This window comes from Cydia strobilella, chromosome 17 (assembly GCF_947568885.1).
Source record: "Cydia strobilella chromosome 17, ilCydStro3.1, whole genome shotgun sequence".
Classification (NCBI taxonomy): domain Eukaryota; kingdom Metazoa; phylum Arthropoda; class Insecta; order Lepidoptera; family Tortricidae; genus Cydia; species Cydia strobilella.
In genome coordinates this window covers 15191234-15244878 of record NC_086057.1, presented here as the reverse complement: position 1 = coordinate 15244878, position 53645 = coordinate 15191234, and the positions used below count along the sequence as shown (strand labels likewise).

Sequence of the window (53645 nt, the reverse complement as noted above, 5' to 3'; positions counted from 1 at the left end):
ACCACCCAGTTCTTTTCTTACTTTATTCTTCGATTTGAACTCGTTCGCTCGCTACCACCACTAAGCGTTTGCTTATTCCCTGTTATTGTGGTTAACTCCTTGATTTTAAGTAACTGAATTCAATATCCTTCTACAACCTGCAATCTAATTAACATTTCGAGGTACAGAAGGGTAAAAAAACATAACATAACATGTACATACAAGAAAACATTGTTGTATAAAAACATACAAGATAACGGCTGTTAAATTAATCCAATTAAATATTTTTAAATATAAACAAAAATATTAAATTATAGTCGTAAGTATTTTAAAAGTAAAACTCCCTTATACCTTGACTTTAAACAAAGTATTTTACTTATAACTTACTTGGTTCGTATGAATTAGTCACATACCTAATTAAAAAAGAAAGCTATAACTCCCGCGGGAACATTAACGCCTTTTCCCTTCAGTACACCTGCATAGAATAAGATCTTTTCGAGCAAGTGTGATTAAAAACAAATTTGCCGCTCTCCGGCTACGTGGAATAGAAAAAATTAGCCTCAGGTTAGATAAAATATCATAACAAAGAAACATGTGACATGTGATATTTCTTACTTTGATGTAATTATACAGTTTTATTAATTGTCCGTTTTTTATTTATGAGTCAGATTTTGATAAAAATATTTGAAGAGCTAATTCTGGTCGGAATAAATATGAAACCCCAATTTGGGACAATATTCTAGTCTACAAAACGTTCAAGGTGGTGAAAAATATAGTGTAAGCTGTTCGCATAAAAAAACCGCAAATATCGATTTGCGGCTGTAACCTGTACATCGGTACAGGTTACCCGTTTGGTACACGTATACTAGAGGTCAAAACAATTTTTTTGACCCGCAGTTCCTAAAAAAAAATCCTTTAGGAGGGAGTGCTGAAACCTTTTTTTTATATATATATTTTTTTTTCAAACCTATCGTAATCTTCTCTTGTCTATCATACGAAAGGGCTTTTTGAAGCGATTCTGAAAATACCACATCATTACATTTTAGCCAGTTTTAGGGTTCCGTACCTCAAAAGGAAAAACGGAACCCTTATACTTTATAGGATCGTGCGTCTGTCTGTCTGTGTGTCCGTCTGTCACAGCCTATTTTCTCCGAAACTACTGGACCAATTAAGTTGAAATTTGGTATACATATGTAAGTTTGTGACCCAAAGACGGACATGTAACGTAAACAAATGAATTTTAAACATGGGGACCACTTTTAGGGGGTAAATGAGAAAATTAAAAATAAAGTATTTTAAACTATAATAACTATATCGTGTTATATATCAAATGAAAGAGCTCATTGTGAGAATATCTAATACATTTTTTTATAATTTAGGATAAATAATTTAGAAGTTATTCAAGAAAATAGGCAAAAAATGATCATTCTTTATCTCCGAAACTACTGGATCTAAAATTTAAAACAAAAATACACAAAATAGATCTTTACCAAAAGATTACAGGAAAACCTATTGGAAATTGCAGTCAAGCGTGAGTCGGACTTAATTACTTAGTTTTTGATCCGACCCCTACGGGTTTTTTTAAAGACATTTCACTCACGTTTCATATAAAAAATACATTGTTTAAATTTTGTAATGTACAGACTTGGAACGCGAGTCCGACTCGCACTTGGCCGGTTTTTCTTAAATTGAAACAAAAAGAATTTTCAAAACATACCAAGTTTGGACTCCTCCAGTTACGATATGGCTGATTTTTTTTTGTACAATATACCACAAATGATACGTGATATTCTCATATCGAACCCCAAAAAAGCAATTTTAAAAATAATTTTATTTAATTTTTTTTTTCAATACAAAGTGACACAATCTACTCAATACCTATTTTACGAGACTTATGGAACTGTACTGCAGATACGGTACATATTAATCATACAATGATACGTAATATCCATATATCCAACGGGAAATACCTCTTTAACCCTTTAGCTTGACCCCAAACTTGGTATGTTTTGAAAATTCTATTTGTTTTAATTTACAAAAAAAAGGGATTTTCTTAGGAACTGCGGGTCAAAAATTTTGTTTTGACCTCTTAGTATGCGTGTGCCAAACGGCTAACCTGTACATCGATTTGCGGTTTTTCATTGAAATTGGGCTTGTACGGCTGCCACTAATAGAGATACTAATTCCTAAAAATACGTATGATACCTCATTGGATTCGGAATGATGTCTAGAAAAATGTATTCGAAGCGTTAATTTATTCCCACTTAAAAAAAGTTCAAAAGCTATTAACAAAAAACGGCCAAGTGCGAGTCGGACTCGCGCACGAAGGGTTTCGTACCATTACGCAAAAAACAGCAAAAAAATCACGTTTGTTATTTGGGAGCGACATTTAAATATTTATTTTATTTTAATGTTTCGTTCATATATTCAGATTTGTATATGAAAATGTGAAACTATTGTTTCTAAAATAAATTATTCGTCCCTAATTTACACAAAATTTATACCAAATTTGATCTCATAGATCATGATCAACAGATAGGTAGAAATAGAGGCAAACTGGACCGCAGAAGCCGACTTTTCCCCTTCCTTTTTGGGGGGTAGCCAGGACTTAATCTCGTAGCTAGTGCGTCAGCTCAGCTTTGTATGAACCAAGGAATAATAAATAGTATTAAACGATATCCCCTGAGGCCAAAGTGCATACTCACTTTACTTACTTCGCCTACTAAGAGGCAAATCGCGACTGTTATGGTTTATCGATCTTATCACATCACTAGATTATCGACATTACGACATTCAATATCGACTATTGCCCGTCACTTTTCTGTCTGTGTACGTATTTAGAAACTTGACCCCGCCCCTAAAATTAGTACGATAAGGACAACTGCAGCTTAGGCGAAAAATCCTGCGTAAAAATCTCAAAAATCGAGGTTTTGTACTCGACTGTTTCCTCCTCCAAAACTTAACCAATCGTAACCAAATTTGGAAATCTAAATGATTATGAAATTGTCTGTGTCGGACTGTTTTGATTTTTTGGCAAATTGATATCAGTTTTGAATACCACGCCTCTCATTGCGGCATAGTCAGTGAGGCCATTTTTGGCCATGTTTGAAGGGCTCTAGCGCCTTAAAAAACAAAAATATCAAAAAAAGCAAAACACACCGACACAGATATTGACAATATTAATCTGTGTTGAAAAAATCATTCCTCTAGCTTCAAAAACCACGGAGGAAACAGTCGAGTACGTTTGTATGGAGAAATGACCACTCCTGTTGGCTCTTAACGTTTTTTGGCATAATCTTCAATAATGCTTAAAAGTTTTCGTTTATTCTAGCTTAAACTATTAATTGTATGTTGTATAGTTGGTCAAACCAAATCGTCAGTAAATAAGAACAAAACAAACTACTCATCCTTTTCTTTTGGGTGCTAGTTATTAATCTGTGGCTAGTACTAGTGTAAGACAAAGACAGTATGATTCTCTCTGTCTATGTTTGAAATGAGATAATCCTTTGAGAAACTATTTGTGTAAATGTTGAAGCTATGTTGGTCAAGAAAATCTTCAGTAGAGAAAGGCGCAAAAATAAAATTTTCTATAGGACGATATCTCTTCGCACCTACATTTTTCAAATTTGCCGCCTTTTTCTACTCACAAGATTTGCTTGACCACCTATAGCCTGTTAGGCATGGAGACTATATATACCATCCATACTGTTAGGCCCGGAACATCTGCCAAAATGTCAACCTATAAAAAAAAATACGCCTAGGGTTGTCGTCAAAGAGTAGTATAATGTTGTCGATCCGTTTTTCTAGTTCCCGCACCACACACTTTATCACCCAAAACCAGTGGAATACAATACATATCAGAAGAAAAACATTGTTTATTAAAACGCTAATATATTTAAACAAATTTATATTAACAAAGTATCATCTTTATATTATACTACATTGTGTACTGAAGAATGGCTTGCAGTAAATCTGCACCAATAAATAAATTAACTTTATTCTTAATAAAGGCACTACACTAAAGATCTATGTAAGTACACTGCGAAAGTTATGAATGTTTATGCAGAGATTACCCCATAATTAATTCAATAGCGGATTATTTACATGAGTTTCGACATTTATACAATATAAATAATACTTTTCAGGAACACAATAAATATTTAAAGTAAGCATTAAAGAAAGTAAACTTTCTTTGCAAACTTTTTCACCAACATCAGTGCGTACCACACGGAACGGAAGTCACTTTTTCAACTTTACTGTTTTGTCTGTGGACAGAATTTCAAATGGCGCAACTTAAAACGAATATTTGGTGGAATCAAATCAAATCATGTTCAATAACTATTTAGTTCAGCTTAGAAATAATGGCAGCGGTGTATTCGCTGCATTTGCCAGAGCCTCCCAAGTCGCCGGTCAAGTGTTTGCCTTCGCGCAGAGTTTCGTAGCAAGCGTTCTGAATTTTATCAGCATGCTCATTGAGTTGCAGATGCCTTAACATCATGATGGCGGACAGGAGTAGAGCCGTGGGGTTAGCCATGTCCTTGCCGGCGAGGTCAGGTGCTGTGCCGTGGACCTGAGGGTAAGATAAAGATTTTAATATATAAGACTAGAGAAACTATTATTTTTATAAAATGTATTCAAAATTAATTATGTACTAGCCAATTCGAATGTAGACTGACATCAAAATGATGTCATTTAGTTTTAGTGCATTTCGCTCGTACTTGTCCGTATTTTGTACTCGCGCAAGCGAGACGCACGATAACTAAATTACATCATTTAGTTATCATTCTGATGTCATTGTTCTTTTTGACCAGTAATATAGAGTTAGACCAAGGCAAGTCTGCAACTATTTTGACAGCACACGCAGTGCAAGTGTTATTTTAAACGTCAAACTCCTATGAAATTATTTCTTCGTCTAACTTTATGATCATTGTCAAGAGTGCGCTGTTATTCTCATGTATAGGGTGACAGTTCAGTATAGCAAAGTATAGTATGTAAAAATTAGTTCCAGTGAAATTCCGCAACATGGCTCGTGATCTTATGTTCCGGTCAGGCTTTATCTAAATCAAAAAATCTGATTTTTCTTTATCTAGTTAAATTTTATTTCTACTACTTTATATCGCACTATAGTGGCTAGCGCTAACTCGAGAAGGCCTCATTTAGCAAATAGTTTGAATACCTCACCAACTTACCTGATTCAGGAACTGACTGGAAATATTAGAATAATAAAACAAGGTTTCATTCATCTTTATTTCGGCGTATATTTTATTTACATAAATAAATAAACACTAATACGATTCCACATTGACCAATTTGCAAAAGCAATGAGAATATCCATATTATCCATTGGTGTAAGATTCTTAAATTACATTTATTGTCAGATTTTATCTGAATCACATTTCAACATAAAATAAATACTAATGCTGTATAAATTAAACGTAAAAAATATAATAATGGCATTTGGGTCTTCATACTACATTTTTCGGTACAAGAACATATAAATATGTATTATATTATTTCATTCTTGTCAGTAGCTTAAAATTGAGCTATTAGGCTAATACAAATATAATTATCGTAAAAAATGCTGAACTAAAAAAAATACTGGAATGAAATACCAAGACATCAATATACTGGTAACGTAAGAAATACAAATTGTTAATACTTGACAAGGAACAAAAAGTGTTTCAAAACACAAGTTAAACCTACACTTTAGTTATTCCACAAACCTATATTTTCCATCTATATTTTGTCAATGAGAAGGCAGACGACCGCCACACATGGAAATCGCTTCACCGACAAGAGTAACTTAAATATATGATGATGATATTTTCCATCAAGTTGGTATTTTTCTATTTTTATAAATATATGATTTTTCTAACTATAGGGGGCAGCTCCTTCACCTACTTATTGCCGTGAAATGTCAATTTCAAGTATAAGTTTTTGATTCAGGTCACAAAGTCACAAAGGTCTCCATTTCTCTCTTTCTTTTTCTATATCTGTTGTGAGCCTCGAGTTAGGTGACATAACATTCGTAAGATTCAAATTTTTAATTTATTGATGGAAAAAATAAATTTGTGACACTTACTCGAAAACAGCCATTATCTCACTAACTTATTGATAAACAAACGTGCATAAATAAATAACCTAAACAAGTCAGAAATATAACGGAATGTCAAGCTTAAACTTAAATATCTTTTAGAGAGGAACCTTAGGTTATATTTATATTTTAAGAAAAATGTTATCTTTTGGTCAAATTTGATTTGATAACGTAGACCAATAAATGAAACATATTGTTTTTGAAGTTACAAATCATTTTTGAAGTTTTTAGCGACCAATTGGTGGCTCCTACAGCAATATTTTCAATTTCCACTTTCTCATTAAGCAAATGTGAGACGCAATACACATTGGACAATGAAATTGGCCAGTTGGAATACCACCCTAAGAAATGCATGAGATCTCAATATTAAAGATAATCTCAGATTAAATTGTATTCTCTGAATTCTGAATACTTTCTTTGGCAGTAATGTATATGAATTAGAATCTCATTCTTATGTCTTTATAAATAAGGTTTTAAATTCGCTACTATTGTGTCACTATTCTATGTAATTGATGGGTATTAGTCAACAATTTAACTATTATTCGAATGTAATGAATTGTTGCGGTTTTGGTCACTATCTATTATGTCTAATGACAATTTAATACTATTTAGATGAATGCTTGTTTTTACACTTAATACATAGTTTAATAAGGTCTAAGATGAGATTTCATAATAAACTATATCTGAAATATTTAATTTCTAGTGTCAAGACTTACGTTGTTAAGCACCGACATTGACAGTGACCAAACCATCAATTTAATGCACTGATTAAAACTAGTATGTTTGGTAATTTTAACCTCAAAATGCATTTTTATTTAATAGCCATCGATTTTCTCGTGACTTAATCTTAATAGGCAAGAAATTTACAAATGTAACAACAACGCGAATGAAAAAAACAAAGTGGAATGTTGTATGTTCTTGTCGGTCAGTGGTCGGATTGATACATTTGTAGATTTCACTGGATTTATCTCAATAAGTGCCACTTGCACCATCCCACTAACCCGGGGTTAACCGGTTAAACCGTTAATCTAGTGTCAAATTGTACTGGTAACCATTGTAAAGGTTTAACCGGTTAACCCCAGGGTAGGGAACGGGGCAAGGGGCCCTAAAGGTGGGTCCACAACTGCACACCGAACGAACCGTCCCGTAGAAAAATTGGCGCGGTGCGTCCGTCCAAGTCTACTCTGCACCTACTTAAACGGAACACAGGGTGGGAGGGTCATTATAAACTTATATTTTCTAGAGAGAAATATTTTTTACAGAGAAATTACATTAATGATGACATCGCCACACTCTGTCGGGCAGAGTTAGCTCGGTCGGACTCTATGGGCCTCTGGAGACTAACACACTCGCCAAAATATCTCAGCCGAGTCCTACACAACCCGAGCTTCGCGCCGCAATTCTCGTAGGGGTCGTCTATAAAATTACATGACACAAAGTATTTTTGATCTTTTAGACCCTTCCTATCCCCGCTTGTCACACGTTATCATAGGAAAAAAAAAATGGTCTTTAATCGTTAATACGTACTGTCACACTTGGCACGACCCCCCCCCCCCTCCCGTTGCTGCGACGTGATATGCGGATGATCCCTTACCTATTTACCAACTTTAAAATGCACATTAAGGTTAGAATCCCCTTAATCTAAATTCTTAATAATTTCATTAGTATACGCGGTACAAGTACTCTTCCCTCCCAGATCCTCAGTGAGCACCTGCCCCTCGCGCAGCACGGTGAAGCAGGCGCGCTCTATGCTGTCGGCGTGGCGGTGTAGCCCGACGTGGCGCAGCATCATGACGCCGGAGAGCAGCAGGGCGGTGGGGTTGGCGCGGTCCTGGCCGGCGATGGCCGGGGCTGTGCCGTGCACCTGCAGGTTAGTGGCATGCGTCACAGATACGTCACGGTCACGGACACGGTCCCGGCACCAACAACAAATGCTGCTCAAAAGTATGGAAAAGAGCTGAAGACATGGAGAGAGGACTGGAGGACCTCGTCACTTTTTCTTTAATATATGACATCTATTACAGTTTATATGGAAAAGAGCTTAACACATTTGCGGACACGAATGCTATTATTAGCATTCGCGTAGTTTTTTGTTACACGACTGCCCAAAAAAAGGAGTGTATTGTTTTTTCCTTTGGCCTATGACACATGACGTCACTAGGCGTCCGCGAACGTGTTAATACGATAGTCTATCCAGCCTATCGTAGACAAATTGAGGAATAACCGATTGTTCAAAATGATGGTCAGGTGCCCAGCTTTTATTACTTATTTCATGGACTTTTCCTGGCGACCCATCTTTTAAAGCTATCGAATATTTTTTCCATACTTTTGGCCTGACACATGGACGTGATACAGGTTAGATGTTTTGAGGGTACGATGGCAGTGATGGCACCGATGAATTATGAGTATTGATTAAATACACGAATGAACTTCTAACCTTTCTAATTTCTATGTTAACTGACTTCAGTCCCTGTTCAAATATTAGTTGTCCATGTCCAACAGTACCCCTAAATTCGAAATCAAAGATTATTTTAAGTAATTTCGACAAAGTCATAATGATTATTTTAAATAATTTCGACAAACAACCACAATTTTGTCGCATGAATAAACTAAAATTAATTTAACTAACATAGCGGTTTCACTCACGTGTTTTTAGTCACTCGCGCGACATGTTTCGGAGAGCCTAGGTCTCCATTTCCGAAAATCCGGTGCGTGTTGTGATAGTGCAGTGGACATAGTGAGTTCGTGGTGTTCATGTGTTGGGTGACCCAAACCCGCCATCGCGCCCGCCTACAACAACAGCGCAAGACTCCCCTCAACCGGTTATATCATCGCGGTACGTGACGCCCATCCGTCGTGACCGCTACTCACTCAGGCACTGTTAGTGCTTGAAAATGGAGACCTAGGCTCTCCGAAACATGTCGCGCGAGTGACTAAAAACACGTGAGTGAAACCGCTATTTTAGTTAAGTTAATATGTCTCACGATAGTTTAAATTCAATTAAAATTAATTTATTGTGATACCCCTTCCATTCAGCCACAAAACATGACAAAAAGTTTTGTACTAACAGGACATTTTAATACACAGTATACACACACACACACACATTTGATATCATGCAAGAACTGATTTTGAACATGTGTTAGTGGACAGACATGACATGATCCACACCAGTTAGTCGACACGCATATATTTTGAGAACCAGACTTACTTTTGTTTTTATTATAATTATTATTCACTGCATAATAAATATATTTTAACAATATTAAAAATAATCGCATTTAAATAGGACAAACTGTATGTAAAAACTTCGTAAATTAGACATGGTACTCGACGACAGTAGATCTCTTTGACAAGAAAATATACCAATACTTTTAATCTCAATACAACGCCGCGGACCGCGTGCCTTTGCTGTAGATGGCGCTATTCATATTAAATATTAATTTTGTGTGTGAACTGTAAATGTCATCCAACTGGGAATTTTAAATCCTATAGGTAAAAAAAAATGGTCATGACATGACACCGCCATCACAGGCATAAACGTATACAGAAAGCTTATGCTAAACGGGAGTAGCTATGGAAATCAAAGTAAAGCGCCATCTACATTTAATCGCTCAGGGTAACCACCCAGGTAGCAGTGACGTCAGCGACGTCATAATGACGCAATAACGACGTCATGAAGTCATAATAAATGCTACCTGTAGGCCGAGCACATGATTGGCGCGACAGTATCTCGCCGCGAGATTGACTACCCGTCTTTTACTAACTGTATGAATTAAAGAGGGACGGGTAGTCTATGTCGCGGCGAGATACATTCGCGCCAATCATGTGCTAGCCCGGCTGGGCAATATACACCTGACAATATATACAATTTTAATCTGGGAGTAGCCTTAGACGGATTCTTAGGAGGATACTTACGGATTCGAAGAGAGCTCCATTTTTGCCGATGTTTCCTGAGGGGGTCAAACCCAAGCCTCCGACCAGACCCGAGCACATATCAGACATGATGTCACCATACAAGTTGGGCATCACCTGAAAATAGACAATCGACGTTTGTATTGTATTGCTTTTTATTTCTGGTAGTGGCAATAAAACTTTTTTTTTTATGTTGGAACATACAAATGTCTTTCGTAGAACACTAATAGGCGGGTCCACAGAAGCAGCTCGTTCTGTGTGGACCTGCCTACTAGCTACCAAGGCAACTTTTCTATTTAGTCTATGAAACTTATACATAAAACAGTTCTGTCAAAATTCAAGTGATTTGTTACTAACACTAGATTAAAATTTTTCTAGCTAGCAGTTGTTTAATTTAACCTTACTTTTTAGGGTTCCGTACCCAAAGGGTAAAAACGGGGCCCTATTACTAAGACTCCGCTGTCCGTCTGTCACCAGGCTGTATCTCATGAACCGTGATAGCTACACAGTTGAAATTTTCACAGATGATGTACTTCTGTTGCAGCTATAACAACAAATAGTAAAAAGTACGGAACCCTTGGTGCGCGAGTCCGACTCGCACTTGGCCGGGTTTTTTTTTAACCATTTGAATGCCACGCCCGCGCCTCGCTCGCATGCGGCGCGTCATCCTTGTCGAGATTGATACTGTAGCCGCGTGCGCCAGTTGACGGTCAAACAGTTAAATAACTCTCTTCTAACAATCTGACGAATGCTCGACTCCAAAGTCTGGAGCATCGTCGCAAGGTTGCCAGCCTGTCGATCTTTTATAGGATACATTTCGGAGAGTGTGCCGAGGAACTGCACAACCTTATTCCTCCGTCCCATTTTTACCATCGGACCACACGACAAACGGCACTCCGGCATCGCTTCATGGTAGGAATTCCAAAAATACGCACGAAGCGTTTTGCTTCCACATTTCTTATGCGAACTGCCAAGGAGTGGAACGCCCTGCCCGAGTCTGTGTTTCCGCATGAGTACAATTTGGAGCTCTTCAAGGCAAAAGTTAATAGGTATCTCATAGGTAAGCGTGCTCCACCGTAGACCACATCATCACTTACCATCAGGTGGGATCGTGGTCAAACGCCTGCCTATTCATCATAAAAAAAAAAAAAACTAAGGATCTGATTTAGTTAAATTATGCTTTATCCCTTTCTTACAAAATGACAGATGACAAACGATTCATTGCTAATAAGCCTGGAGTTGTACAGTTGTGAACCTTAACATACAGTTATAACTTATAAGTTCGGTTTGTGTTTGTACTCACCAATACGTCGAACTTGGAGGGATCCTGCACCATGTTCAGGCAGACGGTGTCGAGGTAGCGCTCCTCGAACCTGATGTCGGGGTACTTGGTGGCCAGGTCGCGGCAGCAGCGGAGGAACAGACCGTCCGACATACGCCTGGAGTTGTATAAAAAAAAACATTAGTTTTCATCAATTCACCAAGGTAAGGTCTTATATTTAAGAACATGTGCGACGCACATAATTCGAAATTATCCAGATAATTATAGTCTTTGATAATTATCCGATAAATATCGGATAATTATCCCAGGCATGGATGGTGCTATATTTATTTTCTTTGATTTATTTAGTAAAATTTAAAATCTCGTCTTAATTTTAGGTTATTATCAAATCCATAATTATCAGGCATAAAAATCACGATAATTATCAAGATAACTATCATTGATAATTAGTCTTTCGAACCCTAGCGACGCATGAATCAACTAGCTAAGTTGAAGCATTTGAACAAGTAATACAATACTAGATATTAATCCTAATGATAACTCGAAGAGGTGTCACCAGACCAGGGGCTGAACGTACAGGAACGTCAATTGTGCAAGATTTAAAACGTACGTCTGGCACGTTCTCAGAAACGAGTGTAGAATTTCACAGAACGGAAAGTAAGTTTCCATTTTTGAAGGAAATTTTGAGTGTCCAGTAGGCCGAGCACATGATTGACGCAGTATCTCGCCGCGAGATAGACTACCCGTCTTTTACTAACTGTATGAATTAAAGGGGGACGGGTAGTCTATGTCGCGGCGAGATACTCTCGCGCCAATCATGGGCTAGCCCGTCTGGATATTTCAATGTGGCAAATTTCGCAATTTTTGTATTTGCCGTTGGCACATTGGTACAATTATTTAGCCCACTCACATTTCGCATTTTAGTAAGAATTGTAGTACGTCCGTGAATGTCCCTCAATCAATAAGAAACAAGCTTCACTTTAGTACATATAATGTTCCCCTATTTTGGCACCTGATTTCTACTTGTTTTATAGTATCAAGTGTGGCGTAATAAACGGGGTATGACGGAAAAAACAAATAATATCAGAACAAAGAAAAAGCAATTATATTAATGATACGTCAAGACTTATCTGGGGCCCGTTTATCAAAAGCTTGTAGCTTGTAATACAAGTGGAAGTCCCTTTCTAACAAAAGCTCTCAAAAAGTGAGTTTCGCTTGTATTACAAGCTACAAGCTTTTGATAAACAGGGCACTGCAATGGTCTACCGAAATGTACATAAATTGACACATCCACTCCATGTGTAAACCTATTCAGTCCTATTGTTATTCTTCGCAAGCTGGAAGGCGAACTCGGCCACCGCGTTACTGGCCTCCTCGGTGATCAGCTTGATGCTATGTTGCTACAGGCTAGAGCCAAGGCAAACGACAGTCCAAGCAAAACCAAACTGTTCGTTAAGGAAATAGAGGACATTCTCAATTCTCGCTTACATGATGTTGGCCTTGTGGACAGCGGTGACCTTCTTCCTCTTGTTATCCCTCGCGAACTGGAAGGCGAACTCGGCCACCCTCTTACTGGCCTCCTCGGTGATCAGCTTGATGCTCTGCACCACGCCGTCGACGATCTCGTCCTCGATGCCAGGATACAAACAGATGCCAGTATACACTCACATGATGTTGGCCTTGTGGACAGCGGTGACCTTCTTCCTCTTGTTATCCCTCGCGAACTGGAAGGCGAACTCGGCCACCCTCTTACTGGCCTCCTCGGTGATCAGCTTGATGCTCTGCACCACGCCGTCGACGATCTCGTGCTCGATGCCAGAGTACTCGCCCTCGGTGTTTTCGCGAATGGTCACTACGTCTACGTTGTCGTATAGGGTTTTGATACTGGAAAAATTAAAAAAAAAGAAGATAAATATAAATAATTTTACAGATTTTTTGCATGCACAATAACAATTCTAATCTTTATTTTTATTCACCATGTGTTAAATACTCATAAATGTCCGTCACATCCAAAATGTCGAAATTCCTGTGTTCCTATCCTTTTGTCCTTTCTAGAAATGTATTTTTGTGAGAAAATGATAAAATAAGGAATAAGGAGCAAGATCTACACATTAAACCACAACACAACTTATCGATCTCATATTAAATCACATTTAGAAACGGGTCTATCGCGAATTTATTTTGTTACCTTTATTTACCGACGTTTCGACACAGGTTTCACTGGTCGTGGTTGCTGGGACGTCAGTTAGCCGCGACCACGACCAGTGAAACCTGTGTCGAAACGTCGGTAAATAAAGGTAACAAAATAAATTCGCGATAGACCCGTTTCTAAATGTGATTTAATATGTGTTCAAACTGCGAAAGTTTTAAATGTTATATTATCGATCTATTTGATATTTCCCAGCAAATGATACGAAGTGGATAAACCTAACACTATCAACATAAGAACTTATAAGCATCATATAAAGTTATTTCTGTTTATCACGTGTTAAAACTCGATCATTATTAAACCATTCATTTCATAAACATCATTTTCATACCGCGCCCGTAACGTACAGCATTCACTGTAAGTAAGCGTACGTTAATTTCGCTATGTTTAAACTACAAATTCTAACGACAAGTTGATAGTGATAAGCATGAAGCTGAAATAGTTTCTACAACATTCTGTGTACTATTGTTCCTATTCTTATCTCGCTTTTATATTGTAGTATGTAGTACTTTTACGAATGTCACTCAAGAATGAGAAACAAACTTCGCTTCAGCACATTTCATGTCCCCCGATTTTGGCACCTGATCGCTACATGTGTCGTAGTACCAAGTGTGGCGTAGTAAATGGGGTTAATGACCTTTTACTATCGTAAATAAGTAGAACAAAGAAAAAATAATGATGCTTTTGCTTATAAGGAAACAAAATGTTTTTTATATGCATAGTTGGCAGCAACTAAGCGGGTAGTGTTCAGAATGACCAGTGGGGTTAGCATAGCAGCGCCGCGACAGTATCTCGCGCGCGAGATAGACTACTAGTCTTTTTCTAACTGTATTAATTAGAGAAGGACAGGTAATCTATATCGCAGTCGAGATACTATCGCGGCGATCCTGTGCTTAGCCTATTGCATACGTTCTTATGCTCTTAACAATAAAGTTGTGTTTTAAATTTATTCTAAGCTTAATCGCATCGTACGCAGACGTTTCTGCTTGTCAAAAATTAATAAAGTTGTGTTCAGCTAATATTGAACACCTAGCCCGCCTGGCTTCTACTGCATGACTGGACAAATCACAGGACAATAACGGTATAACAGACCTTGGGTTGCCACCTTTTTTTCTGTACACATATAGTATTTTTGTCAAAATATTGAAAAAATATAGTATTTACTATTTACTGGGAAATTTGAAAAAAAAAAAATAGGACGCCGATTTGAGGCGAATTAAAAATCCAAGTCGCATACGATGCGATATCGGTGACATTTGTATACCCCATTCTTGAGTGATGAAAATATAGTATTTTTCGTAGTATATTGTTTTTGTATAATATATAGTACAAGTGACTAAAATTTAAGTACGATACTATATATTATAGTATGGGTGGCAACCCTAAACCAGGGACCGGCCCGCTATCCCTTATCGGGGTTTTATAAGGGTATTGCATAAGGCTTAACTCACCATACCCTTTGCGAGACGAAACCCTTTGTTTTGGTTTTAAAAACCCTTATATAAAGCTACCACATTTGAGTAATCGGTAGCCCAAATACCCTTACAAAACCCTTATCATCCGCTCACCAACACCTTGCATATTGCTTATAAGGGTTAGCCTTATAAAAGGGCTTCCCTTTTAGCATATAAGCGTGCTAATTTAAGTCGTCTACCTTGTTCATAAAGCACACATTACTTCTAATCCGAGCGATCGTCGACGGCGACGGCGGCGTTCTTAGACTAGGCACGCATTTTCTTTCCTTTTCATACACTACCGTAGATATATACTAATCCTGTCTCTTTCACGCAAAGGGAAACCTTTATAAAAAGCGCTTAAAGATAAGGGTAACCCTTATTAAGAGCTAGCCTTATATTTGGTTAGCTTTTCAATAAGGGTAAGTCAAAGGTAAGGGTATGAATGGGCTTGCAGTTTAAAAGGGAAAGTCTTTCAATGTGTTAGCCGTGTTTAAGTGTCGCCCATTGAAAGGGTTTTATCGCGGAAAGGGTTGTCCGGTCCCTGCCCTAAACAGACCAACACACACAGTACAATAGTAGTATTAGTAGTAGTTTTGGTACAGTGGGAATTTACACTAACACTATGGACATGGTCTGAAAATAAAATTTGATTGATTGATTGATAAACCTAATCAATTTTCAAATATTTTAAATTTATTCGAGTTACTTTGTCTTTTCTTTGCTTGTGTCATATTTTTTTCAAATAAATGTCAAAACTAAGAAATGCAGAAGTGTCCATTATTATTGTAATAAGCCGTGTAGTGTATGCCATTAAAAACTATTTCCATAAATTGTCAATTTGCACATGTCAGAGTAAATTATCACATTGCTCCATATGTACTCGCCTGTATAATAATCTAGCAGAAGGCCGAAGTAATGTGTCATAAGAGCCGACTTATCAATTTAGTGTCGCGTTACAGAATTCTAGTAATTATGGCTATGAGTGTATGGTAATATGGTTACAGTTTTGTAAGTCTGTTGTTCAAAGCAAAGATAGATGTAACTCCGTAATAGATGGATACAGGATACAGTCTAAGGAAAAAACGTGCCTAGAAAATCAAGAAAATTTGATTCTCGAACAGATGGCGCCACTACCTTTGGGGTACTCTCAAATAGATGGAGTTGACGGATTCGTTTGTTATTTAACAATTTTAACGCATATCAGTGAAAGAACATGGGTGAAAATCATATAAAAATATAATATTGTCTTTGGTTACCGCGCTGGTTACTCATGAAATAAAACTATGAAATATATCGCGTTAATCGCGTATAATCGCGTGGGATGTATAATACATTCAATATACGCGATATAATCCGTTTTCATAGTTTAATTTCATATAAAAATAATTAATGCAAATAAGAAAATCCTTTATGGTATTTTTATACATTTTCATTTTTAGCTTTAATCATGTGTCGATAGATGGCAGTAAATTTACTGTGGCTACAAAATTTACTATCATAGATTAGTATATGTTATGACAGTACCGCTCTATCCTATTATACCCTCTTTGTTCAAAGTTTATTCAACCCTGATTCACATTGGCTATAATTACAGTTATTTTGCAGTCTAGAAAATTTGCTTTAACATACATTTAAGGAAAACGGTTTTATAGTTATTATTTTACATTAATGGAGGGCTTTCTGAAAATTGTAAAAGGATTTTAACGTGTTATTACATAGGCGGTTATCACAAATAGGGTGAGGATACTTGTTAGCAATTCTTTTTTACCTAGCAAGTATTCTATAGAAAATAGTTTAATTGATTTAACACATAATGCTTACATAATGTATAAAAAATGTATGCTTAGATATTTAAAAGATCGCATGTTAAAAACGAGCTACAGGTGTGAAAAAAGCCGCTAACAATGCTGAATCGCGAACTGGAAGTAACCAAGCCCGTAATGATAAAATGTAAAAACCAGGGACCGGCCCGCGCTATCCCTTATCGGGGTTTTATAAGGGTATTGCATAAGGCTTAACTCACCATACCCTTTGCCAGACGAAACCCTTTGTATTGCTTTTAAAAACCCTTATATAAAGCTACCACATTTGAGTAATCGGTAGCCCAAATACCCTTACAAAACCCTTATCATCCGCTCACCAACACCTTGCATATTGCCATAGAGTAACTGATACTAGAGCGTTACTGTCATAGTAAATTTTGTAACTCCAGTAAATTCACTGCCATCTGTCGACACACTTTAAAACTAAAAATGAAGATTTATAAAAATACGATAGAATGTATTTAAATATAGATAAATGATTTTTTTTATTTGCATTAATTTTTTTTATGATTTTGACCCATGTTCTTTCACTGATATGCGTTAAAATTGTTAAATAACAAACGAAACTGTCAACGCCATCTATACGACTGTAGGCCAAAACTAGTAGCGCCCTCTGAACGAGAATCAAATTTTCTTGATTTTCGAGGCACGTTTTTTCCTTAGACTGTATCCATCTATTACGGAGTTTATCTATCTTTGATATTGCTTATAAGGGTTAGCCTTATAAAGGGCTTCCCTTTTAGCATATAAGCGTGCTAATTTAAGTCGTCTACCTTGTTTATAAAGCACACATTACTTCGAATCCGAGCGATCGTCGGCGGTGATGGCGGCGTTCTTTGACTAGGCACGTATTTTCTTTCCTTTTCATACACTACCGTAGATATATACCAATCCTGTCTCTTTCACGCAAAGGGAAACCTTTATAAAAAGCGCTTAAAGATAAGGGTAACCCTTATTAAGAGCTAGCCTTATTTTTGGTTAGCTTTTCGGTAAGGGTTAGTCAAAGGTAAGGGTATGAATGGGCTTGCAGTTCAAAAGGGAAAGTCTTTCAATGTGTTAGCCGTGTTTAAGTGTCGCCCATTGAAAGGGTTTTATCGCGGAAAGGGTTGTCCGGTCCCTGGTAAAAACATGGATTTTTGGGGGTGTGACCAGATTGGCAATCACTAAGGTCATTAATATCGCAATTCAAGTTTATCTCAGCAGATACACTATCTGACATTGTCTAGACACTCAAGTACTGCACGTACCAGATAAGCTGTTTAGGCGGATGTGAATGAATGATATCAATAAATCAAATGTAAAATCCGTTTAAATGATTTAAATTAGAATTAGATTACAATTAGACAAAAAAATCCCTCAACTCTTAAATAAAAAAGTTTTTCTCAGCATCTTAACTTATGATTCCAATATTTGTTGGAATTACAATGGTTTTAAAAATATGAATGTGACTTAGATACCATATTAAAACTGTGTTACATTTTAGAATCAATTTAAAGGTGGAAAAGTTACTGCCTTGAGTGAGACTTGAACTCACTCCACTCCACTTTTAAATTTATTCTTAGCAATAGCACTGTTTGCAGAGATTTCTGCTTGTTTAAGAATTAAATTTGATTTTATTTTTTTATTCAATGAAATAGATTTCTGAAAATTTTCATGTAGAGACTATTATATAATTTGTGGTAGAGATTAAGGCTTATAATATTTTAAAAACCAGAATCCAGCCCAGAGAATAATACTTCGATCAAGTATAAAGGTTTTTGCTGTAAATTGAGTTTATCTGCCTTATATTAGTAAATTGGTTACCCAAATTGTCATGGCAAATTGATTGATAGCCATAAAAGGTTAATGGTTATTTTAAATTTCATAAAACCAGGGTTTTAAGTGACTCAAGGAGACTGTAACCATAGCAACAAGTGACAAGAAAAAGTTGATCTACCCATAAACTATGATTAGAAACTGCTGTAACCAGCTCAGTACATGAAACCACTTAATCATGAAGTTATACATGCATTACGCATGAACTCCAAGTCGCACAGAACCGTGACGAATGGCGTAAAATTAAGGAGGCCTACACCCAAAGGGTAGAAAAGGGCTAAAGAGAGAGAGAGAGAGAGAGAGATGCATTAACAGGTTTAGACTAGTAATTACATTTGTGATGGCCTTATGTTTATAATCATAATCATAATAATCATAATCATTTATTTGCATATAAAAAGGGTTTTACATAGATATTATAAAAGTTACATGGTGGTGGTTATGAAAGGAAAACATAAATTTTCATTTGTTAAATAGATTATAAAAATTCAATGTGTGATTGTAATTATTTCATTCAAGAACAGGTTTAATCGAATGCCATTCAATTTCATACAATGGCAATAACCAAACTTTTTCATACACTTTTCATCGGATAGTGACACAAATCTCTGTTTTTGACATTTTGCTGGGCCGTCAGTTAGCAGCGACCACAACCAGTGAAACAGTCGAAACGTCGGTAAATAAAGGAAACAAAATAAATTTGCGATAGACCCGATTGTAAATGTGATTTAATGTGTATACGCAAAAGTTTTAAATGTTATAAAGGCAATAAATATGCAAGTCCATTGACACAAAAAACATAAATAAAAAATACATATTTATATGTAAAACACTGCTGAAGACAAGAGTACATGTATATAAGATGAATTAAAAAAACTTACCCGTCTAAACTCTTGCAGGGCCTCACGTTGGCATACAGGTCGAATTCCTTACGGAGCGCCAAGTTGAGGGAGCGGTAACCCTTGCCAACGGGGGTCATGAGAGGCCCCTTTAGGCCGATTTTGTTCTCATTTACTGAGTCTATGGCCTTTTGGGGGATGCCGAACTTTCCATCTGGGCCCTGAAAGATTATACAAGTTTATTGAAACAGTATATTCAGTTACATTACTATAATACTGCTCAGGCTTTTTAAATTATGTTTTTCTTAAGGTACAATTTGTAGCAGCATTTTTGAAATTTGTTTCTGAACAAAAATAGTGCATTTTATTGGTCAAAATTTCTGTACGCAGAACACATGGGAGTTAAATTAAATAGTTTTGGCTGAGGTTGTGTATCATTCTGTCAAATGGAGTAACATTGTAACACTATGGAATGAACCACACTCAATTACTGTTTACAGATACACGATCATCACTTCAGTTCGTGTACAAGCAAGGGCTTACCCTAACAGCTGTGACGTCCACTTCGTCCCACTCAATAGGGACTTTCGCGGCCTCGAATATTTTCTGCACCGCCACGGTGATCTCCGGGCCGATCCCATGACCAGGGATTAACGTCACCCGCTTTACACCCGAGCTGTACTGCGCCGTCCCTACTTTCGTCACCGGGACCTGAAGAAAACCAAAAAATCCGTCACATAACCTCGAAACCACATAGCAATAGAAAAAACACAAAAAAGCACACTCAACCTTAGTTTCAGTGACCCCATGCCCTCCGGCACCACCCCCTGCACCAGCTTCGAACCACTTCAGCCAACTTCCTAACACTTTACTCTCACGAAAAGGCTTCAAAAGCTCTTTTATGTAATTCTTCGACATAACTATACTTAGTCTATTTTTGGAATGCAAGAATAAAAGCGTACGGTCTGTTTGGATTGATTAAACAAATATTACATGCACTACTCGCAAGGAAAGTTAAAAGTGGGACACCGAGCTACAAACTTACAATTTTCCTGATAATTCTTGAAGCCATTTCCAAATTTTCAATATACGACGACGAGAGACAGCTCCGCGGTGAAGGGGCGGAGGGGAGGATATTACAAATCAACTACGCGCATGACCGGAAATTGTCATTAAAACCATTGAATAAATCGATGTAATTGTTTTTCGTCGCTTGATATGTAATCATTATGCTGAGTATGGGTTTATTAAGAAGGGTTTTCCATTAATATGGTACAAACGTTAATATTTTAAAATGTTATAGCCAGAAAGCTCGTGTACTGATCGGTTTTACTTCTACTATAAATATTCAGTCGCGGCAACATTTTAAAACGTCAAAAATTTGACAAGAGGCTGTCAATATTTGACAATGACATAAGTTTGACACTCCGTGCGTCTTATTGGAATGGAACGTGTGGGTGTATTTGTTGATATTTTCTCCGATCATTTCGTCTATATTCCTTAAATTTAGATGATGTTACTGATACGTAATGCATAAAGTTTAGGGCTCAAGTACTCAAGACAACCTTTCTCCGTACAAAGATGCAATGAGCAGAAATATGGAGCATCCGCTTACCCTCAAACTAAGTTCTTTGAGCGTCATATCTCAGTGCAAATTAGAACGGATACTCTCGCTATGTGGCGATAAAAAGGACTTAATTATTGATCCCGTACTAATCAAGCCCTTGGAAAGAATATGTGGCGTCAGCTGGCTACGGTAAGTTACACTCGAATTGAAATTGAATATTTTTAATTAACATAGTTGTCAGCATACTTTCATTACAAAGTGTGGGCAGAAGAATCATTCTGCGCTGGCACTGAAAAGGCCAATTTTTTAATAAAAGTTCCACACACACCTAAAGTAACATAGCATTTTGTTTTGCTGTTATTGCTGGTAAAATCCCAAATAATTTTTCCTATTAGACAGCTTATTAAATATTTTTTCTGACTGCTTTAGTTAATGCAGTAGTGTAGGTATTTTCTTACGTATTTGCAGGTGCTGTACTTTTAATAATTAATTTCTATTGCAGACAACATGGTATTGACAAAATCTACAAAATGGACCCACAGTTGGGTCCCACAGCAAACACAAACCGAGTATACTTCATCCCATCCTGCATCCAGAAGTACAAGTGTGTTCTTGACCAGATATCTTCTGTACTCAGCCAAAACTCCTCCCTAGCCGACCAGAACTGCTTTCACATTATAATAGTACCAAAAGTAGTATGCTCTTATGATTCTCTATTAGAAAGCAGAGGCCTATATGGAGTCGTCAAACTACACCCATTTACCTGGGAACTTATGGCTTTAGATGAACAGCTACTGAGCTTAGAACTGCCTTTTTTATTCAAGCAGTTATTTGTTGAGCAAAATCATTCCTTATTGTCAAGCATTTCCATGTCATTGTGGAGTTTATTCCATGTCATAGGCCGGCCTAAGGCAATTTTTTCAGTTGGGAAGTTGTCAGCAAGTGTTTTGGATATGCTTGAGGTTTACAATGAAACTTATGCAAGGGATTTCTTGACAGAAGAAAGTTCAAATGATATTGGTGCATTGATAGTTATTGATAGAAGCCAGGATTATGCCTCTAGTCTTCTCACTCCTGCCACATACAGTGGATTGCTGAGTGAAATATTTAAAATTACCTGTGGACACTTAGAACTGAATGTACAAGACACTAAGATAAAGAAAGGAAAGCTAAGTTTTGACTTTGAAGAAGATAAAACGGTAGCAAAAAATACAATTATGACTTTAGATAGCTCCATAGATTGCCTTTATGGAGAGATAAAATATAGACATTTTTCAGAAGTGCTAAGTGTACTTAGCTCAAAAGCGAAACTGCTGAAAAATGAAGATATTAAAGCACTGGGAATACAAGAAATTAAGCATTTTGTGGCCACAAAATTACAACAAGTCACACTTTTCAAGCAAAGCCTAGTCAACCATGTATTAGCTTGTGAAACCATAATTTCAGAAATGAGCAATAAGTTTGAGAACCTCAAAGTGACAGAGACAGATATGCTTAATAACAACAATAAGAAATCAAACTTCACTTTTGTTGATGAGAATTTTGGCACTGACATACACATCTACAACAGCTTAAGGCTTATGTGTTTATTAAGTTTAACACAAGGACTGTCCTATGACGAATATAATTCACTAGTAAACAAGTATTTACTAGCTTTTGGATACAATTTCTTATATGTATTTAACAATTTGATAAATGCTGGATTGCTAATTCAACCATCAACATTAAAATTGTCTCTTAACATTTCAAATCTTGGAAACTTAAGTGACAGATTACCGAAATGGCAGAATAGTTTTCAAACTACAGCTAATAAACTAAAAATGCTTCCTCCTGAGGACTCCAGTAAATCATCACCGGGTTACGTTTTCAATGGAGGCTATATACCCTTGATAGCAACACTTTGCAATACTGTATTGACATCTGAATCCTTGCTGGACGTTTTGACTAAACTGTCCGCTTTACCAGATTTAAAAGTTGGCGGAAAAATAGTTGAGAACTTTAAAGTTGGTATAGAAACTTTTAACGAGAAAATAGATAATTTAAAACCCCAAAGCGATCTCGATTTCGGTTGCAAAGATGCGAAAAACTTAGTTAAATTACTTAAAAATGACACCAGAGTAGGTGGGTTTCCGCTCAAGCCTAAAAGTGTGTTAGTATATGTTGTTGGGGGTGTGAACTATGCTGAAATAGCGGCGTGCGATGTCATACAAACCGCGACGGGCAGCAAGATATTTGTGGCAGGCGACTGCATAGCTAACGGGGGTGATCTTATGGCTGCTAACACGTGAGGTCACTGTGTAAAGAATATTAACATTAAAATTATCAGGGAAGTAAATAAAGACTGATCAATTTCACACGTAGTGTATAATTAAGTACATACTTAGATGTGAGGTTTTAGCTTCGGTTTATAATATTATCAGAATTTTTTATTCAGACATTTATGCTGAATACATTGCGTGATTGCGTCCAATAGGATCACCTGGGTAAAAAAATATGCAAATTTTAAGTAACAAATAATCTTTCTTTCTTTCAAATAAGTATTATGTGTAAACAACTTATTTATTTTTCTATATTGGTGTTATATGTGAAATAAATATAGGTACCTAAAATGTAATTTGTAAGATAACAAAGGTTAAAAAAGGATTTGTTGAAAACACTTGTTATTTCCTATTTATTGTGAAATTTCATCTCATCTCAGTAATTGTGCTGGGTCTCGAAGATTAAAAACAGCCATATGTACACCTACTGGTTAAGAGAGAAATATCCATGAAACCAGAATCTCATATATTATTTGTATCGTTCAATCTGGTACCATAGTTACACATGTGAAAATGAAAAAAACGTTACTAGATTATTTCCTAAGAATGTACGTAACTATTATTTAGCAATGGCAATTAAACAATGTTATAATATTAATAAATTTTATTTTATAATACTATTATCACAGTACAAAATGGATTATCTTAGAAGCAACACTTCTTAATAACATATGCATTACACTAAATTATAAGATTTACAAGCTATACCTACACTCAATCGTTTTTTTAAAGGAAATTAATTGTTACTTGCTCAGTTTATGATAGTCAGATAAGATGCATACAACAATAATTGTCTATTATGGTCGGGTTGAACAATGAACAGACCATGGTATTATTATTAGATTTCTTTTCGTTTAGTCTTATAGGAAATGGATTTATCCTGAAGCGATAACAAAAATAAGAAAAACGCCATTTAAATTAAAAAAGATCAAATCTGGGGCCCGTTTCTCAAAAGCTTGTAACTTGTAATACAAGCGGATGTCACTTTTTGACAGCCTTTGTTAGAAAGGGACTTCCACTTGTATTACAAGCTACAAGCTTTTGAGAAACGGGGCCTTGTTTACACATTATTAATTAATGTACAATGCAAAAGGCAAGTGTATCAAAACCCCGTCTCGTTTTAATGAGTTTCTAGAAACTTGTGTACGAAATATCATTATGTATTTCAATGTAGGATGTTTTTCAATGTAGGTAAACATAATGAAACCTGAAAAAGCTCAGTCTATGTGTAAACCTTCTTCTAGGTCTGTACCTAATAAACAGTGAGGTAAACATTTAAATAAAAGTATATTGCCGTCCCCATTTTGTCATTTGTCCCCAAAGATCCTACAGATAAACAGCATCATGGGGACATTATCTTATTGGGGGAGGACACTACTGTATTGTCTGTCTATTTACGCCAGTATTGCGCGAATTTGTGGAACTGTTCCACCAGGACCGCCATGACAGCTGTCACTGACATGTCCAGAAGGTTCTGAAGATAGTGTACTGCTTCTTCGTCCCCAAGGTCAAGTCTAAAAACAAAAAGTTATTGTTAAAAAAAACCGGCCAAGTGACAGCCGGACTCGCCCACCGAGGGTTCCGTACTTTTTAGTATTTGTTGTTATAGCGGCAACAGAAATACATCATCTGTGAAAATTTTAACTGTCTAGCTATCACGGTTCATAAGATACAGCCTGGTGAAGGACAGACGGACAGTATAGTCTTAGTAATAGGGTCCCCTTTTTGCCCTTTGGGTACGGAACCCTAAAAATGAAAAATCAACTTGTGGCACATCGTTCGATAGGTCTTTAAAAATATCATTAAGGCTGCTAAAAGCGTTTTTTGTGGTGAATTTGAAAAATTTGAAAAAAAAAGCAGAAAATAAATTTTAATTAGTCTGTGCGGAATGAGAAGTCACAGAATGTATGGGTTCCCTTAGGCCCCATTCGCATTAGAGCTTAAAAAGCGTTGCGTATGTGACGCACCCATAAGTAAGAGCGAGAAAGAAATATCGCTTTCTCGCTCTTACTTATGGGTGCGTCACACACGCAACGCTTTTTAAGCTCTCGTGCTAATGGGGCCTTACATTCCACGACTCTTCTCTTTCCACACAGACTATTTATAAATACTTTTCACGAAAATTATTTTGAACATGATCGGTTGAGCCATTAGTGTTTTTTTTTCAGAAATCTGAATGGCCCTACACGCACTAGGTGGGTTTTTGTTTGGTGGGGAATTCTGTACTTACCGTAATTTGTCTTGGACTTTTTTGACCGCCTTGTCGGGCTCCAGGGCTATGTCGGGAACTGAAGCGTCCACCATCAGGGAGAACAAGTTCAGCATCAGGTTGGCGTGTCTGGAAACATAATTGCGATGTATGTGTTAGTAAATTTGCCTCTGTGGAACCTGGTTAGATTGCCACTTGCCGACAAGCAAAAAAATATACTAACCTCCTAAGATGCAAGAACGCCGTATAACACTGCTTCTTGAACTCCTGATAATGCTCGGAATGGATTCCACCCATAGCCTCCACCATTTATTTGCTCAGTTTCATAGATGACGTCAAAAGTAGAAATTTAATGTCCTTGATAGAAGACAGGTCCACTTGGTTGTCAGGTTTGCCGACAAGCAAAAAATAGACTAACCTCCTAAGATGCAAGAACGCCGTATAACACTGCTTCTTGAACTCCTGATAATGCTCGGAATGGATTCCACCCATAGCCTCCACCATCTCCTTGCTGAGCTTCATGGGCGGCGGCAGGGGCTTGGGGTCGCGGCCCAGGATGTAGCCGAAGTCGATGTGGAACAGGGCCCCGGACTTCGTGAGCAGCAGATTGTCCAAGTGGCGGTCGCCAACACCTGGAAATACAAGGGCCTGACACTCTTTGATAGAGAAAGATAGTCTTATTGCGATTCCTATAAGAGGAAAGAGAAAATAGTGCCATGCTTTGTCTTTATCACCGACCGGGCAGTTTTTCATGGTCGGGTTATGGCATCATAGCAAGGAGGCGATGGCGAAATGCCGAAATTTATAAAAGTGAAAGAGAAAAAGGATTATGCTGCCAAACATGGAACTGTCAATACATGAATATGTCTTTCTATTACCCCTGGTCGCTCGGTTTCATGTCTATAACTTGAAATAATCAATTGTCCTTATCACCGACCGGGTGGCATTATAGGTAGGAGGCGATGGCGAAATACCGAAATTTATAAGCGAAAGAGAAAAAATCCTATGCTGTCCTTTTATATGAATATTCTTTCTCTTACCCCCGGTCGCTCGGCGCGTCTATAACTACTTGTATATACTATGTCTATGTGGAAATAATATATTATATTATCTGGGTTGCGACTATGGCTGCCTTTGGATGCTACTGCAGATAAGGCCACAACTGGGATAAACGCCAAGATTGAGTTTCAGACTCGTAACATTTTAAAATTTTGTAATAAGTAGGTATGGTGCTTTACTTTATTATCCATGTCTAGTTGTAGTTTTGTGCTTATCTACGCTCAAAAAGGTCCATTATTCATGTAGAGTTCTGTATTTATAAATAGCAGTCACATGAGTTTTCATACGTACGAGTACAAAGCTAAAATTCAAACAATAAAATAATGTGTCAGGGTGGCAAGTGGACCTCCCGGAAATTCAACGATATATTTATAAGTAAATAAATTATACCTGCAGTGTACCTTAAAAAAAAATGCGTGTATCTCTCGCTAAAACGAGCTAGTTAAAATTTCAAAGAGTAAAAAGCATTTTGTATCAAAAAGTCCAACAAATATTTCCTAAATAGAGGCATATCGGATTCTCTTATTGAATTGGGTAGCTTGTTATACAATTTAGGTGCCATGCCATAAACACTTTTTGCACGCAAGGCTGTTTTTGTTTGCTGATACCGCATTCAACATCCGCATTTTTTGTAAAATTTGTACAATTTTATCAATAAATGTATAAATGTATCAACAAGATTAAAATTTTACAACTTACCGAGAAGATACGTAATAACACAATAGCCCGCGCAGCTCCGAATATAAGTGTCCATCGTCTCCGGCTTAACCCCATACGGCGCGCCTTCACACGGATTATGTTTTCTGAAGAAATTCTGTATCGTGCCCTCGGTGCCTAGAGCTTCGGCCACGGTCACTGATTCGATGAATTGGAGGAAGCCGTGCTTTGAGCTTGTTGCTAGGACCTGTGAAAGTATCAAGAATTTGAATAGAATTACCCCATAACAGAATGCCGTAGTTTTAAGTAGACGATACATAGCTGTTGTTATAACCCGTAATCGATGTAACTGATACTTTTATTTAAGATCGGTAATTGATATTAAGCAGGTAACATTTTAGTTTTGTTATCTACACCCTTGTATACAAGGAATAGTATTTTAAGTCAGCATTTATTTTGAGTTTTTAAATATCGTCAGAATTTTTAAATAAGATAACCATTGAGCTTAAAGATACATTTTTTTTTTCAAAGATTTCTAGAAGTCTTTTAGAAGCACTGTAAGAAACTAAGAACTTAGATTGGGCATGACAAAGCCTATACCTAAAATATGTGCCGTTTTCAAGCAATAGGTACCACAATGTCGCTTGCCATAAGGACGCTCTGACACTAGGCTTTTCGTATAAATATACAAGCAATTTTCGTCCTTATGGTAAGCGACAATATGGTGCCTTTTGATTGGAAATGTCACATTTAACCCCTCAACTCACAGCATTTCAAAAATGTTTTCGTAACAACAAAAACTCACCTTATACGGCGTCAACTTCAAATCCAAATTCTCCCTCCGCAACAACTTATCCATAAGCGTTATCATCTGCAAAATCAACTGATCCTGCCTCAAATCGTCCCCATGCTTAAACATGGCTTCATACTCCACTCCCTCCGTCGTCAAAAACGTCAACTTCGAAGGCATTAAAGCAGATTTAAACAAGCTTGCTTTCTTGGCGACAATTCCTTTGATAGTAACGTTAGGGTCTAAAGGAAAAGGCATGGGTTCGAAGTTGGTGAAGTTGAATTTGAAGGCGTCAGGGTCGGCTAGTAGTTGCTGGAGGCGTTCTGCTTTCTTGTTCCGGTTGCCGCTTTCGCGGGTGACGGTTTTGACGAGTTTGACTAGTTTGTCGATGAAGACTTGTTGGCGAGCGAGGAAGGAGCGAGTGCGTTGATGTTCCGCGGTGCCTGGAAAATAAATACACATTAAGCATAAAAAAAACGTACAAGTATTATTGTGGATCCCGTACCTTCACTACATAGTATAAAACAAAGTCGCTTCCTGCTGTCCCTATATATATATGTATGCTTAGATTTTTAAAACTACGCAACGGATTTGATGCGGTTTTTTTAATAGATAGAGTGATTCAAGAGGATGGTTTATATGTCAAAAAAACATACAAAGAAATAAAAGGTGTATTGATTAAAAACCGGACAAGTGCGAGTCGGACTCGCCCACCGAGGGTTGCGTACTTTTTAGTATTTGTTATTATAGCGGCAACGGAGTTAATACATCAGTCAGTAGCGTCAGTTTTCAGTTAATACATCATATGTGAAAATTTCAATTGTCTAGTTATCACGGTGACAGACAGACAGACGGACAGAAGTCTTAGTAATAGGGTCCCGCTTTTAACCTTTGGGTACGGAATACTAAAAAAGCGATGCTGGTATAACGTAATTTTTATCCGATTTATTTCATATATAGCAGTTAGAACTGCTAAGGATTGTTTTGTTTCCACCTGTCGTTTATACATGACAAGTTTTTTCTAGTTTTTAGGGTTCCGTACCCAAAGGGTAAAAACGGGACCCTAATACTAAGACTCCACTGTCCGTCTGTCACCAGGCTGTATCTCATGAACCGTGATAGCTAGACAGTTGAAATTTTCACAGATGATGTATTTCTGTTGCCGCTATAACAACAAATACTAAAAAGTACGGAACCCTCGGTGGGGCTTGTCCAGTTTTTTTACCTTTAGCGAGTTGATGACTAAAGGTCCTCATGACAGTAAGGTACATGCTCCTGATAGCCATTTCCTGAGTGGTCTGCCGATCCTCGCACTCGATGAGGAGGTACCAGTACAGATAGTTGGCTAGGACGCAGTTGTTGCACGCGCGAGATATGAGGAACGTCGCCAGGTTTAGGCGTTCTTCTGTGGGGTCGGTTCCATCACTGTAATATAAAGATATGGTCATCATCATCATCATCATTGGCCACAGCATCTTGACAGATGATTAATGCAGCGACAGTTTATTATGAAGAAGAGGTCTGAGCGCCGTCGGAGATCGGAGGTGCGGCACATCTCTTCCTGTGGCTGTAAAGTCCAATCGCAGCACGACACTTTCTGCCACAAAGATCGCAGGTGAAACGCGAGTCTGTGAGGCGAGTGTGTGAGGTGAAAAGATAAGGTAAGAAAATGGCAATTACTGAGTAATTAACAGTCACGAGAACAGAATTTTGATGTTAATGGTAGCACTTGCACAGTCTGTCACTTCAGTGCTGAGTTAGCTAGGACTGACTTTAATAGTAATCTGTTGAGCCCGGAATTTTCGCGGCAAAACATTTTTTGTGGTGGGCCATTTTTTTCTTCTATACCCAACTATCGATATCGATAAAAAATGTTTCTAACTCTAGCAAGATTGCGACAGTCTTTTGTTTTGCCGCAAAAATTCCGGGCCCTGGTTATTTGCATTACAAGGGGGCAATATATGTTGTTGTTTAACCGACCGTGCTAATAATAATATAAAAATATAAAATATTCCAAAATTGAATTTGATTCAAAGTTCAAACAGTGGAACGTTGAGCGTTGCAAAAGTATTAAGGCATGAGGGTTAAACAAATTATGCCACCGATTGAAACACAACATTTTCATTATACCAACGGAAGGAAAATATGTACTATAAACTATCAAACAAAATCGGTTAGACGAACGTTTACAGGTTGAACGGAAAAGATGGAAATTTTGTACGAACCCGAATGAATTGTTGTCAATGACAGAATTGTTATTGTCGGTGTTATCTGTAAGCGTGTCGTCTTCTGAACGACGGCTAGTCGTCGATGACGTCATCTCGCTCGTTGTTAGCACTGCAAATTATTATGGTAATCGTTAATTGTTAAAAAACGCTTAAAAATGCTTTTCACTTAAAAAACAATACTTTTCGGGGACCGGCCCGCTATCCCTTATCCGGGTTTTATAAGGGTATTGCATAAGGCTTAACTCACCATACCCTTTGCCAGACGAAACCGTTTCATTTTGCTTTTAAAACCCTTATATATATAAAGCTAGCCCATTACCCTTATAAGGGTTAGCCTTATAAAGGGCTTCCCTTTTAGCATATAAGCGTGCTAATTTAAATCGTCCACCTTGTTCATAAAGCACACATTACTTCGAATCCGTACTAATCCTGTCTCTTTCACGCAAGGCTGAACTACGACATTATTAAAGGGAAAGCTTTATAAAAAGCGCTTAATGATAAGGGTAACCCTTATTAAGGGATTGAATGGGCTTGCAGTTTAAATGGGAAAGTCTTTCAATGTGTTAGCCGTGTTAAGGGACACCAATTGAAAGGGTTTTATAGTTTTATCGCGGAAAGGGTTGTCCGGTCCATGTTTTATTTATTAAAGAACATCCACATCATACATATTATAACAACTCCGATATATCTGATGGCGACTGTACCTACGCCGATCGTGACAGTCGAAAAGTAAAAAAAGAGTAATAATTACATGACGTGGAAAGCAGGCTCGCCTGGCTTCCCCTCGGGCCGCTCTGCAGCAGCCGTCCTTCTGAATCCGAATACACGGCGACATCTTTGCCGCATATACGCGCGTACTCTGCAATTAATCACCAATAGGGAATATTACGTGAAACTGCGTAGGGCGCCACTACCACAATCTGAGGGTCTATCGTGGGACAAGAAAATTTCTTTATCTAACATCTCTGTCACTCTTGCATATTCGAGCGATAAAGAGGCAGATAGCGAATTTTCGGATTCGCGTTTCCCGGTAGGTTCTCTGTAAGCAAACCGCCTTGATGCATCAATGTCATATTTTATTATCTCTGAAAACTTGTCAAAAACCTGTTAAAGGTACAGTATGTATAAGTTACTCTATGGTTTACTAAAAAGGCTAGTCCTGCCTCTGGTGGCAGAACATTGCAGTAATATCACCTACATCCCTAGATGTTGACATGAATCGCGAATATATAAAATGTTATGTTACCATAGCAGGGGATATTAGAATGCAGAATATCATATTTAGTAAATGTAAATATGCGTAATAAATTGATAAAAAATAATTAAAAGTATTTAAAATAATGCCCAGCATCACGTGACTTCAAACGCAAATCGGACGTCATCCAGATCACGTGACAACTTGGAGCGTTTTTGCGCGAAATTTAAATACCAAACTAAAATATTAAAGTCGATTAATCGAAAAATTCATAAATAAAAAATATTTTTTTTTGCAATAATTACGTGTCTATCTATAAAATTAAAACAGTTGTAATAAATTGTCAACATCCCTATTTATATACTAGTGGCTATATCACCTGTATGGGTTCTCCATTTTGAAATATTTCTAAAAACGGACATTTAACTAGCCTTTGCCCACTATTCCTTCAGATTTGGTATAAGTCGATAAACTCATCGAAATTAAACTATCGTGAGACATAACAACAAAACAAACACACACACACACACACAACGCAACAAAAGCTGGGTGTTTTGTGACAAAAGCAATTAAAAACAATAGTGAGTGAAACCGTACTGATCTAAATATTTTGAAGTCAATAAACTCGTGAAATTAACTCTATTCAGTCTATTTTTGATAAACACGACCTCCTTTAGTTCCTACTTCTTACCTACGTAGGACGTAGTGATGAAAAGCATCTTCTAGATAAAAGGCTTTATTATTATTGGGGCGTTGTGGGCCTTTGAGTGTCACGTCGACCAAACAGTGATCTATTGTGACGGCCCTTTAAAGCTCATTACTAATGCCCGTTGAATCCAGAAAATTCTAGATTCTTTGGGCCGTAATGTTCTGTACCTCATAGGGTTGCAGTACGTGCCGCCCTAAGTAGGTACTTCTTTTTGACATTAGTGGTCCACAGGAACAGAGAATGTGCATTGCAGTCTTCTCTGACTCCTGGCAGAACCTGCATGTCGGATCTTGTATCTTTCGTATTTGAAACATGTGTTTGTTCAACTTGCAGTGTCCAGTCAGTATTCTAGTCACCGCGCAGGTTTTGTGTCTTTTGAGCCCTAGAAGCTCCTTAGCAACTTTGCTGTTGAACCCTTTGATTAGAGCTTTCGAGTGTTTTTGTCCTTTGACGAACTTCCACCAATCGATTGCTCTCGTTTTTTCCAAGTTGCTGAGCAGAGAATATGCATCCCGTTTTGTGGTTCCACAGAACGGTTCTGGGCCGACCAGGGTTGTGTCTGCGCCCTTTCTAGCAAGTTCGTCCGCTTCTTCGTTTCCGTTAATGTCGGAGTGCCCTGGTACCCATCTAAGTATGACTTTGTTGGAGTTAGCCAGTGCATTTAGGTTTTTTTTACAGTTCTGGACTAGTTTTGAGTTTGACTCAAGTGAATCTAGTGCCAGCAGAGCAGCCTGGCTGTCCGAGTTGATGTAGATATGTTGGTGTCTTAGGTTTTTATCCTTAGATAAAAGGCTTACAGCAATATACTTGTGTGAGATTGAGATATCTTCATTGTGTCTCACATATTGCAGCGTCCTCGTCAGTTACTAAATTTAGGAAGATGTAATATTCTATCTTGGGCATTTGACAAACCTTCGTGTATTTCGTTGAAGTCTTCGTATTTTAATGCTTGTACGAGCTGCAGGAGGTACAGCAGCAGATCTTCGTCTGGTGCCTGCTTCAGTCTTGAAATGGCGTATCTGCAAAAAGTAAAGTTAATAACAATATTTTACTTTGCATCTTGACTGTTTTTTTCATTAGCATTATAACGAGCCTACACAGAGTTTCGCGTAATATTCCCTAAACAAACAAATAGGGGCCGCCTGTGCTGCCCCCTACCTACAGTTCAATCTCGCTCCCTATAACTTACTTCCTAACAGCAGGGTGTGTGAACTTCGGCGTGAGCAGTTCCAAAGCGTCTTCGACGTCCATAGGGGCCCACTGCTTCATCATCGACAGGGCTTGGCGCACCTCCGCTGCAAAACATACTCAATTAACCTTTTGGACGCCAATGACCGATATATACGCACCGTAGGTTCAACGCCAAGGGTCCATCCATTAATTACGTCACACGATTTTCGAGGTTTTTTGACCCCTTCCCCCTCCTCGTCACAATTGGTCACATTTGGCAAACCCCTCCCCCCCTGGTGTGACGTCACATTCATCATTCATCATCATACATCAATGAAATCGGCAAATCGAATTAAGTATTATTAATATTTTATCAAAATATTTTTGACAAATAATTTTATAACCCAAAACAGATTAGGAAAAAAAAATTAAACGATTAAAAACGATTATCGTTCCAAAAACTTGTTATTTAACTGTACAGCAAATGAAATAAATAAGTTAAGTGATGTCACAATGTTTGGGACTCCCCTCTCCCCCTTGTCACAACATGTCACATTTTCGTGACTCCCTCCCACCCTAAACGTGTGATGTAATTAATGGATGACCCCCAAAGACAGATTAATCGGTCATAGACCACAGAGCAACATAGACCTACGTGCATATGCATAAAGTTCAATTTCAGTTTTGACTCTTCGGTGACGTCTGGATGTCAGCTTTTGTGTTTGACACGGCGTCGAAAAGGTTAACCTGTGCAAAGGTGGAGAGGCGTAAAGTACACTCTCTCTCTGTAGTGCCTGAGGACCGAACTCCACTGAGTTGAACAGGTGTTGTATTAAAAGTAACTGACATTTGGAATTCCATAAGCGCGACCATAAGTAGTAGTAGTAGTAGTAGTAAACTCTTTATTGTACAAATATATACACATTAAAAATTACATGGTACAAATAATAAGATGTACAAAGGCGAACTTATCCCTATGAGGGATCTCTTCCAGTTAACCTTTGAGTAGATGAGAGGAGAAAGTGAAAAGAGGGTGACAAATGTAGCAAAATGTACAACAAGGTACCAGAAAGATAAAGGATATAAATACATACAAAATTAATAGGATAAACATATAATATATTACACAAAAAGGAATGGGGAAAATACACTAAAAATTGGAAAAAAGTAGAAAAATATAAAGCAACATACAATACAAATATAGGCACATTAGTCAATCAGATAACCACAGCTTCTTTAACCTCTCCTTGAACGACGCAAGCGATAAGTCTGCCTGTGACCACGAACGTAACGTCACGTTCGAAACGTCGGGCCATAAATAAACGTAAGTTTACGCGATTAAGTCCCGTGTTAGTTTTAAAGTCATGAGTGAGAATCTTTGTCTATGGTTTTTATTTCACAATTATTTTTTTGGGAAAAACAAATACATACCATTCCTAACTTCCTTTTGCGGCATTCTTAACACTTCACACTTATATAGACTTCGAAATATCACAATGTCTCACAAGTCACAAAGCTCACATTGTTTTACGATTTCACACTAACATCGATAATGCACTACGAAAACAAAAACATTATATTAAACTTAGAATAAATTTAAAAGTGTAAAATGTACTGCCTTGGGTGAGACTTGAACTCACTCATCACTCACTCACTCATTATATTAAAGTTGGGTACAGACTACAGTCACGGTCATAAACTACCTATCGATACCGTAGTGCACCAGCACCACTCGTACTAGTCTTTTACTATAGGTAGTTTAATTTAGAGTGTAGTGTAGTTTAGTTTAGTAGTTTTTTTAGTTTTTACTAGTTTTTTTAATCCGTGTAGTTTGGCAGAAGTACGTAAGATCTTTGAATAAACGTTTTTTTTAAACTTCCAAAATCTGAATCAAAAAATCTATATAAAATATAACTAAGTATCGAACCTGCTGACAAAATTTCACAAGAAACGCTAAGACCTGCCACCTGTAGAGGAGAACAGCCTCAGATACAAAAGCAATTTTGCCCAAGCTGAAATGGAAACCGTCGCTTCGCTACGCTAATTAGGGCGAAAATGTTGTAATTTAGTACCATGGAGCACAAATCAAAAGCCTTAATTGTCACAATTTTTTCCTGTAATTACGAGTAGTTAATGTAAATTAGGGTATCGCGCTAAAAAAAAACTACGTTACGATGCTGGAATAATGTGAAAATCAGCGCCGGAAGATCAGCGCTGACTTTCGGGTCAGCATTATGCTGAGGCGAGACCATTTTCGTGGTAAACTTTAACTCCTACCTATTTTATAAGTTATACCTTTAGTTTGCCTTTAGTTTTTTCACCTCAGCAGCTCGAACAAGCCTACTTTCGTCACTCCCTGGAGTGAGGAAAGTGCGACTTTCCTCACTCCAGGGAGTGAAACAATGTAGCTTTTTAATTTAGTGAATGCCATGGACTTCATACTTTTATTACATTTTTTTTTACGGTACGGTACGGTCCGGTCCGGCCCGGTCCGGTCCAGTCTCGTCTCGTATCGTATCGTATTGTATCGTATCGTATCTTATCGTATCGTACATATTATAATACTTTTTTTTCTGTTTATTCTGTGTAATTCGAAATACATTTTAACCTTTAATATGTTCTCACTACTGAGGTGAAAAATTATGTGTGCAACACGAGAGCAAAGTTATTTTAAATCTCGTGTTTTTGAGTCCCTCGCTACGCTCAAGATTCTACCTTAGAATCACTCGCTTCGCTCGTGATTCAATTATAGAATCTTTCGCTTTCTCGGGCCTCAAAATAAACACTCGCAAGAAAAACCAACTTTCCTCTCTTGTTGCACAAATAACTATAGTTATACTTCTGTATGTACCTAGTTTTAGTTTTAAGTTTATCACGAATAAAACATTTGATACTTTGATTCTTGAAAATGTGTATATGTTCGTGATTGTACTACTGAATAAGTAATAGAGTATTATCATACAGAACGGCCACGCACCGCCCCGCCCCGACTCGAATGCCCTCGCCCCGCGACACCAGATTGACGGCCGTTTGCCGGCCGCTCAGTACTGTTTTTAAGCAACTTACACACACTATGACGCATGACGCGTGTACAGACGTGCCGTTCACACATAGAAACGCAAGTGATTTTTGATGTATGGCGTGTCCGCCCTGTGACTGTACACTCTTGTAGAGGTGGATAAATATTGCGGCCTACTAAAAACCTACAAAATCTAACTTGATTTGATATTTATTTCGCACAAGCTCCCGACCGCGACTTAGTCTGCGTAGAATTATTATTTCCATGATAAAAAATTCAAAACTATCCTATGTCCTTTCTTTGTGATTCAAACTATCTTCATATGATATTTAGATCTAAATCGGTTTAGCGGTTCTAGCGAAATGAGATAACAGACAGACGGAGAGCGATAAAGGGATTTATCGCTGTGCATCTCGCTCTTGCTTCTTGGTGCGTGAGGTGCGTCTGAGATGCTATGAAACATCAAATCAAGTTGAGCCATTTAGAGTTAAAATAGGCCTCATGGGATTTATCTGAACTAAATATCTTATCTGAGTACTGAGGTTATTGCAGATTGTTAAAACATTGCACCTTTAGAGAAACTAAGAATAAGTTAGGTAGTATATTAATTCTTGTGACATTGACATAAGATTCAATTTTACTTGACAGTCGTTTATTTTTTCACTGTGAAAGTTTTTACAACAAATTATACTCATATTATGTTAGCTTAACACTATCTGTTATGAACATTTTCTTATTTATATCGTATGCGTATGTAGAAACCACACGTTGGAAGGGACCAATTGGAAAAAGGAACGCTGGTCGACCAATAACACGGTGGGCTGATGATATCACACAAGTGACAGGAGCCGACTGGATTAAGTTGGGCAAGGACAGGGAGGCATGGAAGAGGATGGAGGCCTTTACCCAGAAGGGGTCCATATTTCATTAAGCATAAGACTAAACTAACATATTAACTTACATATTTTCTTTTCTTTTTTTTTACTACAACTTACTAACAAAAAAATTGTAAAATGTACTATATAAGAAATATGGAATAAATGGCTTTATTATTATTATTTTTTATTATCGTATGCATTTAAAAATGCGTAAGTTGATCCGGAAAACGTTTAATAGACTCGACATGTTTTTTTTCTTTTAGACCGATTATTTCCGAAAATATTTACTTTATCAAGAAATGGTTGGTGAAGACCCCTATTCGTCAGACATACGGCCATGGCGAAACTATATTTGTATAAGGGTTCCTAGTTTACTAAGAAACCATAAACAACGGACATCTTTTATTCATATTAGGTACTTCTTTGCTCGCGACAGACATAATAAGTTATTTTGGCATTTATAATAATCAGTAGGGATTGGGGTATTTTTTTTTACGTTATTCGTGGCCACTACTTTTGGGCTATTATTAATTTTTTTACGTTATTCGTGGCCACTACTTTAGGGGTATTATTAATTTATATACATTATTCGTGGCCACTGCTTTTGGAGTACATACATACTATTAATTTATTTACATTATTCGTGGCCACTACTTTGGTTAAGAGAACTGTAACTAAAACGTAAGGCAAAGCGATTTTTTTCAACACTATTCACGGTCGAGAATTAAAAATAAAAGTCACAGACACCGAACTAGTTTGTCAACGAAATTGACCTCAATTGCATTAGCGTAGGTTGCATCATAGATAAATATAAGTAAAGACAGAGTGGTAACTCCATACACCAGTTTTCGCGCCTTATTTCGTAGACGACATCTAGCGTCAAGTCGCGGAACTCTCAGTACAGCTACTCTACAATAGATGTAGCTTTGTGTTTGCTATTTGGTATGCAAAGTATAGTCTTGGTATGCAATAATTGAACTGAACTGAATTGACTGGTTGAGAATGCTTTTGGCATTAAGTCCACCTTTTGTACGATAAGTTTTTCTTTTGTGCAATAAAGACGACCGGTCTGGCCTAGTGGGTAGTGACCCTGCCTGTGAAGCCTATGGTCCTGGGTTCGAATCCCGGTAAGGGCATTTTTTTGTGTGATGAGCACAGATATTTGTTCCTGAGTCATGGGTGTTTTCTATGTATTTTAAGTATTTATATATCATATATATCGTTGTCTGAGTACCCATAACACAAGCCTTCTTGAGCTTACCGTGGGACTTAGTCAATCTGTGTAAAAATGTCCTATAACTAACAACTAATAATAATAAAGATTAAATAAATAAATTGATAACTAATTATCATAATAAAGCGTAAAGGCATTTATAATTTTAGCACCCAATAAAACCCATTGTCACAAAGCAAAATGTTTTGACCAAATCTTTGCAATCGAAATTGTTCATTTCAATCGTTATATGTGTTTATTAACTTATAGAATCAGTGATGAGTGATAACAATGTAAAAATTGTAACTACAAACTCAACTAAAAAAACGTGCAAAAATGGTGTGTATTTACTAAAATCACACAGGAAAATAAAATATTAAATTTGATTTTTTCCTGCAATCCGTAAGTCCATAACACACAAAACATGTATCCGCGCCATAATAAAAAAAAACCTAAATCACTTCACAGTTTTGATTATTTAAAAAGTCCGCACTATTCAAAACTTTAATACCGTAAAACACGTTCGTTTCTTAAAAAATGCGGTTGAAACTGGCACGCGCCAGGTTGCCCAAATATTGTATAATCACTATTCACTACTAATTACTTTTATAACCTCTTATCTTCATTCACCGTTGTATTGAACAATGTACTTTAAGAGGTAAAACATAAGGTTGGTTTTAAATATTAAAAAACTCGTTAAACGTGAGGTTTGGAAATTGATGTAGGATTGTGTAATTTGGACGATTAATGTGCAATATAGTTAAGGTGACAGTTATGCGAAGTGATACTTAAGGTTAATTATTTGCTATGACGGTTTTCCGTGGCATAGGCATTTGAACTAGGTGATTTATGCATTTTTCGACCGAGCGAGCGCGAAGCTGGAGCAAAAAATCTTTCAAAAACACAAATGTGAAATTTGCGAGCAGGATAATTATATGGATCCTTTGTCGATTCAGCGAGGATTTATTTCAAAATGCCAGAGCCATACATTTATTCCGTTTCAAACTTTGCAGACAGATTTGCTAGGTAGTTTACTTTGGTCAGACAAAGATTTAAGTTTTAATTTGTCAGTTCTGAACTACAATTTTGGTATTAAAACTATGTCGGAAACGGTTTTTAGGGTTCCGTACCCAAAGGGTAAGAACCCTATTATTGAGACTCCGCTGTCCGTCTGTCTGTCACCAGGCTGTATCTCATGAACCGTGACAGCTAGATAGTTGAAATTTTCACAGATGATGTATTTCTGTAGCCGCTATAACAACAAATACTAAAAACAGAATAAAATAAATATTTAAGTGAGGCTCCCATACAATAAACGTGATTATTTTGCTGTTTTTTGCGTAATGGTGCGGAACCCTTCGTGCGCGAGTCCGACTCGCACTTGGCCGGTTTTTACCCTGATATATCTATAAATGTGACGTTTTCAACCAAAAGGTACCACATTGTCGCTTTGTTGATAAGGTTGATTTCAATTGAAGCAATATAGAAATAGCGCCTTACTGACAAGCGACAATAAGTACCCTTTTGGTTGAAAATGGCACAAATGCTTGCCTATATTCTTTTAAAGGTACTTGTACAAGTTGTGTATCAATTTTGGACCCGGGTATGTCCATAAACTACGTCCGGACCCGGGTATGTCCTTAAACTATGTCCAAAAGAGAGGTATGGGCACTGCGAATGACATCTCGCTTTGTGTGGTAGGGCACAGGACAGCGGATGTCATTCCAGATCTAAAGCAGAGCCCAACTGGGGAGGTACCTCCACCTTACAGAAAACCGCAGCCAAATAACACTAGACCCTACTAATAGTGTTGTGTTCCTGCCGGTGAGTAAGGTTGCCAGAGCTCGAGGGAGAGGAGTGTTAGGGTCGGCAACGCGCATGTAACTCCTCTGAAGTTGCAGGCATACATAGGCTACGGAGACTGCTTAACATCAGGCGGGCCGTATGCTTGTTTGCCACCAACGTAGTATAAAAAAAAAAACTTTTACCTGCCTTAGCCTTGACGACATATATGTTCCGCTGGTTTAGTAGTTATTGTTTTAACTACATAGTAACTCTTTAAAAGTCACACAATGAGCGATAAATGATAAAGAATAATGCAATGAACCCGTGCAACGCAACCGCTATCTATAAAACAACTTGTATTTAAAATAACTACTATGACCCGCACCGGCTTCGCACGTGTAGTAAAAGAGTGAATTTTTCCGACACCTTTAGCAAACATCGTCATATTTCAAGGATTTCAAAGATTAAATAAGTTCCATACTTCAAGGAAAATATGTAAAAAAAAACGGCCAAGTGCGAGTCTGATTCGCGCACGAAGGGTTCCGTACCATTACGCAAAAAACCGCAAAAAAAAATCACGTTTGTTGTATGGGAGCCCCACTTAATTTATTTTATTCTGTTTTTAGTATTTGTTGTTATAGCGGCATTATAATGTGTACTAATAAAGACTTATTTCTTATGAGCTTGCACTTGCATGTTGCACTTTCCTCGCTATAGTGAGGTGAAAAGTTTTGTGTTACACACGGACACGGGTGCAAATGTATTTTACTTCTCGTGTGTTGAAACACTCGCGGGTAAAATACAACTTTGCACCCTTACAAATAACAAATAACTATTTTGCAGTGGAGTAAGGAAATTCTAAGAAAGTTGTGACATACCTGGTCGGTTCCAGTTGACGCATTCCAGGAACTTGGTGAGTGCGCGCCGATGCGATGATAGGTAGAACCTAGCACAAACAATTTCGTATTAATATCAAAACTATCGCATCTAGACATAAAATTATCAAAATCCAGGAGTAGTCAAGAATAGTTATAGTCGTTCGATTTTTAGCTGACCCCGAACGGCTTATCCTTTGTCTTTTTTTTTGAAGAGAACAGGAGAGTCGAACTCGACGCGAAGCGTGACCAGTTAAAGGCCCGACCACCTGCGGTCATAAACTACAATTTTGTCGGAGGGGTGCTGACCTGCGGTGAGTGTGGTCGTACATTTACTGCGAAAATACGCTACCTGAGAGCTCACGATCGTCGTTCTCACTAGCCAGAAAAAACCCAGTCGCCGAGGCCGAAACCGGCCAGGACAGGATGATGATGATGATGATGATCCTTTGTCTATTGTTAAGTAAAACCGCACGTGCTATACCTGCATAAAAAAATGGTTCAGTCACTTTAACCGGTTATTGAATTACAACTTCTATGGAGGTGGCAATATGATTCAAAATGAAATTAAATTGCGATTTCTTGTGTGGTCCCTCTACGGTTACTGAGTGCCGGCGAGTCGAACACTACAGAACCAGTCTGAAATGTGTCATCGAGATGCGTAACAAAGGGGGCTATACCGGTTTTTTTTTGAGCGTTGGACTAGCCCGCGCTCAGGTGCCAATTAGAATTACACGACCATTTTTTTGCAGGTAGGTAGTGGCACGTGCGGTTTTACTATGGGCCAGCTACAAATCGAATATACCTATAGTTGGTAGTCTGCAATTTTTTCTAAGATATATAATATTGAGTTTAGAGACAAGTTAAATTTTCAAATTTACCGAGAATGTTTCCGGGGTAAAGCTTGAAGATCGAAGACTTTGGGAGCGTAATGAAACATTTTGATTTTGTAACTTGTTCCAACATTTTTTAAGAAAATGCAGCCATAATGGCAGTTAACTGGTCAACTTAAGCTGCAGTTGGTTTGGCATCTCGCCGGCCTTGCTCTTGTTGTCAAACCTGCTTGTTTTCATACATTTTCCTGCTATAGAAAACTGTCTTGACTTATATACCCGTACTTCCACAGCAAGTCTTGGTATGTCCCAGAGAGGGGTGAAGCTGGAGGCGCTACTACACAATATAGCAGTCAATTGGTCGCGTTCAGCCGCGGTGGGTTTGCCATCTCGCCCGCCTTGCCCGGGGCGGAGTGAACGAGTTAGACAATGCTGTTTGTTTTCTACTAGGTTTTCTAGGAAGACTGTTTTTAGACTCGTGTACCTGTATTTCCACAGCAAGTCTTGGTATGTCCTAGAGAGGGGTGAAGCTGGAGGCGCTACTACACAATATAGCAGTCAATTGGTCGCGTTCAGCCGCGGTGGGTTTGACATCTCGCCCGCCTTGCCCGGCGCGGAGGGAACGAGTTAGACGATGCTGTTTGTTTTCTACTAGGTTTTCCTGTTACGGAAGACTGCTTTAGACTTGTGTACCTGTATTTCCACAGCAAGTCTTGGTATGTCCCAGTGAGGGGTGAAGCTGGAGGTGCAGCAACTATGGCAGTCAATTGATCGCGTTCGGCTGCAGTTGGTTTGGCATCTCGCCCGCCTTGCCCGGCGCGGAGTGAGCGCGCTAGTCGGTGCTGTTTGTTTTCTACTAGGTTCTCCTGTTAAAGAAGGATATCATTAATTTGATTATGGTGTTTCTTTAATCCTTAGCCTCTGCGGGGTGAATATGAAGTTTTGTAGATATTTACAACTAGCTTTTGCCCGCGACTTTGTCTCCGTGGAGTTAGTAATATGGGTAACTTGTTTTTTATCCAAACTGCATTTTATCGATTCCTCATTCCCCACACACACTTCCACTCCCCTTGTCACCCCCTTAAAGGATGATTTCTGGGATAAAAACAACCCTATGTCCTTCCCCGGGACTCAAACTATCTCTATACAAAATTTCAACTAAATCGGTTCAGCGGTTTAAGCGTGAAGAGGTAACAGACAGACACACTTTCGCATTTATAGTATTAGTACCTATGGATTTTTAAAATGACCTCGATTTCGAAGTTTTCCCAATGCACCTTACTGAACAATATTTACCACTCTTCGTAAGGCTGTGTTTCCACCAGGATATGTGCAAGGATGCGTATCGAGGGATGTGTTTGTTAAGAACTAATAGAAAATTGACCACTAGAGTTGTACAGCGAGTAAGTATAGGAGAATGTGGCGACTATATTGGTTTTTAATAAAACACATGCCTCCCTACGCAACGTCGCACTTCTGTTAAAAACGCTGCCTAGGCCTAATCGAGAAAAAAATTGGCTATTTCATACATAAGAGTTTTGAATGATTCACGGTTAGTTTCACTAGACTTATATTGACCGGGATATAGACCGTGATTACCTTTTGTATTGTTTATGAGCTCCCGATATTTCGACACAGTTACATGGATCTTGTTCCCGGTCAATATAAGTCTATTTCATACATTTCGACGGATTAGTATTAATCGATGTTTTATAAGACATTTTTTCGCTAGTTTGGGGCCATTCAAACTCGTTTATTTTAATCTCGTAACACCCACCATATAGTTTTCACATTAATTTGAACCTTGTTCTATAAGTAAATTGGAACGAATTTCGTTTGTTTTACAACGAAATGGAACACAAGAAATGCTACTTTATTTGTTTCATGCAAGGTTCAAATTAGATTGCAATTAATATGTACATTTTAATGTACATTTAGACTTACGAGGTTAAGTACCTACATAATTATTTTTTCAGTTTTTATAGGACTACTCGAATGACGTTTTAAATAAGAAGATGCCAAGGGCCTGACACTCTTTGACAGAGAAAGATAGTCTTATTGCGATTCCTATAAGAGGAAAGAGAAAATAGTGCCATGCTTTGTCCTTATCACCGACCGGGTGGCATCATAGGTAGGAGGCGATGGCGAAATACCGAAATTTATAAGAGTGAAAGAGGAAAAATCCTATGCTGCCCAAATTTTATATGAATATTCTTTCTCTTACCCCCGGTCGCTCGGTGGCGTGTCTATAACTACTTGTATATACTATGTCTATGGAAGATGCAGATAATTGCTGCATGTTCTCAGTGTAAATGTGTCGTTTTCAAGCAAAAGGTACCACCTTGTCGCTTACCATAAGGACGCTCGACAGGTTATTCGTATAAAGATACTAGCAAATTTCGTCCTTATGGTAAGCGACAATGTGGTACCTTTTTCTTGAAAACATCACAAATATGTTGAATTACATGTTATATTTATAATGATTTAGAAACCTTAAGACACTATGATAACATTATTTAATAGGTTAACCTAATAAAAGGTAATAAACCAGAAGTCAGTACCACCATATCATAATTATTACGTCATAGGTATATAATTATGCTTGCGTACTGTGAAAGTAAGATCAATTTCACCTTTAACCTATTTAAGATATGGATATGACGTATTTGGGGTGTGGCTGACCTATGCCCCAAGTTACATAGCAACTAGTTATATCACAAGTAGCAAAATATATATTTATAAGCAAAAATAAGTACACTACAAAACGATGCAAAGACTTTACCATTGAAATACATTTTATTAAGACAGTTTAATTGGAATATTATTAAAGACCAATTATTAACTTTTCAGTAATATTCATAGGGGACTCCACAAAATTATTGTTTTTGCTACAGGGACCACCACGGCACAGAATAAGTATGTATGTATGTATGTAAACACTTTATTGCACATAAGACAGGTTAAGATATACAATTAAACAGAAAGTATACAATGTACAAAGGCGAACTTATCCCTGTTAGGGATCTCTTCCAGTCAACCTTTGAGCGACTGAGAGTAATAAGTAATAGTATTATCATACAGAACGGCCACGCACCGCCCCGCCCCGACTCAAATGCCCTAGCCCCGTGACAGCAGATTGACGGCCTTTTGCCGGCCGCTCAGTACTATTTTTAAGCAACTTACTCACACAATGATGCATGACGCGTGTACAGACGTGCCGTTCACACATAGGAACGCAAGTGATTTTTGATGTATAGCGTGTCCGCCCTGTGACCACGGACTGAGCAAATCAATAAAAAAATGTAGCCGAAAGCGAAGTCTAACTAGAGGATCGCATCTCGTTTTGACATTTTGCCAAACTATGAAAATACTGTACCCAATGCGAGTGTGACATTTGTTCCGAGTCTTTTAGATCGGACTCAACTGTCTTGCTCGGATCAATTTTGATTAGCAAAACAAGTGACAGAACTACCGGTTCTATGTACAGTCACGTCTAAAAATATCGATACGTTATACGTTACCTTAATATACACGGGTGTTACTTGAGCCACTGAAAACCTGAGACACCCCAACAGTTTTTTATTATTTTAAACTCATCTTGAGTATTTATTCTTTAATCCGATAAATATTTTAAAAATATTCGTTGTTTAGTTTTCTTAACAATTCTATTCGACTGGTAATTCTACACAAGATAATTCGTCGTTTTAGTGACATCAAACAATTGTTAGTTACCATCGTAAACACTGTTAACTGACCATTTCCATACCTTAATGCAACGAGATAAGGTTTACCAATGGCAAGTTAAGGGTGTTGCTCATTGACAAATAACGTGTCAAATGCTAGTTATTGATATTGTTGCATTACAAACTTGTAGACTGAGCATGTAAAAATAATAAAAAAATTACCCCCATTACAATATAGCGCAATCGATTCTCCTATCGATTCTGAACAAACTGTTTTTAGGTTTTCAGTGGGTCATGAAACACCGTGTATAGGCAATAAGGTGTATACATATTATTGGCACTTTGCCCGTATCGATATTTTCAGACATGACTGTACCTACATCAGTAAGGACCACTGACTGGTCTGTTTACTGTTTATCTTACCTGTTGTATCTCATGGTCCGGTACTGTGACGATCTCCGCCTGTGCGCGGAACTGGTACATTTCGTCGCCATCTTGCTCGTAGTATACGACCGCGTGCTAGAAATACAGACTTATGACCAAAATCGTCGGCTTCAAATAACTGCAAGGGATTGGCTCCAGCATTTGACATGTACAGTCAAGGGCATAAATATATATACATTCTCAAAGTTTCAAAAATATGTGTCACGCTCTTACACCTTAGACAATAAAGTCGTGTTCACATATTTTTGAGCCATTTGTCTGGATCGATATTTTTGCCTTCGACTGTACGTGTTCACGTGTTGTCTTACTTTTGTATTCTTTTACAGTTTTGTTTCATTTTATTATCTCGAGCGTTTATATTATAAAGGGGCAAGCTATGATGGCGCCATCTCTGCAAATGCCAACCCCATTAGCTGTAACTAAAGTACTCACGTTAATACCATCAATGTGGACGGTGGGGAACTCAATCATGAGGTACATGTAGTCAGAACCTCTTTTCTCCTTCTCGTTGATCATCTCTATCTCACGGAACGTGAGTCGGTCCAGCCAGTCCACCTGGGGTAAGATTGGTTTTATTACAACGTTCTCTATTCTATGTATATCTCTATTTAGTATATAAAAAGCTTATCAAAACATTCAAAACTCCAAACATTTATGAAGATCGCACTGCTGACAACTCAATATATGACAAAACTCATTAATATGTAACTTTTAGGAATATGATTTCGTTTGTCGGTCACGATATTTCAGTTCCCAAAGTTGACTGGGCTCCGACCCACCTAACAAAAACTCCCAAATTCGGGACCCACCTCCGTCTTAAAAAGGGGGCATAAAATATTATTTGTAACCTTTAGATGCCCTAGTAGTTTCAGGGCCCACTCAATATTCGCTCGAGACCCACCAATGGGTCGCGACCCATAGTTTGGGAAATGCTGCATGTGAAATAAATAATACATTTTTAATACAGTTGCTCAAAAAGTGGTACTTTTTGTGGCTGCGTAGCGTGCGAGAAGCTCAATTTCTCGAACTAGTGCTTTTTACTTTTTAGTACCGCGCGGAGCAGGTACTGGGGCCTCACTCGTTACTCCTCGGTGTCGTTGAGCAACCCGCGCCGGGCCCGCGGCGGCCGCGGCCGGGGCGCGCACGAGTATGAAGGTATCGCGGGCTGCGGCAGCTCAACTATCAAGGGCTGTATACGTACTTTTGGTTTTGGTTTGGTTTGGTGGTATGATTCTACTAATGATATATTAATTTATTATTTTTTCGCAATTGTATTAAAAAACGTCGTTTACAACACGTGTGAAATGTCTTTTCACACTAGTTGTAAAATGTACTATTTTAGTTTTAACTGCTGTGATAGTCATACTCTCTTTCAAAATCTCAAATACTAATAAGGCATATATAATCTGTTACGAGTATTTACCTATATAAGTGTGTGACATGTTGTTTTGATACTATGGCACAGAATAAGTACTATCATACAGAACGGACACGCCCCGCCCCGCCCCTACTCGAATTGCCTCGCCCCGCGACAGCAGATTGACGGCCGTTTGCCGTCCGCTCAGTACTGTTTTTAAGCAAATTACTCACACTATAACGCATGACGCGTGTACAGACGTGCCGTTCACATATAGAAACGCAAGTGATTTTTGATATATAGCGTGTCCGCCCTGTGACTATGGGAAATACTTTTCTTACAGGAATATCGTATTTCTCATCTCACAGATCTAATTTGTTCAATAACGGCACAGTGAATTACACGTTTAAACATTCAAAAGACATACCTTCGGCATATGTCCATTCCTGTGCTTCTTGGCCAACTTTGCAAGCCTCTGCATCTGCTCTTTGCCCCGGTCCGGCGCCTTGCCCGGCGTCTTCTCTCCCCCCTCCACTCCCGGCCACACGCGGAGGTCGAACATCCCCTTTTTCAAAGAGAAAGAAAACTTCTTCAAGCTCACTCTGAAGGATAAGTAGTATTTCTTGCGGAGGATGCTGAACGAATGACCCATTACTGCTTTTGAAAAATCGTTGTTGTAGTATTTAGTTGAAGCTACTGGATTTTTAAATGTACTACACGGTTATTTTACTCAGCGCTTATGAGCTGATGTGCTGAAGTACGCTAATATATCTAAAATATGCTAAAAAACTAGATATATTTGATATCACGAAACGACACACGATTAGCTGAAACAGCACTGTTCCTAAACCAGCTTTGAACGCGTCGGTAGTAAAGTTAAAACAATAAAACTTTTGTAAACGCTAGGTAACTATAAAAGTTTTTTGCCAATTCTTACGATGCCAGGGCACTAACATATCACTGTACGGACGAGAACGAACTCTCAGTACTACTTCGATGTTTAAAAACACATAAGAAACAACAATTTTTTTAATGTTTTTAAGAAGCTATTAGGCGTTTTTCACTTGTGTAAAAAGACTTTCTTCTTTCAGTTCAAATGTGTGAAAGTTTTACGAAGCATTCTAAAAGACGTGTAGTATCCTGAGACATGAGAAATTAACTGGGGGAGTGGCAGATTCCTACTGTTTACTTAAGAGTTGTCGATCATAAATCAGCGACTAAGTACCTAATTGAACCGTCGGTCATGCACTCGGCTATCTCTAGTTCATAAAAACTGTTCTAGAACACACGTGGATTGGGGTTTCGTATATTTCCTTTTGTAACGGTAATGTGTAGGTTTTCAACCATTTTGAATGGTTACTTTGATATACTTCTCAGTTCGCTTGTTCTTCTCTTGCCGCCGAAAATATAAATATTATAGGACATATAGGCCGGCTAGAGCATATAGGTAGCCATGATTGAGCCTGATGATAAAGGTTACAGGTAACATGTATAATGGGTTGACCGGTTGAAGCAGGGACCGGACAACCCTTTCCGCGATAAAACCCTTTCAATGGGCGACACTTAAACACTAACACATTGAAAGACTTTCCCTTTTAAACTGCAAGCCCATTCATACCCTTACCTTTGACTAACCCTTACCGAAAAGCTAACCAAAAATAAGGCTAGCTCTTAATAAGGGTTACCCTTATCTTTAAGCGCTTTTTATAAAGGTTTCCCTTTGCATGAAAGAGACAGGATTAGTATATATCTACGGTAGTGTATGAAAAGGAAAGAAAACACGTGCCTAGTCAAAGAACGCCGCCGTCGCCGCCGACGACCGCTCGGATTTGAAGTAATGTGTGCTTTATGAACAAGGTAGACGACTTAAATTAGCACGCTTATATGCTAAAAGGGAAGCCCTTTATAAGGCTAACCCTTATAAGCAATATGCAAGGTGTTGGTGAGCGGATGATAAGGGTTTTGTAAGGGTATTTGGGCTACCGATTACTCAAATGTGGTAGCTTTATATAAGGGTTTTTAAAACCAAAACAAAGGGTTTCGTCTGGCAAAGGGTATGGTGAGTTAAGCCTTATGCAATACCCTTATAAAACCCCGATAAGGGATAGCGGGCCGGTCCCTGGGTTGAAGTATTTTACAGATGTCGCCAGCATAGGTTTTCCTGTCAATCCCTAAAATTCCAATACTTTTTTTTAACTTTATGGCCTGAATGCTAACCCTTTAAAAACCAAATCTCGTAGAACAAAACTAAAATAGAGACAGGAAAACCTATGCTGGCGCCATCGCCATATATGCAAACCTTTGACAGTTGCCAACCCTATTGTCGCGCATTTTTACAGTGGAATAAAGCTCAAGTTAGACATATCATTGACAAGTACAGTGTGACTAAATTACTTGGTCACAACAACAAACAAACAACAAACAAGTGACAACAACAAACCTGTGCAAATTAAAAACAAATAATATGGAACTAATAAAGGAAAGGTCAATACTCGTATTGAGATAATAACAGTATGCATTATGAAATAAAACTATGAAAACGGATTGACTCTGGCTTTTGGGCGTAATTTTCGTACTGGTAAGCGAAGTTTCTCTGCTACTTTTTCTGTGTTTGTTTTTACTTGGAATTATCTTGGTAAATTTAAACTTAGAATTTGTGTCTGCGTTTGGTTTTACGGGGACAATATCGTCGTAACGCTGAACCTAGACTATTGTGGAGATTCTTTGCTGCTATGTATGGGTTTTATTTTATTGTAAAGTTTTCGATACTGAGTTGTTCCGAGTGCCGCCACGTTATGCAGGGACAATATCGTTGCATCCGTTGCAATCGGAACCCGTTGACCACGAACGCTGTAAAGAGTTCGAAACGTCGGGATGTATTATAAATTCAATATACGCGATATAATCCGTTTTCATAGTTTTATTTCATGAGTAACTATCGGGTAACCTAAGACAATATGCATTATGTCAATTACCATAACAGTAAAGGCTAATGACTTCGCAATAATGCAGTACTTATTAATTTTAATAGCTTTCTCAGGTTGTAAGGACTTTTTTGGACGTATCCTTTTTGTAATTCTATGGATGTAATTAATCCGAAATAAAAGCTTTTTAATTTAATTTATTTTAATTAACAATTATTCGAGCATGTTTAAAAGAGAGAGATAAATAGTGGGTTATTTTAAACGGGTTACTCACGTAATTATAGTCAAATAATTGCATGTTTCGATCCGTTTCGAGGATCCTCGACATCGTCTCTAGCGAGCGCGCGAAGTGCACTAGAGACGACGTGAGTAACCCCGTTTAAAATTATTTTATTATGTATTTACACATCATGCTTTATTTATAATTGTATGGCATATGTTTACACTTGTAGGTTTAAAATATAAAGACAACAAATAACCACAATATTGAAATTTTGTATTGTACAGCACCACTAAGAGAGCGTTTATGACATCCAACTCAAAGTGGGATTATAAATGGGCTAAATGTTTTTAACAATAAGGTGAACTATTGTAATCATAAGTCAACAGGCCAACCTCGTTTTCGACTGCAAGTAACCATGAGAAGGCAGTTTGTTCAGGTGTACAAGAAACAAAGCATTAAAAAATTAGAAATATATACAATAATACCTGTCTTAACATGCCATGCTTCCCGAAGAAGGATATAGTGGTACCGCCCACAACCATGAGCTTCCCCGGGCCGGCACAATCGTAGATGGTCATAGCCAGCATGGCGTTGCGGGGGAGGTCACTGTAGTATACGGGCAGGGTCACCCATTCGTTCCAACTGTAATATGGAGAAGTATTAATAAATAAATGATATGAGCCAATCATACACATATGCTGAGTCGGGACCATTTTGTGGCTTATATGTTAAGTTGTGTTACATGTTGTTTTCTTCTTTGCCACGAATAAACACTACTACTACTACTACTAGTCTCTATTTTATTGTATATCATCATCATCAACCAGCACTACAGTAACCTCAATAATTAGTCTTGTGAGTACTAGACAACAATATATCAACGGTGGAAATTTCAATTGTCGTCAGGTACATATGGCCATATGTCCCTTACGACATTTGAAATTTCCATGGTTGATATATAATAGATATAATAGAGACAAATAGGTACTAAAATACATAGAAAACATCCATAACTCAGGAACAAACATCTGCGATGAACACATAAAAAAGCCCTTACCAGGATTTGAACCCGTGACTTCCTACTTCATAGGCAGGGTCAATACCAACCAGTAAGTAAATAATTTATTCTGCCTAAATGTGGTGCATAAGTTGGTTATATACTCAGGCTCAGCTATTATGTTTAACTTGTAATAGATGTAATGTACTGTACACTCTTGGCAGTGGTCCGTAATGAGTGAGCTACGAGCGGTCCGGTTGAGCTGGAGCGAGGCCAGAAGGGTCGCTGAAGATAGGAAGGCATGGCGCGAGCTTGAGAAGGCCCTTGCACCTCTTGGGTGCCATAGGACAACAACAACAACAGATGTAATAAAAGACTGGCTAACTTTGGTTTCGATTTTGGTTCAACACTAATATGTATGTGTTTCAACTTTCAAATGATATTGATATCCTATGATAAAGGATACAAAGTCAAGGGCAATAGCACAGTAGCATGAGCTGTGGCTATTGCTTATACATGTATACTAATATACATCCACCCATTATTATTCACAACTACGATATACATTAACTCTTTCAATAAGTTTTTTTACCAACAATCTACACTTAAGTAAGGTCATCCATTTGGGAGATATGATACCACAGACAAACTGACACACATTTTAAACTTAAAACCCCTTTTTTGGTATATGAAATTAAAAGATAGGGGACAATCGAACAATGTATATAGTAGATTCAGATATCTATCATCAGCCGGGCAGCACATGATTGGCGGGAGAGTATCTCGCCGAGACATAGACTACCCGTTACCCCTTAATTCATATAGTTAGTAAAAGACGGGTAGTCTATCTCGCGGCGAGATACTATCGCGTCAATCATGTGCTCGGCCTACTGAATCTACATAAAACAAATTGTAAGCATACCATACATAGCAACTTACTTCCATCGATTGGTGAAGGCCTTGTACGACGTAGTGACTGGCAGCGCCAAGGGAACTCCATCGCTCAACACTTGGCAACTCACGTAGAGATCGGAGCACCCTTCTTGATACAAGCCAGAAAACTTCAACATGGGATCCGAGAGCAACTTATCGTACTCTGGCTTCGCACGTTTACCCTCTAAAGTTCCTCTAAAACAGAAAGGTATGTGGGTAAGATTTTGTCACTAGAAACACAAAGGTCTGTTGTAAACAAGGTTGATTACACACATTTTTATCTCCAATTTGTGATCTAATGATGAACTATACACGTAGTAAAACTTATCATCTATATCGTTCATAGTGAAATTTTAATGTTACGAAGATTTTTATGAAATTTCGATTGAAGTGTTACAACTTCTTCGTATTTGTGATGAAACGCGAAATGCAACCCAGTCCCAAATAATATGACAGCTTATTTTTACATTGACAGTTTTAAACGATACAGATAAGCTGTTTATGCTACAACAAAAACCGCTCTCAAAGTTTTGTGACTAATTTATTAGCGCTGTAAACCTTAGAGCTTAAATAGCTTTTGCATGGTAGCTGTTTAAGACAGTCAATTAAACTTCTTGAAATAGCGTTGTAACAATTTTCAAACGTGTTTACTAACAACTCGATTGATCTGATACGTCAGCGACATTTGACAAATGTCAAAAGTTATAAAAGTCAAAAGAAAAGGTTATGTTTTGCTTGCAATCTTCCGCTTCTTCCAGTTAAATAAAGCGATAAATATTATTCAAGAAAGTAATTATACTATTTTCGTTATCTTTTACCATTACCAATTGTTTTTCGTTTACTATAGTCAGGGGGAAACATCACACATCATCTTGACAGAACCATCGCCTGATTGTGTTGTTCTTTCTGTATAAAAGAACTTTTCTTTGCAGGATCATGACGAAACTACTAGAATGGATATCGGTGCTCTCAGCAGTACTAGCAGTTTGGTATTCCCTCGTCGGTGGCTACGTAAAGCACCCACTGATAGAAGCCAACATGAATCTAATATTGCTATCGCCTATAATCTTTGTGATTTTGTTTGGCTTATACGCGGTAACGGTTATTTTGTATCGAGTTTTTACGTTCAATAATTGCGAAGAAGCGGCGAAAGAGCTGCAAAAAGA

General features: G+C 37.8%; 3 protein-coding genes and 1 long non-coding RNA gene across 5 annotated transcripts; 1 reads left to right on the top strand and 3 right to left on the bottom strand.

Annotated features, from left to right (window-relative positions):
* Positions 1 to 3947: 3947 nt before the first annotated feature.
* LOC134748926 (probable isocitrate dehydrogenase [NAD] subunit alpha, mitochondrial) lies at positions 3948 to 20500 on the bottom strand. 2 transcript variants are annotated; one of them, XM_063683799.1, is made up of 7 exons: positions 20203 to 20379; positions 19957 to 20124; positions 19456 to 19634; positions 12939 to 13154; positions 11292 to 11427; positions 9992 to 10105; positions 3948 to 4549 (listed from the first exon to the last, which is right to left on the bottom strand). In XM_063683799.1, the coding sequence occupies exons 1-7, from the start codon at positions 20329 to 20331 to the stop codon at positions 4322 to 4324; spliced, it is 1170 nt and encodes a 389-aa protein (XP_063539869.1). In that variant the 5' UTR covers positions 20332 to 20379; the 3' UTR covers positions 3948 to 4321. The 2 variants fall into 2 exon arrangements, with proteins under 2 accessions (XP_063539869.1, XP_063539870.1); XM_063683800.1 differs by lacking the exon at positions 20203 to 20379 and adding an exon at positions 20459 to 20500 and having other exon boundaries at positions 3960 to 4549.
* LOC134748930 (uncharacterized) lies at positions 5236 to 8162 on the bottom strand. The gene is made up of 2 exons (XR_010128446.1): positions 7119 to 8162; positions 5236 to 7069 (listed from the first exon to the last, which is right to left on the bottom strand). It is a non-coding gene; the product is annotated as an uncharacterized LOC134748930 (long non-coding RNA).
* A 354-nt stretch (positions 20501 to 20854) lies between the features above and the next one.
* Positions 20855 to 24595, top strand: LOC134748900 (vacuolar protein sorting-associated protein 33B). The gene is made up of 2 exons (XM_063683736.1): positions 20855 to 21169; positions 21483 to 24595. Exons 1-2 carry the CDS (start codon positions 21000 to 21002, stop codon positions 23266 to 23268), a joined length of 1956 nt encoding a protein of 651 aa, XP_063539806.1. The 5' UTR covers positions 20855 to 20999; the 3' UTR covers positions 23269 to 24595.
* On the bottom strand, positions 23993 to 52914 carry LOC134748897 (phosphatidylinositol 3-kinase catalytic subunit type 3). The gene is made up of 18 exons (XM_063683732.1): positions 52753 to 52914; positions 52486 to 52674; positions 51035 to 51191; positions 47830 to 47967; positions 46478 to 46600; positions 46025 to 46120; positions 42612 to 42784; positions 41089 to 41156; positions 33335 to 33440; positions 33058 to 33164; positions 30993 to 31100; positions 30239 to 30350; positions 29239 to 29438; positions 28029 to 28456; positions 27266 to 27470; positions 25926 to 26139; positions 25529 to 25636; positions 23993 to 24812 (listed from the first exon to the last, which is right to left on the bottom strand). The coding sequence occupies exons 1-18, from the start codon at positions 52821 to 52823 to the stop codon at positions 24689 to 24691; spliced, it is 2727 nt and encodes a 908-aa protein (XP_063539802.1). The 5' UTR covers positions 52824 to 52914; the 3' UTR covers positions 23993 to 24688.
* Positions 52915 to 53645: the final 731 nt, after the last annotated feature.

Excerpts from the sequence above, each read along its gene's own strand:
- LOC134748926 (XM_063683799.1), bottom strand. The coding sequence starts at position 20,331 with ATGTCGAAGAATTACATAAAAGAGCTTTTGAAGCCTTTTCGTGAGAGT. Across the intron at positions 11,428-12,938 it reads GTCCACAAGGCCAACATCAT|GCGTATGTCGGACGGTCTGT; the intron begins GTGAGTGTATAC and ends ATACAACTCCAG. Across the intron at positions 4,550-9,991 it reads ATGGAGCTCTCTTCGAATCC|GTCCACGGCACAGCACCTGA; the intron begins GTAAGTATCCTC and ends TCTTACCCTCAG.
- LOC134748900 (XM_063683736.1), top strand. The coding sequence starts at position 21,000 with ATGAGCAGAAATATGGAGCATCCGCTTACCCTCAAACTAAGTTCTTTG. Across the intron at positions 21,170-21,482 it reads TGTGGCGTCAGCTGGCTACG|ACAACATGGTATTGACAAAA; the intron begins GTAAGTTACACT and ends TTTCTATTGCAG.
- LOC134748897 (XM_063683732.1), bottom strand. The coding sequence starts at position 52,823 with ATGAACGATATAGATGATAAGTTTTACTACGTGTATAGTTCATCATTA. Across the intron at positions 47,968-51,034 it reads AGCATGGCATGTTAAGACAG|GGGATGTTCGACCTCCGCGT; the intron begins GTATTATTGTAT and ends TCTTTGAAAAAG. Across the intron at positions 42,785-46,024 it reads CGGACCATGAGATACAACAG|GAGAACCTAGTAGAAAACAA; the intron begins GTAAGATAAACA and ends CTTCTTTAACAG.